At 36.1% G+C, this 67703-nt stretch overlaps 2 protein-coding genes across 2 annotated transcripts; both read left to right on the forward strand.

Annotated features, from left to right (window-relative positions):
• Window positions 1-22792: 22792 nt before the first annotated feature.
• On the forward strand, window positions 22793-28129 carry LOC121420829 (potassium channel subfamily K member 2-like). The gene is made up of 3 exons (XM_041615458.1): window positions 22793-23919; window positions 25375-25760; window positions 27683-28129. Exons 1-3 carry the CDS (start codon window positions 23445-23447, stop codon window positions 27917-27919), a joined length of 1098 nt encoding a protein of 365 aa, XP_041471392.1. The 5' UTR covers window positions 22793-23444; the 3' UTR covers window positions 27920-28129.
• A 9103-nt stretch (window positions 28130-37232) lies between these two features.
• On the forward strand, window positions 37233-60296 carry LOC121420397 (cystathionine beta-synthase-like). The gene is made up of 14 exons (XM_041615010.1): window positions 37233-37409; window positions 41774-41965; window positions 47079-47194; window positions 50448-50582; window positions 51116-51400; window positions 52069-52160; window positions 54666-54876; window positions 55641-55746; window positions 56256-56333; window positions 56949-57083; window positions 57743-57851; window positions 58617-58701; window positions 59382-59529; window positions 59745-60296. Exons 2-13 carry the CDS (start codon window positions 41844-41846, stop codon window positions 59495-59497), a joined length of 1590 nt encoding a protein of 529 aa, XP_041470944.1. The 5' UTR covers window positions 37233-37409; window positions 41774-41843; the 3' UTR covers window positions 59498-59529; window positions 59745-60296.
• Window positions 60297-67703: the final 7407 nt, after the last annotated feature.

Consider the following 67703-nt stretch of genomic DNA (forward strand, 5'->3'; position numbering starts at 1 on the left):
AGCTAATCACATTCCACATGTTCATTCAAGCGTGAATGTTTAATTAACGCTTTTGAATCATTGAATCATGTTAATTGGTCATGAACATAACGAAAAAGTTGATAGACCAATTTCAGTTACCAAATGAAACAATACTTGCCTATGATATTTGAAAATCGTATTTTTGTTTTCAATAAATGTTCATTGAACCGTGAAACGATGAAAATTGTTGAAGATACTCTTCCCAAAAATAACTGTCATCATATTCTATCATTTTTATCGATGAAAATGTGTAAAAAATCGAATTATAGCAAATTTGGACTTGTGTTTATTCAACCGTGAAATTTAATCCAAAATATTGTATCGTCTTTTAGAAAGTACCTTTTACAAGCCTTCTGACTATTTTCATGATGAGAATGTGGAATCAGTTCCAATAAAATGGAATCAAAGTCATGATTTTTGGCTTGTAACTTTTGAAAAGTGACATTTTTGCCTTCTGACGGTGCTCACTGAAGCATGACATAAAATACGTCAATAACTTAAGGGTAGGTAGCTTATAAAATTACCTACACGCTCATGTAAAAATATATCAAAACTAGCATCGGTTCGGAAATTATTGATTTTGTTCAAGGGGGACTTACCTTTTTTCTTGTGTATATATACACAACAAAAAAAGTTAGTCCCCCTTAAACAAACATCAAAAATTTCCGAACCAATCGGAGTTTTTAGTATATTTTTACATGAGCGTGTAGGTAATTTTATAAGCTACCCTCTGAGTAAATGTTGTGGACTTATTTTGCGTCATGCTTCAGTGAGCACCGTCAGAAGGCAAAAATGTCACTTTTCAAAAGTCACAAGCCAAATATCATGACTTTGATTCCATTTTACTGGAACTAATTCCACATTCTTATCATGAAAAATAGTCAGAAGGCTTGTAAAAGGTACTTTCTAAAGTACGATACAACTTTTTTGGCCAAATTTCACGGTTGAATAAACACAAGTCCAAATTTGCAATAATTGGATTTTTACACATTTATATCAGTAAGAACGAAAGAATATGATGACAGTTATTTTTGGGAAAGGTATCTTCAATAGTATTCATCGTTTCACGGTTCAATGAACATTTATTAAAAACAAAAAATACGATTTTCAAATATCATAGGCAAGTATTGTTTCATTTTGGTAACTGAAAATGATCTTTTCTCAACTTTTTCGTTATGTTCACGACCATTTAACATGCTTCAATGATTCAAAGGCGTTTAATTAAACATTCACGCTTGAATGAACATGTGGAATGTGATGCTCTCTTTTTTACGTTATTGGAAAAAAATGCAATTCGTAACTATGGATATCTGTTAAGAACATTCTTGCATAGTTCATTTGGCCCCACTCTGTGCCGTGTTAAATGGTTATCTTGGTGTGCGCGCCGTTTGGATAGTGTTACTCTGAAGCCATGTGCGAAGTTTCATGAAAAAACTGTTGGCAGAAGTAGCAAAAACCGTCCATGAAACAAACCCTCATTTCATATTTGTGAAAATTTTGACTTCTTCTCTCATAGACTTGTGTACATTATGGGTGCATATGTTTAAGAATAAGTAACCCCTCATTCAATATGGTGGAACTTTTTTCAGGGCTGTCTTTAGCAATGTCATTTGGCAGTAATGTTTATCAACCTATGGGCAGAATTCTGTGCAAAAAATGAAATCGATATGTTTATTCATGGATGAGTGAGCACGCATCGAAGTTGAAAAATTGTACTTTTCAATGTCACAGACTCATTTTAAAGGCTAATAAAGTGAATATTGAGGGCAAATTCGGTTTCAAATGTTTTTGTTTTATCATCCATCATTTCTATCACCACACACTTTCCGAACTTAAAATATTTTCATGGATGAGCGAGCACATTCGAAAACTTAGGAATGAATACTCTTCATACGGCATAAATGTATTCTTTTCGTAACAATTTCTCATGATCAGTTTAATTTATGGGCAAATTAGTGGTGGACCCAGAATTGTATTGGGGAGGGGCCTATAATCGGGGAGCCACCAACATTTTCATATTTTAACATGATGTAGCAAGTTGTAAAGGATACTACCATAACCCCCTATGATGATACGTCATAATACAGGGGCCGCGGAACGGTTTTCAAAGTTGGGGGGGGGGGGGAGCTGAGCCAAAAGTGGGAGGGTGGGGGCTGACCATGCAAAAAATCACAATCGTATGGTCATATTTACATTTTTGTACATGTTTTTTGAAAAAAAGGGGGGGGGCTGAACCCCCTCCCCCGCTTCCGCAGCCCCTGCAATACAATGTGCTCACTCAACCATGAACATACGATATTAAAATTGTGTGTGGAGTGGCTAAATGATGGATAGTAAACCAGTATAACACCATAAAATTCACTTAAAAAACAACTTCTGTCCAACATTGCATTGCACAATCTGAAACACGACTCTTTTGACTTTCAAAAATGGTCATTTTTATTCAATCTTTGATTACTCATGCATGACTCAACCGATCAATCTCATATTTCTCCAGGAGTTGCCTGATAAGTGTAGAAAACGACCTACGAAATATCATATCTCAAAATAATTCCGTTCAAAAGTTACAGCAATTTGATTTAGGGGGACTTTTTTTTTTGTGTATATATATTTATACATCACTGTACCTTGGTCAGTTCGGTCTACTACGGTCGGTTTTACGCTCTCGGTGATCTTCAGGCAGACTGATGGTTTGACGACCTGGTTGTGTCTGCGTGCTGCGATGGGTCGTCACACCTGATTGGTTTTCTGGGGGTCTTTGCCGATGTCTGTGGCGGCACTTTGAGATTATTTCTGACCTTTCGTTGAGGCACTTTTTGCTATTGGTGATAATTATATACTTTTCTTTTAGGCAGAGATTGCAGAGCCCACTCTTTCTTAGAATAGTGCTAGACATCTCCATCCCCCAGGTTAATTCACATTTGGTGTTTGCTTTCTTTAGTTTCCAAATTTGAATTACGTGGGGGATTAACGAACAGAAATAGGCATGAAGGGTCAATACAGAACATGATTCTGTTTCTGTGACAATAGAGATGAAAATCCATTCAAATCAAGCCCCTGCACCTTCATGTGAACGATAATAAAATCATGTAGGGTATCATTTTAAAGGGAATCAAATGATCTATTCATTGGTATCAATCACAAATCAATATTCACTAAAACTGAGGAGGAATCATCGATCAAAGTCAGATTTCCAAACCTTTTTTGAGGAGTTTATATATATATAGAGAGAGAGAGAGAGAGGAAAAAAATGACTACGAAGTGGTCGTTGCTCCTTGCTTCTCCATTTAATCAAGCTTTCGATCAGTGCATGATCTTCCTCAGGACTATAAATATATAAACAAAGTACAAATTGTATTTGTACTTTGTTTATATATTTATATACCGTGTGATAGCTTCTGTGGAAAACTGGTGAAAACACGTTTATTTAATGAAATTGTGGAAAAGAAGCATTGATTCGAGAGATCATAACTTTTTTTACTTCTTGACCATTTTTTGTGATTAAGGTATCAAATAAAAAAGCAGATAACTTTTTAGCCATGTACCTTTTTTTTTTAAATTTAGATACACCCCGCCAAATGAGTTTTTGGCATCCTTTCTTTGAATTGTTTTTGCTCATCCATGCGTGAATGAGAAATAATCTAAGTAATACCAGATGAAAGAAGAGATTCTAAGCTTTACGTTGGTAGGTCATTTGTCTATTCTATTTATGATTAAGTTATGATAAATCATCACTAAATCTCGGTTTCGTTTATTCTGGGACGCACTGTATATATATATATATATATATATAATATATATATATATATATATATATATATATGTATACATATGTTATATCGTCTTTTAGAAAGTACCTTTTCCAAACCTTACGGTTTTCCATAATTAGAATGTCAAATTCGTTCCAATAAAATGGAATCAAATTTCTGATATTTGACTTGTGGCTTAGAAAAATCAAGCCTGTTATGAATGAAAGGCATCGATGTGCGAAGCCTAAAATAGCAATTTTTATTATGTTCAAATTAATTTATTTCAACTACAGTAGTATGAAACATACATCATTAGATGAAGCAATCAAGGTTTAATCCGAGGATGAAATTGGAGATTTATGTTGGCATAATCCCCAATATTAGGTAGAAGAAAAACATGGTTGAACATGTTACAATATGATACAAATATGCATACACACACACACCCTCACCTGCTCATAAATGAGTCAACTCTCAGAACAAAAACAAATTTACTTTCTTAGGCACCCAAAGATTCAAATTTAAAATATTTCACTATTGTAAAGGGAAATTATTACTCATCAGATAAGTAACCTCCCTCATCAAAATAGTGAAATGATCTTCCAAAAAACGAAATAATTTCAGTCGATATTTCTGCCTTCAAAAAATCTAGATTTGATGGTTACTTTGTTGAGTGTGACCTGCATAATGATGAATTTTTCATGCCATCATTAATAAAACCACTTCAAATATACATGTAGTTTTGCACAGTAAGCTCCCACTTTGGAACCTCAAATCATTTAAACAAATCATCTAAGATCAACGATAGTGCAAATCATTGGATTTTGGAGGCCATCTTGGATCCATGCAGTTAAGCTGCCTTTCCGCTTTTATCGGATAATTTGGGACTTTACATGTAAGTATGGTGTACTAGTGACCTGAGGAAAAATGCATTGTGGTGAAAAACAATGCTGCATTGTGTTCCAAGTTGGGCTAAATTTTGGCTAAAAATGACTGGCTAACTTTTGCGCTTTGAGAATGTGGCTTAGTTCGAAGACATTTCAAAAATATTCCTCATGTTAAAATATCATTTACAAAATAAATACATTTTAAATAGAACCAATTCAAATAATAGCTACCAAATAGAAGGCAAGATCGTCATAACATACGAAATAATGACGACAAGTAGGCCAAGGGGATTCGCCGGTATCGTTATCTTAAAATTATTTTCCGATGGACGAGTGCACGTGCTGGAAACTCGTTCTGAAAAAAATGTATGAATTAACTTCGCGGACAAGAGTCCTGTAGAGATTTAAACCAAAAGCCAAGCTCATATAGTGAGATATTTTTATCAGATAGACTACAAAGTTTTATAATATATAGGTCAGTAAAGCGTTTTACTGACATTTTTAATGTTTTTTGCTTGCAAAATGATGATTTTCTGATGGTTGTTCAGATTTTTTTCGCAACTGGCGCTAAAGGTAACAAATTTGCTGATATTTTTCCATTATTTTCAGTTATACATATCTAATCGAATTTAGATAAAATAATTCGTTTAAACATGCTGAATATATATATATATATATACTACACAGACGCCCAAGCATGACACTACATCCATGACAACCTTGCCCTCGCTCACAGTCCTGAGGAATATCATGCATTGTTCGAAAGCTTGATTAAATGGAGAAGCAAGGAGCAACGACCACTTCGTAGTCATTTTTTCCTCTATATTGACCCTCACCACTATGAATGACCGCCAGTGTTACGAGGCTTTTGGAAAATTTCTTCCGCTATATATATATATATATATATATATATATATATATATAGGCGTAAAATAATCCAGGCATTGTCGATAGACGTAGCTTTCAAGGTATCTCATTTAATGCTAGCTCTCGGCCAGTAGGGCCTTCATCAGGCCAATATTTATTGAAACAAACAAAATAAAATCATACTAATGAAATCGTAGTAACAAGCTAAATAAAGGGTAACAAAAGGTACAGAACAAAGGGATAACAGTAAGATAACAAAAAAAGTAATGAATTAAACGAGATGATAAGATAGACCCTTTTAATTGCATGTGGCTACAAAAGCAGTCTGTTAAGGGACCATTTTCCAAAGAGTGGTCAAAATGGTCATTTTTGGTCAAAATTTTGCCAAAATGACCAAAATGGCGTGAGTACGGTCAACAAGAGTGACATTTTTGGAATCAGCGCACAATTTTACCCCGGGTAAGCTTGTCAAACCTTCCCCACCAAAAATTCTGAATAAAGCCCCCTGTCTCCTAGACTATATGTAATGACCAATTTTAATGTTACTCCTGTGTGTCTAGTGCCATATGGATTTACACACATCCTAGTTCAACAATGGGAGCAATGTGGGGCCCTAAGTCCTATAATGCAAAATTGTAAATATGCATAGTGTGCAGACCTGGATGCATGAACTGCCCACAATATAAATACCAGATTTACATGAGTTAAATGAGATAACAGTAAAAAGAAATGAGAATTAATACAAGCATACTATACATTCACATCTTTCTATTACAAGGGTGTAAGAGAGAGGGGTTCGATGTCTTTTATTCTAAAGGGATGTGGGCTAGAAATAAGTAAAAGTTAGAAAAGATAGCAGTAACACTCATTCTCAGTCACACCCCCCCCCCCCCCCCCGCCAGACATACTTACTATGCTTCTCTCTACCCCCCCTCCCCCCTCCCTTTTGAATCCACCACTATTCAGTCAAATTCTAAAGGTCTCTATTCTCCATCCCTTTCCCATGAACCATTTTCACAATGGCAATTGATCAAGGCCTATCTAATGTTTAATGTATCCTGTAATGGGTGCTATACACGAATGCAGAGTGGATCTTTTTAAAGGGATGGCCCGAGCTGAAAATAATTTTATCTTAATACATAGAGTAGAATTTCATCAAAATCGGATAACAAATGATAAAGTTATTGAAGCTTAAAGTTTAGCAATATTTTGTGAAAACAGTTATCATGAATATTCATTAGGTTGGCTGATGATTTCACATCCCCACTTCCCCTTTTTTATGTTATTATATAAAACCATATTTTTCATTATTTCATTCTCATATGAATTAAAATATCTCCTTATACATGTAATGAAATAAGTTGCAACAATAAGTAACTAATGCATTAAATCAGTTGTCAATTCAATTTGTCTAGTTCTTGGAGGAATTTTTTTAATAAATCTAATTTCATACAATAAAATACAAATTCTAGCATCATTGCATTACAGTTCAGCATTCAAATGACGCATTATGTGCTATAACACTGCATGTCCACATGAGTCTTTCGTTTTCGGTGGGTGTGGTCCTTACAATAATTATTTGGGTTACCTAATCTACAAGGCTATAAACAAAGTATAAGTCCATGTCTTTGTTAATTCAACTACGGAGTTTAGATAATTGCATGGTTAAGGCCCCTCGGGTAAACAACAACCTTATTTGATTTTACACCAAAAAAGGTAGGGAAAATAAAAAAATATAACTTTTACCCTTACTTGTTTCTTGTTACAGAGCAAACCGCGACAAAACTCAGTCAGAAAATTGAAGCATTGGAAAACCAAAGAAAGGAAGATCGAGCTTCGTTTGAAGAGGAAAAACGTGAGATCCATCAGGTTCATGAAATAGGATTCAGATTCAGATATTTTTATTGTCCAATTGCAATCAAGTACAAATGGAAATTCAATTTGTTCGCACAAAATAATTTAGAATATTACATGATACACACAGAAGATTACACGATACATATAATAAACATTATACAAATTAACAAGCAAAGATAAGAGAAAGTAAGATAAAGGCAGTGGGGTAACATAATTTCAAGTATGGCTATTAAATGCACGAATTGACACTGGAACAAAAGAATTTACGAAGCGTGAGGTTCTGCCGGGAAGGGATCTCAGACGTTTGCCTGACCTCATCAAATTATAATATTTATGAAGGGCATGTTTCTCATTGGTAAGGATCTCTTTGGCTTTTTCAATGACTCTACCTTCATTCTCGTCCACAAAGCACCCCTTTTCTTTTGTTATTTTAGAGGCTTGCTTTTCAACTCTTTCTAGTTTGAGTATGTCCTCTTTCCTACTTGCATGTATCCAAACAATTGAATTAAAAAGAAGTGCACTTTCCACCATTGCTTTATAAAAGACCTGCAATATCCTCTCTTGAACATGCGCGGTCCTAAGCTTTCGAAGGAAAAACATTCTACTTCGAGCTTTTGAAAGTGTGATCTTGGCTTGGGGTATCCAATTAAGTTTATTGGCAGATTGGCTGAAGATTTTACATGATCAGGTCGAGAAGCTGAAAACTGAAGGCGAGACATTTTCTTCAAATTAGAATATTAAACAACCCCTAAATCATGTAATGTAAAAAGTTATCCCATGATATTTATCCCACGTCTCCTGTCAGCAGTTGATTTGGGAATAACGTTGCCGGGGGAGCGTTTCATCAACATTTTTGTCCGACAAGTTGTCAGAACTGACAACTTTCCCTGATTCTGATTGGCTGACAGGTACTGTTACTATGGCAATTGTCGGATAAAACAAGACTTGTCGGATAAAATCCTTTCATGAAACGCTCCCCAGATCATTACGTAGGGAAAATTCGAGAGTCATGTTCATACACTCTTTACAACGTCAAACATGTTTTGATATTGACTTCGTGACTGAAGAACATGTAATTTGTCTTCTGGTGATCAAGCAAAAGTTGGTAGTCCTTGATCGAGTCTGTGTCATTTGTTACTTCAAAATTTACAATCCTAACGAGTTGGTTAACCCCATCACGGGAAAAGAAAATAAATTATTTAAGTAATCATCGAAAATCATAAAACAGAGGAAATTTGATGCATTTTTAATATCATTGAATAAGCAATATAAGTAATAAAAAGAAGTTGGCCAAGAAAGCTACCCATCCCTGTGAGACACCACAACTTATTGGGAGAATAGACATGGTAGACGAATTGCTGTTATTTTCTAATACAAATTGGTCCTATCAGTGAGGTAACTCATGAACCACTCCAAGTCATTTCCTCTTACTCCATAATGACATGATAATGATAATTTCGTGATTAATAGTATCGGAGGCCCTGGAGAAGTCCAGGAAAATACCGACAGTATGAGAACCGTTATCAATGGAAGTGGTGACTTTATCAATGGATTCAATAAAATTCCATTCATGGAACGAAATTGCGATAAAGCTAACTGGTAAAAAGTGAGTAATATCACAATCCGTCACCCCAGATTTTTTAATCCATGGCTGATCTAAAAGGTCTAAAAGGATGTTCTTCTGAACATGTGCATCCTATACTGCTCTTGATTTACAATATGCGCATTGACATCACAATGTATTAAGAAATTATCCCCCCCCCAAACAACATTTGTTAAAGGTCAAGTCCACCTCAGAAAAATGTTGATTTGAATCAATAGAGAATAATCAGACAAGCACAATGCTGAAAATTTCATGAAAATCGGATTTGAATTATGCAATATTTCAATTTTTACGAATTTTACGATTGGAACCTCCTTGCCTGAAGCACAAAATGTTAAAATAATGGAATTATACGTGTTCAGGGAGGAATGAAACTTCATTTCACATGACAATGACGAGAAAATCAAAATATTTCATATTTCAAACAATAAAAAACAAAAGAAATAGTGAGTGAATGACATCATCGACTCTCTCTCTTGGATGTAGCTGGCTCGTTCATATAACTGTTTTTGTGAAATGAATCGAAACTTTGAAATGTCATAACTTTCTTATTTTACATCCGATTTTGATGAAATTTTCAGTGTTATGCTTGTTGAATTTTTCTCGTTTTATTCCAATCATGCTTTTGTTGGGGTGGACTTGTCCTTTAAACCGCTAACATATCACTTTCACCCTTTGTCGTTTCGTGATACAGAGCTTACAGTGACAAAACTCAGTCAGAAAATTGAATCATTGGAAAACGAAAGAAAGGAAGATCGGACTCCGTTTGAAGAGGAAAAACGTGAGATCGAATCAATCTGGAAGAAGATTTTACATCATCTGGTCGAGAAGCCGAAAACTCAAGGTGAGACACTTTCTTTGAATAAGAATATGATATCAAAGACCTCAAGGTAAGACACTTTCTTCAAATCAGAATATGAAAGACCCCTCAATCATTTAATGTAAATAGTTATCCCATGATAATAATCACACGTCTCCTGTCAGCAGTTGATTTGGGAATAACATTACCAAATCAAACGTATGGAAAATTCTAGAGTCGTGTTTTTACACTCTTTACAATATTACTTACGTTATTAACTGGAAGCTTTTATTTAAGGGGTAGGCTTATATGCTATTTTTCCATCCAAATGTTAAAAGATTTAGTTGTCTTTGTGATACAAATCCATACTATCATAGATACTAACGTCTGTTTATGAGGCCCTTGGTATGAATTATGACGACCCAGGGCGAGGGATTTTTTCGAGGGGCGGCAACTGCCCTTTTCGGACAACATACCCGTGCATACCTCGATTATTATCATAAGTCAATGGGCTCATTGCGTTCAATTGTAGACGATTTAGGGGCATTTTCGAGGGTTCCTGGAGGCCTTACCCGACCGAAGTGCCACAGCTGATATTTCTTGACTCACGATCGGGTCTGAACAAATTTTAGGGGCCATATTTAATGGCTCAGATGGGCCATTCACGATATCAAGTCATATAATCACAATGGTAGGAAAATCGATTGCTACTTTTAACTATTCGGACCATAATTATGATGGCTAAAGTTTCCTATGCAAATTTCCACGAGACATGCAAATGGGTTATCATAATTAAAGGCAATCTATTCAGCTGATGTCTCATACATTGCATTTAATTGTTCTGAGGCAAAATTAGCTAAACGATTGAGTAGAAATTTTAACCTTTTTAAAATGTTAGAAATAACAATAGAACCCGCAAGAGAATAATGTCATAACAAGCACCCCCCCCCCCCTCCCTGTTTCCATTCTTTTTCTCCATGTTTTCATTTTTACTTGGCTGTGGAACTATGACTATTTATATTTAGCTATTAAGTATTTGTATTAGCGATATATAAACAATTGCATATTATTGTTATTATTATTACTATTATTATTATTATTATTATTATTATTATTATTATTATTATTATTATTATTATTATTATTATTATTATTATTATTAGGACGACATGAAGCTGGCCCATGCAAGCACCCCCCCCCCCCCTCCTCCTTTAAGCTATGTGTGAATGAACACTAATACAGGGCGTCATTCGGGGGAAACAAATTACCTTCATTTGTTTTTGTCAAAAGCATATTTTCGAGGTAATCCACTTAAAAGTTATGCTTGGGGAGGAGTCTCCAAACAAGTTGAAATATATGAAATATTCTAATTTTCTCCTCATTGTGCAGAGAAACAAAGTTTTATTTCTCCCTGAACATGTGGAATTACCATCGTTTTGAGATGTGATGGTTTAGTCAAGTGTGTCTCTATTATCAAATCTTTAACAGTGTGTATTAAAGCAATAAAGAAAGAAATAGTGAGTGGGGAACGTCATCGATTCTCTAATTTGCACGTATAGTAACGTATAGGGTCAATGAACTTAGACCATGTTGGGTTAATCCACATCGAAAGCTTAACCGAAGGTTTAGTTATTGAAAGATCATCATTACTTTGAAAGTATATGAACGTAGCTCATGAAACTTTGACAAAGGTGTTATCTAATATTACTGAACATCCTGTCCAAGGTCAAAGGTGATTTGTGGCCAACGAACTTTGGACTTGTTAGGGGTATTTCCTGAGTTGCTTTCATTACTTCGAAAGTTTATGGATTTAGTTAATGAAACTGGGGCATAAGACATGTAAGAATAATCAAGTATCGTGGGATCAACAGAGGTCTTATAACAAGCATTGTTATTAATGTGGCTCTACTAAAAATAAGCATCTGATTTTTAGTCTCTACTAATAATAAGCATCTGATTTTTAGTACTTAATGAGAAAGGAAGTTAGGCTACCGTGACGATGTATTTCTTCATAATAATAATACTAAGTATTTATTTCGCGCTTTTTGCACTTGGCCCAAAGCGCTCACAATTTCAGATTACCTAATTCATGCAAACAAAATACATCATATGTACATTTGAAATGAAGGCAGTTACTAGAGGGAAAAAGTATTGAAGGACTTCTTAAAGGGGAATCCAACCCAAATATAAACTTGTTTTTATAAGAAAAAGAAAAATCAGACAAATTGATAGGTGAAAGTTTGAACAATATTGGGCAAACAATAAGAAAGTTGTGAATTTCTTAAAGTTGTATATATTGGCAATCACTATACTGATGGAGACTTCATGGGATGGCATAGTGATGTAAGGCAATGACTACTCTTCCGTGTACTCCAATACATATTTTGGCTAAAATGTAATTTTCCCAAATGTTTTATTTCAAATTATATTTTTCTTTCATGAGGACATAAAACAATATACTACCTGGGTTATATTTAGATTACTGCCCCAGGGAAATTGGTACTTAGGAGTAAGCCACAAATCCCTGATAGTAAAGTACATGGTCTATGGGAAAGTTGTTCTTGCCCCTTGTCATAATTTTCTTGCCCAGTTGTCAATTTGAAATCTACATACTATTAGTGATCTCAATTTTAAAGCAGTTATAACTTTTTTATAGCTTGTCCGATTTCTGTCAAACTTTCACCATTCTGTTTAATTTATTTTTCTCCTTCCCAACACAACATTTTATGGCCAAGGCTGGATTCCTCTTTAAATTGACTCAGTTGTAGGGGATTTTCTTAGTGTGAGGGAAAGTGCGTTCCATTCCACTGAGGATACAGTGAAGGTTTTATCTCCGGTCTTTTTTTCGTTTACACTATTCACTATAATCGTTGCACCTAGTGGTCATAATCCTATCAAAATCAGTTATTAGTATATTTTTAATATTCAATATCTCATTTGATACGAAATGGTAGTAACCAAAATATTGATTTTGAACAAGGAATGTTGATCTCAGCCTACTAAGGTTTGCCAGTAGAATCGAGGAAAATTCACGTTGTTCATGATATCGTAATGGAATACTTGTTCATGTTATTTTATTCATTTTTAAACATAATTGTAAAACATCGTGCTTTTGGAGTCATTTACCCCTTTTCTTAAGGTTTCATATTAAGGCTTAGTTACCGTTTGCTTCGAACTGTGTCTGTAATCACTAATCGCAACCACTGTGTTGTACAAATTGATTCGATGACAAGGTATGCTAATGTATGTTTCTCTTCTTTCCTTCTAGAATTTACAGCTCGGAAACTTCCAAAGCCAGAACAACTTCACATTATCGAATCAAAACGATCGATGAAACAGGAAGGTGAAATCTTTAACTCATTTTTTGTTTGCATCCTCAACATATTAGACAAAAACAGTCACATTGAATGATAAAAGGACCAATCTAATAACCTATATCAAGTTGACATCTGCAAGAAGAAATCTTCTGATGCACAAAGCGCAACCATAATGTCCAATGACCAATTTATCTAACAACCAAATCGTCTTATAACCATTTCGTCCTATTCCAAAATCGCTAAATAGCCATTTAGTTTAATAGCCAATCGATCCAATAGCAATTTTTTTTCTAATACATAATACTTTTCGTTATCCTGGAAAGGGAGCGAAATGACTTATTAATTATCCCTTGAATAATAGCGATGAAAAATAAAAAATACTCACACAAAATTGTCACTTTCGTTCTTATTTATTTTGTGATACAGACCTTACCAAGACAGAACTCAAACAGAAAATTGAAGCATAAGAAAACGAAAAAAGGAAAAAATCGAGCTGCGTTTGAAATGGAAGGGCTCAATACTCAAGGTGAGACACTTTCTTCAAATCAGAATATCAAAGACCCCCTCAATCATTTAATGTAAATAGTTATCCCATTTAATTATACCACGTCTCCTGTCAGCAGTTGATTTGGGAATAAGGTTACAAAATCAATACGTATGGAAAATTATAGAGTCATGTTTTTACATTCTTTATATTTCAGATATGTCTTTAATTGGTAGCTTTATTTCTTAAAAATGAATTGCCAGTAAAAAAAAAATGGACGTAGGCATGTACATATTACTTCCGAGTGTTAATTGAACTCGTATTCTTTTTTTGCCAGAGAACAGAAATGAACCATCTATACAATACTTCTCAGCCTTATTTCATATTTTGGTTTTTGAAAATGGAAAAAGGAATGGAGATTTTGTCAATCAATCAATCGAAACATGCATGATCAATACATTATCTGTTCACGTCAATGTCCATCAAATATTGTGTTTTATATGAATCACACAGTTTGATCACAAAGTGTTCACATAATGGATTGTACATTATATTAACATAATTAACACTGTTCAGATGCTCAAATTTAAAAAGTGAAAAAGGAATTTCACACTGTGGCTATATACCTCTATGCTGTGGATCTTCACATTGTGTTGGCATAGTGCTCATGTAATTTAATTTGTTGAAATGCTTACGTTTAACAGTGTGAAGGTGATTTCACATTGTGTTCCATACCATGAACCCTGTGGAACACTGTTCTTTCCAATAGGGTAGAGAACCATTATGAATTTGTAAAGGGAACCTCTTTTGGGATTGGGATATAAAAAATATTCAAGAATGTTAAGAGCGGAGGTTCTTCCTTAATTTAAGACCAAAATAACGTAGCGATTATTCTATAAGTTTTGCAGATTGACAATGACAGCTATTCAGTTTCATTTAACGGCAATAATTACAACAGTATGGCGATTCCACATTTCTCATAGTCTTATGTAATTTTATCTCAGAGTAACACCTAAAATTATTTTTTTTTTCCAATTTCTCCTATTACTCTCAGGAAATGAATTGGGGATGATTACTCTTTGGATTCAGTACCATGATTCTGGGCCCATGAAACAAAGTTGTTTAAAGGTGAACCAGCATATGCAACTCGAGGAGTTAAAAGGTAAACTCTGTGAAAAGTTTAGAATTCATCAATCGCTGATACATTTTACACACGGTGGCCAAAATCTCAGTCATGGTGGTCCGGAAGATCTTAAGACAGTAGGACTAGACCACCTTTCCGTTCTGGATGTTTCAAAGATATCTGAAAGGTCACTATCGGCTGCACTACACCATCCGATATGGCAGCAATACTGACTTAAAATACAACTACAGTTATGTAAAGAGGATATTTCAAGAAGGAACCCCCATTTATTTGATAACAAAGTTTATTAACTTCAAAATTTTACCTTTGATCTCTACTCAAAACATGATTTTCAATTCATATCATTTCAGAGGTCCAATAACCATCGCATACATGTTCCACTGATCGTGATTTTTTTTTAGGTTGTTAACGAAATATAAAGTACAATTCAGGTACAATGATCTGAAATGACCTACTCATCTAATTTCCGATATATCTTAACCATTGTGTGCACGTTTATCTTGACTAATGATTTAAATATTATGTCGTAAATGTAAAATCTTAGCCATTAAACTTCTGATATTGAGTTAAACCCTGATTAACCTTTGAGTTTCATTCATTGATTTGCCAATAGGCTTACTTTATGACCATTGTATAAATAAAAATTAAATCTTGAACTTGGTAAAGTTTTGATTAGTAAAACCACAACCATTGATAATTGGCTCCTCGAAATATTTATACTTTCAGTTCGATTTCACACGAAATTGATTGTCACTTGTTTGTTGCGTACTTTAAAATTCAAACCAATTTACTTGTAATTAATTTGAATAACACGGTTACCAATAACATGAGAAACAATAAATACTTTTTGACGTTTGAAGTTTAACTATTGAATTCAATATTCTGATGTAAATAAGCATACAATGACCAGATGAATAAATACATCCAATTCAGAAAAGGCCTATGGAGTTTCTTTTGCGTAATTTATGGCAGGAACATAAATATACTGAATTATACACTGTAAAACATGAAGTGCTAATTTAGCACTTACAGAGCTTGGATACTGACTGCACTACGAGTGCTGATATTCTAGTTCAAATTTAAACTAGAAAATCAGCACTCGTAGTGCAGTCACTAAACAAGCACTGTAAGTGCTACATTAGCACTTCATTTTTTACAGTGTAAGAAATGTAATTCGACTGTCACTGCAGAAATGTGCAGCGAGTTCTTTGCAATTTTAATGCTGTATATATTGTTTGATATCTGTGTTTAAATTCATATTCCAATAGGTTTCTCATTTCGCACTCTAGCATTTTCTTAATCTCTTTCTACATGTAATCCCATAAGGCAGGTTATGTTTTAAAAGTATAGATACAGAAAGCTAATTCTATAGAGCAAAACTTAGGTCCACCCTTTATTATTTTGATCTGTATAGGAATGGTCAAGTATCCACTCGTCAATGCAAGTGGCCCCCGGGTTCCTAGACAACTTGGAAGGATCCAAGTTGTCAGTTTTTTTTCAAGCAATCTGTTTACAATGACAATCCTCCTCCTGCAAACTGTAAATATTATAATTTTTGTTGGCAGTAGATCATATTTGTTTAGAATGATTTTTTTTTCCTTATGATTAAACCAACATAAATTACCAATATATATGAATATGTATAAGAATGTTATGAATGCGGAAGAAACAATAAATCAAATCAACCAACAATCTTTCCACTACAAATACATTCTACTGACCTATGTTATAAATTAAATAATGCATACGTTTTAGTTCATGAAATTAGTGAAGATGCAGGCATCTCGTGCTTGTCGCATATTGTAAATACCATCAAACTCATACTGTGCATCTTTGCCTATTTGTATATTAATTAGTCTTTCATAACACGGTCAACTTGTCGATCTGTAAAATATGAATCCACGTTTTCACTTCGATGTCTGAACATTGTTTTCATTTGATAATATTTTTTACTTATGCATTGTGTTACATGTGAATATCAAAAGAACAAGTTTGTATATCGTTTGAAAATTTTGCTCTTGCACAAGTGATCTTATATGGCAATAAAGTTCTTCAGTAAATTTCATGCGTTATCATTAAAAGTACGTTTGTTTGTTTGTTTGTTTTTTACCTGCTTATCTTTGATTTTATGAGTATTCATCACTGGATGATGATGATAATCAATAAGAAGTTGACAGCGATAATGATACTAACCAAAATGATGATGATCATCATCCTACCATTATTATCATTATTATCATGTTTATTATGAACAGTTATCATCATAACCACAAAGATCATTATCATTTCCACCATCATATTTTTTATTAGCATCACTACATTATTAGCATCATCGAAATGATCACCATCATCATAATAATGATAATCATAACAATGATAATGGTATTTGGAGATGATAATGATGATACTGGTGAACTCTCGTTGATCATGATGACAGTAGGGATTTTTTCGCTCAACGATTTACAGAGGATCTAAGAATATAGAAAATGTATTCTCAAATGCCCGTCATGTCAAAGGAAAATCAAGAAGTCTTTGTGAATCAAAACAGCAGTTTAGATTCTGGACAAACGACGTTCATATATTTTCAATTTTTCGTCAGCTATGAATAGGACGAAAATGCTGATCCGGTTCACACCTAATGTCGACAAAGACCTCAGCATTGTTATTGGACATGATAGTAATCACAATAATTATAACATTTGTAAGGCGCGCGCTTAGTACAGATTTTTCTGCCTATCAACTAAATTTCCAGGGAAATGAAAAGTAGTCTTAATGAATTCAAAACAAAATATAAAGAAACAAACATAGAGGTGAACCTACGTACACTGTAAAAAAAATATTTGAAATATCTCAATTAACTTGAGGCAAACATTTGCCTTAATTTTTCATGTATTTATAGGTTTGGTAGTTTTATTTAAAACATACTTATTTTCTTTTTATCCATTTTACTCAAGTAAATCAATTTACAAATACTTAATTTAATTAAGTATAACGATCACTAAATTTTGGAGGAAAAACAAATGGGGAAGTGGAATTTCGTGATTCGAAAGTCCATTTTCATCTTTTATCCAAATAAAAGACTTTTTGCATTGTCACAATACCTTTACATGATACGTACTGATATGTTTTGTTACGCTAACGGTTCATCCTATCAAATAAAAGAGTGAGAATAATTTTAACATTTAATGACTATAATAACTATTTAATGTTGCTCTTTCTTTGATCAAACAAAAGAATAAAATATTTTGTACTACCTAATCCAAAACTATTTCAAACACAAATAGTTGTGACAGTTATTAAAACATTTTAACATTTACTTGCTCATAATGAATATTCGGGTATCATTTTAAATAAGGCGTTAATTGAAAACATAAGTACATTCAATATGACTTTAAGTAATAATTATCTTTGCCTAATTGCAGTTATATTTACTTAATCGAAGGAAGGAAGCAAGCAATACGTAAATTTTCGTAAATTTATGAATTTGAACCCAAATATATTAAGTATATCAAGTAAATTTAACACAAATTAAATCTAACGAAAAAAAATCTAGAAATAATTGTAAATAATACATTCTACTTAAAAACATTGAATGTAATTCAGAGAATGTTTTACAGTGTAGAAAGACCAACCCACAGCTGATATCTAGACATTAAAAAGGTGGGCCCTTAGCAAGGTCTTAAATTGATCAAGGGAGTGGGCAATATTGATGTAAGTTGGTAATTTATCCCACTGGATTAGAACATAAGCAGAGAAGGCTCGATCACCATAACTGGTATATTGTACCTGGTCCTTAAAGGACAAGTCCACCCCAACAAAATGTTGATTTGAATAAAAAGAGAAAAATCCAACAAGCATAACAATGAAAATTTCATCAAAATCGGATGTAAAATAAGAAAGCTATGATATTTCAAAGTTTCGCTTAATTTCACAAAATAGTTATATACACATCCTGGTCTGTATGCAAATGAGGAGACTGATTACGTCACACACTCACTATTTCTTTTGCATTATATTGTTATGAAATATGAAATATCCCAATTTTCTTCCCGTTGTCCTTTGAAACAAAAATTGACCTTTACCTTAGCTGCAAGATTGTTGAAGAACGAAGTAGTCTAAATGAGCTAGAAGAGCGTAGAGAGATGAGGCCATGGATTGTTTTATACGACAGAAGGATAACTTTGAAAATGATGCACTGGCGTATTTGAGGCCAATGAAGTGATTTCTGTGCAACATGTTCAGATTTTATTGAAAGATTAACAAGCCTCGAAGCAGTATTTTCAATTCTTTGGAGTGGGCGTAAATGTGAGAGTGGATACCAGAAAGAGCAGAAGTGTAGTAATGAAGGTAAGGAAAAGCATGGGTAAGGTTATCAGCCATGTCAGCTGTGGGTTAGTCGAGTAGCTTCCTCATTTTTCCAATGTTAAAAAATGACAGACTTACAAATATTCGTAACATGCTTATAAATGTAAGGTTCTTGTCCAGTTGTGGACCGTGACCCGGAGGAGACAAAGCATTGTAGGGGCACTGTATTGTTTGTGAACAATGTTTTGTCTCCTCGGAGTCACGGTCCGCCATTGTTCTCGTCAATTGTAACGCCAAGATCCCATACCAATTCACTCCGGATCAAAGGAAATTTGACGGGTATTGCCAATACATTTACTCTGTTCTTGAATCCTCCGTACATCATTGAGGGAAACTCCCTATTGACTTTGTGCATGTGTGTGTGTGTGTTTGAGATTTTTCAGACGTATATCAATCAGATATGATTATTTACCTCTGGGACCGACCTTTAACGTCACCATCCGAAAGACGTGACCAGGGCTCGAACCTCTGCATCAATTTGTAACTTCCCCACATAGCTTGGATTGCAGGCGCACGCCACAACGCCCAATTTGCTGACGATAATGCTGTCAAAACTTCCTGATAAAGATTATCGCATTTGCTACGGAGGCACACTCTACAACGCATCGAATCCTTTGAAAATGCAAGTCAAATCACAATAGAGAGCTGACAGGCTTGTGTCGAAAAGTTGGTAGACCGGGACAGCAGATCATCCGAAGATTTGCACCGGATGAACAATTGCAAATATTTCGTATAGAGTCAAGAGATTCCGATGCTGTGCTAGTACACCAACTTTCAAGCCTCTCAGCTCTCAATTGTGATTTGACTTGCATTTTCAAGGATATTTGTGCTTTGTAGAGAGTTTCTTCGTAGTGAAATGCGACAAGTCTGGACTAAAGCATCACATTGGAATTTCTGACAGTCACCTAAAGCAGATTCTACGATCCCCTGAACCATATATACAAGACTTGCAATTTTCAATTTGGCCGACAGTGCCACGGTGTAACCCAGGGCTTGGTTCTGTCACCACTCCTCTTCAATGTCCCATGAAAAACCTTTTTTATAACATTTTCATATAGCATTTTTATGTTTAGTAGAAAATATCTTTGAAAATCCCATACCCTTAGTATTTTTAATGGTTCTAAAGAAGTTGCCAGGAAAGCAACAACTAAGCATTTAGATGTCATTTTTAAATCATCTCAAATGATCTTGACCATACAAATTATCATACCATGGGATAATCTCATAACATTTTTTCCTAGCAAGGAAATTTTCTATTTTCACCAGTAAAGCTTAAGTTAAACCTACTAAATAGCATACAAGAAGACATTGCAATGCATAAACATTATGAACGAGAATTTCACTCGACATATATGAGAGGATGTTGCATTGAAAGGATCTTTGTTTGAGAGGCACCACCAACAAAAAATATATATCACTAGTAAAATCAAAGCTCTTCAAATCTTATTTTAATTCAACTCCACTAAGAAAGGGTAGCTTCAGTGGATAATAATACTAATAATAATATAGAGTAAAGCGCCAAATCCACATTGATTATGTGCTCAAGGTGCTAAAATATACTTTGTATATTATTATTACCCCGGCTGTAGCAGAGCGACCATAAAAGCATTCAAAGAATAAATGCTACCGGATACACATTCACCTCACCTGGGTCGAGTGCAGCACAATGTGGATAGATTTCTTGCCGATGGAAATTACGCCATAGTTGGGATTCGAACCATGACCCTCTGTTTCAAAGTCAGAAGACTAATCCACTGGGCCACATCGCTCCACATAATATGGATGGTTTTTCTTTTGATTGTTTTTGGGGGCGATCGCTGATCAACTAGAAGCCCACCACTCCTCTCGTCTCCTCTGCATCCCTTGGCTACCTACACCGCTGTATCCGACTTTACGAAACTTTCATCAGCCCCTATTGGCAATTAACCCCATAACAAGCAAGAATTTGCATGGGTCCTCTCTCTGTGAAGGGAAATGCTGTACAAAGGACCAATCCGAAGAGAATGGAAAGTAGTACTCCGATTATACACGTACGACAGCCTTGACAGACATTTAACCCAGACGAGAGGTATCAGTGACTAAGACATTGATATAATAATATTACAAAATGTAAACTTTATTATAGATATAAAAGATAAAAGCGAGCGTGTGAAATCTAATTAAGATTAAATGTCAATTTGGACCCCTGGATTGCTTGGTGAAAAGGGGTTATTAAGTCGCGATTGCCAGTGAATGATCAAACGACCGGCACATTTTTTATTCCTAATGAGGTCAAAGCCTAAAACAAAAGGGACCCCATCTTTCCAACTCTTTTTCAGGACGCAGGTGTGTGCCAGTATCTGTTGATGTTGAGAGTGACCCATGTAATTTATTGGTTCTGTCAAAATGACGTAAGGATTGGGGGTCTTTGGGTTCATGCCCCCCCCAAAAAAAAAATCATAAAAAAGAGAAATAGAAAGAAAAGGATATAGATATGATATAATTTCCTGAATGGTATGTCAAAATCTATCGCAAAATAAGTTTTTCATACGAAATTATCAACAGATTTGGCTCATTACGCTACACAATGGCTGACAATGTATCCCCTACACAAATACATAAATCACCAGTACTACTTCTACATAGCCTGTATGCGTAAAGACCTTTCACAATTGGTGGTGCGACTGCTTACAACCGCTGCGATTATTTGCAACACATTGTGACCAAATGATCGCAAACGATCGAAAGAGCAATTATTGTGAAAGCTTCTTTTAGCATACCCTCACCCACTCATACACTCAATCTCTGTAGTTCAGACTGGCTCATTGCATTGATAGGTCAACATATTAAGTTCACTATCTTATGAATTGCGAGGGCGGAATTAGCCAAAGATTATGAGGGGCGCCACACTGCATTCCTTAACTGGAAAAGAAAGTGACCTTATCATACTGACAGTCAAATTTTGGGATATATTTTTGCATAATATTCATGAAAATAATTGAGTTGCATATTGTCTTTTTTTCTCCTTGTCTGTTTCTTTGTTAAAATATATTTTCCTCTCTTTCTCGTTAAGTTTTTATGGAGTAACGTTAACCCCCCCCCCCCCCCACCCATACGCCAGTTGTACCTGCCCAATCACCAATTAAAAAGCACTATACTCCTGTAGAAAAGTTGTCAACGAATGAACATTTTGAATCAAATCAGAAGTCAAGAAAATTCTAGGATGCAATGAATTTTACTGAAGTATTTTTTGTATGTATATTTTGATGCGAATGTTGAATAAAGGAGGTGAACATAGTATTAAAAAGACTAAAAAAAATAAGTTTTGTGAAGAGAAACAACAACCTCCGCCCCACCCCTCATCCCCAACCCCATCAAACCCTTGCTTTTGCTGCTGGGTGGGTTGGGCTATCCATGGATCTATTACAAATACATTGGCTATCCGAGCTCTGCAAATACTGTCACGACGTATGATATGGGGCCCGTAACACAAAGCTTAGCATTGATCGTAGAACATTTGTCTACGATTGATTGCATTGACTACAATGTACAATCAATCGTAAAAATCAAGCGTACGATTAATCTCTAAGCTTTGTGTTACGTGGCGATGGTCACTAAAGCGTATATTAAATTTTCTTGCAGCGAAGTCATACCAGCACATTTCGATCTTGGTGTCGATGAGGTCGAGCGTTAGTCAGTCTTACGTCATAATAGTGCTTTCTCAATTATGGATGATTAATAGAGGATAATTAATTACAATATGAATGATGATAAAGTCAAAACTGTGTGCTGAATAGGTTGAGCTGTCGGAAAACTCTTCGGATCGACTTACTCAATTGAGGTTCAACCGGAATATTCTGAGAGTTTTCCAAGTGTTCGTGGAAGTTCCTGGGACCGAGTACAAATTTTCGATCATGCCAGAACTTTTCGAAGTTTTATTGACAGGGGGGAAATTCCGAACGGTTTTCGTGGTGTGTCCTTGGTGATTTCCCACTGCATTCTTAACATTTATGCTGCATTGTAATCTTGGACAGCATTGGAGGAGTATTTGAAACAATCTGCATACTGAGCATGCAAACCATACTGACAACCAACTTTATATAAAACCCAGACAGATGCTTTCATCATATGTTAAGAATATAGGCCGGCACAACGAGGGGTGAATCTGCAGGGGTAGCATCAGATAAATTCTTGTGACGGTGAATTTCATTTTCAATACATTGTCCAAATGTTTAGAAACTGCTACTGTGAGCATGGATATAGAATTCAAATAAGCGCGTAACGCTGATCTGAAGGCCATAGACAGTAGAGACAACTAAACAGTCAGTAGGCCCATAGTTATCATCAAGTTGTCAGATTGATCGTAAGTAAAATGGCAGAAAACTTTGAAAATGAAATTAAAAGCGACGCCATTCTTGAAGAAGATGACAACACAGAACGCTTAGGGGAAGCTAAAGGCGGAGAAGACGACACTGAAGAAGCGCATGTATCAGTATCGATGGTGACGAAATGGATGATAATATGTTTCTTCCTTCTCGTCATGTTGGCATACCTGTTCGCCGGAGCGCTTGTCTTCCGCGCCCTCGAGCGTCCCGCAGCATTGAAGGCTTCGAAGAACTTCCATGGCGCTCTCCGACGGCTTTCATCCGAAAACGAATGCATGGAGGATGGTGACGTTGCCGATTTGATGATGATCGTAACACGAGCCATAGGTGAAGGAGGCTACTCGACTGGTCAGCCTTACGCCTTTCGTCTGAGCGAGGGAACGATCAATGACACCTACTACACACACCCTTGGAGCACGTCACAAACCTACTTCTTTGTAATCACAGTTGTGACTACGATAGGTAAGTTCTTGGTGGAAGTATGGATGAATAGATCGGTGTCATCCGGGCTACTTTCGATTCAAAGTGAAAAAAACTATTTTCTTTTATAAGAGTGGAACATGTTGGGAAAGATATGCTACACTGGAAAGAGGGTATAGGCCAAGATAGAAGAGAGGATTGGGTATTAATCGATATCCTATAGATGGTTCCTCGGTTATACCTGGGAAGCGGTTCATGAACATTTTTGTCTGACAATGTTGAGATCTGACAACTTTTCTTGATTATGATTGGCTGAGAAGCGCTGTTACTATCGTAAATGTCGGATAAAACAGAACCTGTCAGGTTAAACGTCCAGCAAGCTCTTTCATAAAACGCCCCCCCCCCCCACTAGTTAGAGCAAGTTTATCAATCGTTGGTCATAGGGCTCCCTTTCAAAGCAGACCAACTTGGCTTGAACGGGACAACACTATTTTGTAAGAATACGGGACAACACTTTTTGTTAGAAAACATGAATTGGTAAATGATAAACTGTTCATGAAATTATGGTAAATTTTTGAGCAGGGGAATCATACACAAAGCAGTGAAATAGTGTTGTGGAGCGTTGTGGCCCAGTGGATTAGTCTTCGGACTTGGAAACAGAGGGTTGTGGGTTCGAATCCCAGCCATGGCGTAATTTCTTTCAGCAAGAAACTGATCCATAGTGTGCTGCACTCAACCAAGGTGAGGTTTATGGGTACCGGTAGGAAGTAATTCCTTAAAAAGCTGTGTGCGCTATATGAACGCCTAGCATAGCCGGGTAATATAGGAGCGCCTTGAGCAACAAGGTGGATATGTGCGCAATATAAATACCCTATATTATTATTATATTAAATACTCCTTCATAGATCATTATGAAGACTTGTGGAGAACTAGGCGTTTTTTATGAGGTTCGTCAACACAGTGTTTCACGTCAAGAATGTATTTTTTCTTCAAAATGATGGCCTCCTTGACTTTGACCTTGAAGTTCGCGTCCCCTTTTGGCACCTGTGTGGCGTTGACTTATTTTTTGTAAAAGAATGTCGTTTTATAGCAAAAGCGTATAATGTAAATCGAATTGATTACAAATAAATGAAATTTCCACCTTTCAGATTTTCTGTCATTATTTCATTCAGCAACATTTGAATGGATGTCATATCGCCCAGATATACTCCATAATTGACATTCCTCTGCAGAAAAAATGGGATGTGGACACTCAGTATCATGTATGAAGTGAAATGCCACAGCTGTGTCGGTTAAGCTGTACTTAGATATCAAGTGGGTGCAATATGAGTGTTGGTCAGACATGGCCAGGAGCATGAGTAATTCGAAGCCACCATATATGAGATTCAATTTTAAACTTCTTTAAGCATAGTTACCCTTGACAATCTTACATCGTGTGAACCTAGCCCAAAAGGTTTATTCATGCACATTATTATGGTCTACTATTAATTTGTCCAGGATTCGGCTATGCGTCCCCGCGCACAGGACTCGGTGAGATCTTCTGCGTTTTCTACGCTTTGGCGGGTATCCTACTCACTGGAAGTATCGTGTTCCTGGTCGGTCAAATGCTCCAGGATCTATGCCTCACCAGGTTCACCGCCAGCCGGCAGAAATGCCTCAGGTGTTGTACGAAGGTCGGAGCTGGCTTTGCTAACTTAACTTTGGCCTATCTTTTAGTGCTCCTCATGGTCGTGCCACCAGGCATCATCTACTTCTACACACAAGAAGACTGGGACTTTGTCGATAGTCTTTATTACGTAGTGCAGGCTACGACCACTGTTGGATTCGGAGACCTAGAGGCAGTCTTTGAAGGAGTTTCTATCGTCAAGCTTTATATCATAAGAGTAAGTAATAGGGATCAAAGCTCATTTGTGAAGGTTAAGGTAAGTTTTCTCTCATCGACCTACGACCGGATTCAAAAACGGTTCCATGACATTTGCTCGGACGACAATATAGTTCCGCTGTTATTTCCACACAATAATGGAATGACCAACTTCAACCACATACCATATCCCAAACCTTACCCTAAACCCAACATAAAAGTTAAAACCAGGCGCGTAGCCAGGAGGCGGTGCAAGAAATCCACCCCCCCCCCCCAAAAAAAAAAAAGGGGGGGGAGAGAAGGGAGGCATTTTTCCTTTTTCTTTCTCAAAAGAATTAGTTCCTAAACGAAACTATTTCACTCTCGCTCTTATTTTTTTTGTTTCCGCACGAAAATGACTTATTGGAGTTTGTTTTGTTTCCCTCACCGTTCTCTTCTCCTGTTTTTCACCTCGGCTATAGATTGTTTCTAGCCAATTTAAGTGCAAATGAATATATATATTAGGGCATGGAATTAGAGTAAGTTGGCCTATATGAAGTGGGGTTTTTTTTTTCAAATTGATCACGCAACATTTCCGCATTTCTGGTCGGAACGGCCCTGGGAAGGTAAAATCTTTATATCAATTTCCCATATAGACCACTTCGCCCGCTTTTCATCTCATTACCAAACTAACATAATTTGAGTGAAACGGGTTCCTCATTTAAAAAGAGGAAGGTATGAAATTCGTGTCGTTTTAAATAAAAAACTACAATATTTCTATCAAATTGTATGGAACTATACATGTCATTTCCCTCCACGTTTATCTCCTGTCTTGTTTAGCGCCCTCATTTTGAAATTTGAATGACACGTTTCTTAACCAATTAAAATGTTTTTCATTTCTTTTCGCGCCGAGAAATTATTATTTCAATTTCCTCCATTTTATCGCTTTTTTGTGCGCTCTCAATCACTTTTGATAACAAGGTTGAAATCACATTAACAAACTTTGATAGCACGACCTCATTTCCTCAACTGCCGAACTCTCCAGATTGCTAGCCCATAATGCAACATTCTGAGCAAAGTGCACTGCAAAAACTCCGGTGTTGATTTAACACCAGCCCGGAATCTATATATATATCCACACCAGAGCAGTATTGAAACAACACCAGTTTGGAATCAAACCGATGCTATATTTTATATTAAATGGTGTTATATCAGGTGTTAGAATAATACCAACATCGGTGTTGTTTAACACTTCACTGGTGTAGACATATACAGATTCCGGCCTGGTGTTAAATCAACACCGGAGTTTTTGCAGTGTGATCTTGTTAAAAAGGCCCATTTCAATGATAATATGCTATTCACCAATCGATAAGTTCATATCATTGTGTTATCATGTAGAACAATAAGTACTTCTCTCTCCAAAGAATTAATTTTCTCAAACAGATATATACTTGATTATCATAATTATTATAATTTATCATATTTATTATAATGGTTATTCACAAGGTGCAATTATTAGTGAATCATAGGCCAACATCATCATTTCATCCCCTGTTGCACCTACAAATGTAATAACGCCCATTTGTGGCCGTTATTTTGTGGGTAAAGGCATGGTCACACCGCCCGAGCGTTGTTGGAGCGGTCGTGGAGCGGTATATAGGGAAAGAGAGCCGAATTTCGCTCACAAAATTAGGGGGAAAATCGAAAACATAAATCGAAAACAAAAAATAAACAATGGAAATCGAAAATGGTGAACGGTAGCGAGCGGTGGTGATTTTTTCTCTCCGCTCCAACAACGCTCGGGCGGTGTGACCATGCCTTTAAGTGTTATTACATTTGTGGGCGTTGTTACATTTGTGGGCGATTATTACATTTGTGGGTGTAACACCCCCCCCCCCCTTTCCCTTAAATGAAAATAATTATTTCCCTTTGACTGACTAGGCGTTGTGTTTTATTTTGTTATAGACCATTGTCTTCGCCAACCTCTTTGTGTGTCTTGCTGTTGTGTCAACATTCATCGACAGCTTCCGAGACATTCAGAAGCTTGGCTTCGTGACGATTTCATCTCGCATTTCGCGATACACCGAAAAAATCTCTGCGAGACATCTGGACGAGAAAACTGGAAGCAACGTCGAACTTGACACACTAGAGGTGAAGGGATGTTCTTTTACTAACGGTAATGACCAACTAGGAGAAAGTTAATCATGCTCAAAATTGCATCTTTAGTTCCCTTCATCAACATATTGTCCGATTATTTATGTGATCTTACAACTTCCTTTGATTTTAATTGTCTAGAAAGTGCTGTCACCATTGTAACTGTGGGATAAAACAGACTTTTTCTGATACAACGTCCTACAGGTTCTTTCTACATGTTCATGATAATAATTCTCTTCAGGTCATCAGGTCATTATGTTTCATCGGATTGCATCAGGAGAGGTTCCGGGATTGGAGGTGGTAGATAGGACTTGTAATCATCTTTTTTTTCAATGTTAACAGTGATTAAAAGGGTTCTCTTCCGAACTTTTCTAGGCAAGCATGCAAGGGGGTCACACCCAACAAAGACATGGAATGGATTCAAAAGATTATCTATCGACAAAGTAAAAAATGTCTCTGTGCTCTTCCGTAAAGAGGCGATTTGACTATAAAAAAGGGAGCTCCCAAATCCAATTGATTTTGATTGAGGGGAAGAAAGGAAATGTGATTCAGAAATACAAATAGAACTGAACATGCTTAAACCAATGAAGTCAATGCAAGGCTACTTTTGGGTTCTCATAAACATAATCTTATAATACCACAAAACTTAATCGATTTTTAAAATTGATAGTAATAATAATAACTAGTGTGTAATAATTCCCCAAGTAAAGATGAAATTGAATTTAGGAAATATTACATTTCTTTGGGGTTTTTGTCTCGCCCGTATAGCGAAACGTACAGGCGCTGCTTTTACCGGCGGCGGCGTCGTCAACATCAAATTTTAATAGACTGAGAAAGTTATGAAATATATATGGACCTAGTTCATGAAACCTGTACATAGGGTTAATCAAGTGTTACCAAATAGCCTGCCTGAGTTTCAGATCACATAACCAAGGTCAAGGGTCATTAGGGTCAATGAACGTTGGTCGTGTAGGTGGTATTTTGTTGAATTATCCTCATAACTCTGAAAGTGTATGAATCTAGTTCATGAAAGGTCATTTAAGGTCAATGAACTTTAGCCATGTTTGAGGTTATTGATGAATTGCCATCATAACTTTGGAAGTTCACGGATATAGTTTATGAAATGTGGACATAGGGGTTATCAAGTATCACTGACAACTCTTAGGTCACATGATCAAGGTCAAATAGAATTTATGGTAAATGAACGTAGTATCGTGAATGATGTTTCTGACGATAATTATTTTACAGTTTTCAAAGTTAGCACTACTGCTATATACTGAAACGCGTAATGCAGGCGAGACTGACAGAGACATTCCTCTGGTTTACAAAGAGGAATAATGTGGTACACGGGAATGTTGACTTTGATATAGGCCACGAGTAACAATTCTATGTAGAAAATGTGTATAGATGATATTTAATTGATTTTTTTCCTTTGGTTGTAATGATAAATAAATCAATTTTATTACATTATCAACAATATTTATGTGTCCTGACTGCATTATTGTAGCTTTACTCGTTTTCTCATTACGTTCATTGGTGTGTTCCAATATACATGGACAGATTATAGAAATCGAAGGCACAGCCATTTTCTGAACCTGATTAAGAAATATTATTTAGTAATTATGAGGAAGACTCACTCAAACACAGGAAACAGAAGGAATATTTTCTAAAATACATACAGTTTGGTTATGCATTTCTCAATTTTTGAAGGCAGCTTTATTTTTGGTAACCCCCCCCCCCCTGTGCATCTATACTGTATAGGTCTTTGTGCGCCTTGAAACGTATATGATGGCGGATACACAATGTTTTTCCTATTTTTGTTAACAATTCCGTTGCCCGTCAAAATAACCCTGCTGGAAAGAACACAGTGTACGACAGTGTGTTCATAGTCGACTCTGTGAAGACGTGATTCACAATGTTAAAACGCTCCAATTTAACAGTGTGAAGATGATTTCACATTGTGGACACCTCCACAGTGTGGTTTAGTGTTCACATAGTGATGTTTGATTTCACAGTGCGAATTTACTCGTTCACAATGTGAAGATGTGATTCACAATGTTTAAACGCTCCAATTTAACAGTGTGAAGATGATTTCATATTGTGGACACCTCCACAGTGTGGTTTACCACAGAGTGTTCACATAGTGATGTTTGATTTCACAGTGCGAATTTACTCGTTCACAATGTGAAGATGTGATTCACAATGTTTAAACGCTCCAATTTAACAGTGTGAAGATGATTTCATATTGTGGACACCTCCACAGTGTGGTTTACCACAGAGTGTTCACATAGTGATGTTTGATTTCACAGTGCGAATTTACTCGTTCACAATGTGAAGATGTGATTCACAATGTTAAAACGCTCCAATTTAACAGTGTGAAGATGATTTCATATTGTGGACACCTCCACAGTGTGGTTTAGTGTTCACATAGTGATGTTTGATTTCACAGTGCGAATTTACTCGTTCACAATGTGAAGATGTGATTCACAATGTTAAAACGCTCCAATTTAACAGTGTGAAGATGATTTCATATTGTGGACACCTCCACAGTGTGGTTTACCACAGAGTGTTCACATAGTGATGTTTGATTTCACAGTGCGAATTTACTCGTTCACAATGTGAAGATGTGATTCACAATGTTAAAACGCTCCAATTTAACAGTGTGAAGATGATTTCATATTGTGGACACCTCCACAGTGTGGTTTAGTGTTCACATAGTGATGTTTGATTTCACAGTGCGAATTTATTCGTTCACAATGTGAAGATGTGATTCACAATGTTAAAACGCTCCAATTTAACAGTGTGAAGATGATTTCATATTGTGGACACCTCCACAGTGTGGTTTAGTGTTCACATAGTGATGTTTGATTTCACAGTGCGAATTTACTCGTTCACAATGTGAAGATGTGATTCACAATGTTAAAACGCTCCAATTTAACAGTGTGAAGATGATTTCATATTGTGGACACCTCCACAGTGTGGTTTAGTGTTCACATAGTGATGTTTGATTTCACAGTGCGAATTTATTCGTTCACAATGTGAAGATGTGATTCACAATGTTAAAACGCTCCAATTTAACAGTGTGAAGATGATTTCATATTGTGGACACCTCCACAGTGTGGTTTACCACAGAGTGTTCACATAGTGATGTTTGATTTCACAGTGCGAATTTACTCGTTCACAATGTGAAGATGTGATTCACAATGTTAAAACGCTCCAATTTAACAGTGTGAAGATGATTTCATATTGTGGACACCTCCACAGTGTGGTTTAGTGTTCACATAGTGATGTTTGATTTCACAGTGCGAATTTATTCGTTCACAATGTGAAGATGTGATTCACAATGTTAAAACGCTCCAATTTAACAGTGTGAAGATGATTTCATATTGTGGACACCTCCACAGTGTGGTTTAGTGTTCACATAGTGATGTTTGATTTCACAGTTCGAATTTACTCGTTCACAATGTGAAGATGTGATTCACAATGTTTAAACGCTCCAATTTAACAGTGTGAAGATGATTTCATATTGTGGACACCTCCACAGTGTGGTTTACCACAGAGTGTTCACATAGTGATGTTTGATTTCACAGTGTGAATTTACTCGTTCACAATGTTAAGATGTGATTCACAATGTTAAAACGCTCTAATTTAACAGTGTGAAGATGATTTCACACTGTGGGACACTGTGTTCTTTCCGGCAGATGTTTAAACATCTGCGTATTTTTGTCTTGTTTATATAAATTCCCTTTTCAAGTTACGAATGGGTTGAAATTTAATGATAGCTTGGTAAAATTCACTTCATTGATTTCTAAATGATGAAGGGCTACAAGGACTATTCATTTTTTCAATTAAACATCATTAATCATAAAATGAGACCGCTGTGTGTGCCAAACTTCAATTTTAAAGACTGAAAATGCCACATTTCAAATCTAACCTCTAAAAAATCAAACGACCATTAAAGGACAAGTCCACCCCAACAAAAACTTGATTTGAATAAAAAGAGAAAAAAATCCAACAAGAATAACACTGAAAATTTCCTCAAAATCGGATGTAAAATAAGAAAGTTATGGCATTTTACAGTTTCGCTTCATTTCACAAAACAGTTATATGCACATCTCGGTCGGTATGTAAATGAGGAACTAATGACATCACTCACTCACTATTTATCTTGTATTTTATTATATGAAATATTTTGATTTTCTCGTCATTGTCATGTGAAATAAACCTGAACACGTGGAATTCCATTATTTTAACATTTGTGTTTCAGGCAAGGAGGTCCTAATCGTCAAATTCATAAAAATTGAAATATTGTATAATTCAAACAATAAAAACAAAAGAAATAGTGAGTGACATCATGTACTCTCTCATTTGGATGTAACTGGCTCGTTCATATAACTATTTTGTTAAAAATAAGCGAAATTTTGAAATGTCATAACTTTCTCATTTTACATCCGATTTTGATGAAATCTTCAGCATTGTATATTTTTAAGACTGAAATACTTAATTAATCAAAAAACATGTAAATATAAAATTATAAAACTTCACTGCATACTGCTGCAGTGACATGGCTCCTTTATCTGCTTAATTATAGGCAGTTACCAATCCAAAGCTAAACGAAAACGACTTTACATAAATTTTGAAACAAATTATTCACAAGTATCAAAATAAATAAAAGAGCTGGCGCTTTTAACACAACTGACTTGAGCGAAAATATGAAAACAAGTTATAAAAAAATCATTGTGGATAAACACTAAATTAATATCATTTTAAGAATGAAAAACTAAATTAATCAAAAACATGTAAATATAAAATTATAAACCTTCACTGCACACTGCTGCAGTGACATATACTTGTCTGATTTTTCTCTATTGATTCAAATCAACATTTTGCTGAGGTGGACTTGACCTTTAAAGTTTGTAGTGTTGGAATGTTAGATGATATTTTTCAGTATAAAATACATTAATGACCCATTTAGTGGAGCTTTGGATGTGCTTTAATCTCGATTTACATTAAAAAAGTGGACTGAAAGTAGGCCTAATTGCCCTTCGGTTACTAAGAGGTGACAAACCTAAGACGAAAACGAAGGTGGTGGTAGAAGGGATTGGAAAGAGGTAATTATTGTCCATGAGGTGGAGGTGGCGTGGATGGTCGAGTGGTCTTAACCTCCTGACTACACAAATAGAGTCTTAGATTCGATTCACGGCCAGGAACTTTGCCCTTACGCAAGGCATTTTTTTTCTCCAAGACTCTTATCCATCAAATTAGGCCTAAATAAGAGAGCAAATAAATGAGGGATTCAACATGGAGTTTGTAGAAAGTTTTTTTTATTATTTAAGTTCGACTAAGGATCTTGACTGCACGATAATTGCCGGATTCGATTCCCGGCCGGGTATATATACGTATGTCCTTGAGCAAAGCATTTTTTATATATCGGGTTTAAAAAAAGAGAGATTCAACGTGGAGTTCAGGGAAAGGGCTAAAAAATATCGCAAGATATGATGATGGAATAGTTCTTTATACTAAAATCAGAACTTTGTGATATTTTTAGAAATAAAAAAGAAATATAATATTCCATTTTACTTTCTTTATTTTCTCCTTCATTTTTCTTTCTTTCCTTTTTTCAATCTTGGAATTTTTGGGAGGTCTCTTGCCCCCTTTCGAGCTCCCAACCCAATCTGTACGCCAGTGTTTTTTATCATACTGTAATTCAAATTGATTACAATGACAGAGATTAATGCCAATGTGTGCCCAAATCATGTTTGTAATAACTTAATGGCGACAACAGAGGGAGACATTTAGACTAGCTATCAAGCAGCTACTTTTCCCATTCACACACGGTGCATAATTTGTATGACGTTGTATTTTGCTGGTGAATGTGATATCTAAGCAAAAAAAAAGATACATTTCTTTCAAATCAAAGGGTGCTCCAGATGAAAGTAATATGATATGAACCGATGGGTTAAATTAGAAAAAACACAGAAAATAATGTAATCAAACAAACAAAAGTTTTAATGGAGAAGTAATACATGCTTCTGCAAAATATGATTAAAATGCGAAGGCATAAAATTCAGGGGCCGCGGAAGCGAGGGGGCTGGGTGGCTTCAGCCCCCCCCCCCCACCTTTTTTTCCAAAACCGTGTACAAAAACAAAAAAAAGAATGACAACTTTTATGATTGTGATTTTTTCCATAGTCAGCCCCGCCCCCCCCCCCCCCCCCCACACACACACTTTGAAAACCGTTCCGCGGCCCCTGAAATTAATGTGAATAGGGTACAGTAAAATAAATTTCTTTTTAAATCCCGGATTAGGTATACAAAACTAACAAATAGGCGCTATGTACTCCAATACAAAAGAGAATACAGTCACATAGTTGTAACACTTGAAAATTATATATAGTGAGGAAATTTGGGGGACATGACATCATTAGCCCAACTCTTGCATATTCAAGAGGGTGTGTATAATTATTTTCAAAACATATTGCTTGATTGAAATTATATCACTTTGTTACTATCACATTTTAATTTTAACAATTCAGCATTTTGCTTCATGAATTTTCATGAATTTTTGACTAGATAATATTCATTTTCAGCCTGGGGTATACCATGTAATGTCTTTATTTAAATATGCTGCAATCCCTAATATGAGATTTTTTTATAGAAGGATTAATATTCATAATACATCGATAGCTCGTTCATTAAAATAGCGCTAGGTGACGTAATTATTTGGCATCGTTTTTCCAAGACAGTGATTATTGTTTTGATAGGAAAGGGGCGGCGATATTCATTATTTGCAATCGTGCTAAACGAGCGACTGGAAAATGTATATATAAATATTTTTCTAATTTTATCGAAAAATTGGCGTGCAAAATGGTCACACCCCCTAGATATCAACAGACTGAATAAAATTATGAAAAAATAAATAAATACAATTAAGTAGCCAAATGAATGAAAAGAAAAAAGAAAATAATTGGGTGAGCATCGATCCTTTGAGGGAATCCAGTCTTGTAGCCGTTTGAGCTTAACAGAGTTTTAAATATAGATAAATCAATCAATAAATCGATAAAATGAAGTCTACCGAATCCTATCCGTAACCAGGGTTTCACTTAAGCAGTTCGATCTCTTCCCTTTCTAATTCTTTTACTCCGTTTTGTTTTCCTTTAAAAATATAGGCCGGTTCGATTGAACTGCTGAACACCCCTGGCTGCGTTCAATTGCTAATATTGATCTATTTCAAATAGACTTTGAACTTCCGCTGACTGACAGCGAATCCCACGCTTGCCCAGTCTCGGCCCAGTACACACCCCCAAATAACAACCAATCAGAGATCGCGAAACAGAGAGGCAGAACCGAAGGCCACAGCATTTCCCAAGTTTGTTTCCCTTCGCGTACGTAAATAATGTCGCTTCGTGGCATCACACAGTCGGAGAGTGAACCAGCTCGGACACCCTATAGCGTCCAAAAAGTTTCACGACGAAAAAAAAAAGGATATATGCAAGAAAAGTGAGAGAAATAGGGTGGAATATGGCATAAAAGGCCTATTCTCAAAATCGATCACAAAATTGGATTTTCATGTACATGTATTTTCCACGCTCGTTTCGCCATTTCGCAGATTTATATAGTCCCCCATATCTGACCCCTTCATTTTGGGGGCTCATTACGCTACTGAACCACCCCCAACACACACACACCCTCGCACACGTAAACACATAAGCACAATGTATATTCTACAGAGGGGGAATTCCCTCGTGACTTGGGATTAGACCTTTCTTTCTTATTCTGTTCTTTTCTCTTTTGCATCATATCGAAGCAGGGGCGGTGGAACGTATTTTCGTTTGGGGGCAAAGCCAACAAAGGACACTTCTGTACCAGAAATTGGCATCGGATTTTGGTGCAAATGGATGTTTTTACCATCAGATTATCATCTGCGTGAAGTAGGCCTAGTTGTGTATTTTGTAGTAATCTAAAGTTGTGAAACTCGCTTTTTGGTTAATATGACGCTCATTATACTATTGAAAGGGCTCCCTCGCAAGACGTTGCGAGCGCGATTCGCAAGCTCAAACTTTTGGACATTTCATTTAAAAAGACAAGAAAATTAAATATTCCATGGAGTTTTTGTTATCATGAAGAAGTTAAGTAAAGAATTGACGCGAGCGCGAACCGCGAGCTGAAATTTTCAATATACTGACCAGAAAAGGGACCTGATAAGGACTGCTTCTAACGACCAAATAATAGGATACACATGAAGTTAACCAATCGAATAATGCCAGCGCGAAGCGCGAGCTGAAAATTTGTAATATTCCAACCTGAAAACTGGACATCCTAAAAACTTTTTTTGTAACCAAGAACAAAATTAGTACCTTATTAAACAATAACTGATGCGAGCGGAAACGTGTACCCAAAATTTATGATATTCTAACGTAAAAAATGACATTCTAAGCATTTTCTTAACCAAGGAAAGAATGTGTACCTTACTAAGCAATGATGAGAGCGCGAAGCGAGTTCAAAAAATACATCATTTCTAAAAAATTAATTACATTTCGAAAAGGGGCACACTTCATTTTGAAAAAAGGCATTTTTTCTTACAACGAATTATTGGGGCAAGTGCCCCCCCCCTCGGTTCCGCCGCCCCTGTATTGACGGGTTTAATTATTTGCCCCTCCCATTCATAAATCCTGCTCTAAATACCACTCTGCACGCAGCTAAAATTTTACAACATTCACTTTTATTTTCTTAATTTTCTTTTATGGTGGCGTCTCCTGCATTCTTTTTAACTATGATATTTTCTATCAAGTGAATAATGCATCTTGTCAATATTTATTTTTTATTGCTTGTAATTATAATGACGATTGTAATATTGCTTTGTAAAACTTGAATGTATTACCTTTGTATGTCATATTGCATATTTATCATGAACGCAGAAATAAAATAGAATAAAATCAAATCATATTTTCTTCGTCTTTCTTCTATTCCCCTTCTCTCCACATTGAACGTGTTTATTTTGGAATATAAAAAAAAATTAATAACCGTTAGATTATCCAATTGAGAAACATTAATAAGCCAATGAAGCCATGGGGTCGCGTATGGGTGTGTCTATCATCCGAGTGCCCCCCCCCCCCCTCTTCCCCGGGTTAATAAGAAAAGAAAATCTTAATTGGAATTTAAATTTACTTTTAAAAAGTATATGAACATAGGTCAATTAATCTGCCAACTATGAAATAGGATCTCTTTAGATAATTATATTGGCAAAATAACAACAAATCCGCAGCGGGAAACAAAGATTTTGTTTGTTGTTGCCAAGTCTTTACGATACGAGATCATGCATCGTACGTGCGCGTGGCAGTGGCGAATCGAATTAACGTACGTTTACATTTTATAGACTGCATTTACGCCTACGACATACGTTTGTTTTGTCAGTCAGGAATCGACGAACAATTGCGTCATCGTAAATAAATGATTTTGATACCTCATGTTCATCAGATTTGAGGGATTTTTCTGATCATAGGACCTAGCAGAGTACCGTATGGTATAACGGCGAAAAGGTTCGTAAATTTGTTTTATTGTAGGCCTAGTCGTGTGTTTTCCATGACCATGTGTTTGTGTGACTGTTGGCATGATGAAGAATCTTGACTTGTCTTGGGATTGGGAAGGGCCGGGGCCGGCCGGCCGGGGGCACGGCCGGGGTCTATGCCTGGCTCATGAATGTGAATGCTGCTGAGACTCAGTGTTTAAAAGCCTCAAGACCTACACAGGAATAACCGTCGTTTCTGGCGATTTATTCAACAATGTCTGACATTTTACTGTAATCCCCATTCACCGACGATAAAGTGTTCATGTGGGCTCGCATGTGTTGTCACACCCACTCATTCAATGACAATGTCAATGAACAAGGCAAGGTGGTCACACCCTCACTTTTGTCAATCCACTGTCCACCATGTCCACAGTTGGGTGTAATTTTACACATCGAATTTACAAGAGTTTATAAACTACAAACTTTCAATGCTTGATATTCCATTTTTAAAATACTTTAAACGATATAGGCTAGATCATAGATGAAAAGGCATGAAAATTATACTTTACGTTTACCGATGTTTATCTTAGTTGGGTTAGACACAGTCACAGGAAAAACTATCAAAATGGCAGCCAAACTATGAAATATTTACAAACGAATGGAGAGGGCGTCAACAATTTACGAATGTGATATCGATACACTCATGGTTTCAAATCGTCTCGTGTGTGAAGGATTCATACACTCATGGTTTCAAATCGTCTCGTGTGTGAAGGATTCATATGCACCTGGTGCACGCGAATCTTTCACACCCTTTTTACTAAAATAACTATGACTTTACATCGTAGCTAAGAATTATAATTACGCTATGACACTTACCGAACCATATGGATCGTTTGTTGAATTCTCTTTGCTGTTTTTTTTAATAAAATAAGAGCATTTTTCGTGATCTTCACGTAGATGCCTCTGGATCAGCGTTGATATCAACTTTTGCCTAAAGAGGGCGCGCGATATTATTCACAAAGCCGGTAGGCACTTAAGAACCAAGTTTGAAAGGATACTCGTAAAATTATGTCACTCTCGCCGATGAATATTCATTAGATCGTGCGTGTTCAATACACACTGAGTGCATGCATGCAGAGAGTTTGTATTGAACACGCACGACCACGATCTAATGAATATTCATCGCGAGAGTGACGTAATTTTACGAGTGTCCTTTCAAACTTGGTTCTTAAGTGCCTACCGTACCTTTGTTTACGGTGTTGCAAGCTAGCTGCATTCTAGGCGATCAGCATTATTTTCTTGCTCGTTCAATCCACTTTCATCATCATCTTGTCAAAAGATGGCGTACTTTACCAATAAGTATATACATGAGATGCAACCTGTTGATTTTTGGTACAATTTCCTATTATGCGCTGACGACTTGAATTGAGAATGTTCGATACGAAAAATTGCTTTTCGATTGTTGTTTGCGTACTTTCCACCGCAGTATTAAGGACGGATCGAACGGAGTATCCTGGTTGAGACTTGGAGGTAAGCGATAAAAACACTTTTATAAATAATTTCCAATTCATTTTTAAAACAAACTTAAATCATTAAAAAAAGAATACCATAGTGGAGAAATACTGAAACGTTTGGCTTTTTTCATTCCCTCACATTCGTGTGATGAATGAAAACGTCAAAGTCCACTATGAAACCACATGCGTTGTGCGAGGTTAGTATTACTACCCTCTCATGTTGTGTGAGTGATATCGATATTGCATTACCACCAGCACACTTACAAGGCAATGTACGAGTACAATAATACGATACACTACTCAAAGACAAACGATGATAGTTATAATCGCTATATATCGAGACATTTATAAAGTTAATAATGATAATGACGTCATTCAAGATGGCAACTTGCAAGAAAAACCGTCAGGTCAGGTGAAAATGTCTTAGATGACAGATTTCTCAATAATCCAGTGGATTTTTTTCAATAACTCCGGTCCAAGGTATGCAATTACTTAAGTTATTTATATTTCCCTGATAATGGAAACCATGAAACAGTAAATTTCACTCAAAAAACAGTTTTAAATCGCGATCTATAAAACGCTAGTTCACTATGACTATACTGTACGTTGTCTGTAGCCACGGGCCCACAAGCTCTTCAGTCTATGTATGGTGAGTGAAGCCAATGTACATGTAGTTCAGCGGAACAACCAAAATACAGAGACTGAAGCTTTTGGTCACTCAAGACCTAGCCTTGTTGAGGACTCTGTGATGATTATACTTTTACATCACGGAGCCTTGAAACCCTCCCCATATATAAACACGGACAGTAGAGGTGTTAGGTGCACGGCCAATATGGGAGACTCTCTTGCTTTGCAAAAGAGTAAAGAAACAACACCAACAAAAACATAATTTTTTCCACCCAAAATTTTATCTCACTCATCACTGAGGTCAGAAGCCCATTTTTGGTTTCTACATTTGCCACTCTCCACCCAGGTGTAGTAAATGGGTACCCGGTACGATTCCTTGAATGCTAAAGCTGGAGTAATAGTATGCAGCACTTAGAAACATGAAGCGCTATGTTGCATCAACTTCAATCATATCACCTAGAGCTGATAATACATTGAGACCATCTTCTGATTCCTCATCCTGAAAAGGCAGGTGCTTAAAGGACAAGTCCACCCCAACAAAAAGTTGATTTGAATAAAAAGAGAAAAATCCAACAAGCATAACACTGAAAATTTCATCAAAATCGGATGTAAAATATGAAGACATTTTAAAGTTTCGCTTAATTTCACAAAGAAGTTATATGCACATCCTACCTGTATGCAAATGAGGAGACTATGACGTCATCCACTCACTATTTCTTTTGTATTTTATTATATGAAATATTCTAATTTTTTACTTATTGTCAAGTGATATAACGATTAATTCCTCCCTGAACATGTGGAATTAGCATTGTGTGATACCATATAGTTCTGTCAGTCTACATGTAGTTGGCCCTTATTGTCAAATCTATAAAAAATGGAATATTGTATAATTCAAACAATAAAAAACAAAAGAAATATTGAGTGATGGACATCATCGACCTACTCACCTAGTTGTGCATATCACTGATTTGGTGAAAAATAAGCGAAACTTTTAAATGTCATAACTTTCTTATTTTACATCTGATTTCGATGAAATTTTCAGCACTATGCTAGATTGATTTTTCTCTATTTATTCAAGTCAGCATTTTCCTGGAGTGGACTTGACCATTAAATTCTGGCATCACATGTAGCTCATACATGTACATGTACCTCTTTCACAAACCCATCCTCCAATTATCTGCCTAAGAGTAATGCGGATAATTCAATAAAAATTGCATTCACAAACTCTGAAAATAATCCGCACTATTTTTTTACGAGCGCCCGACCTGAAAAAGGCGGAGAATTGTCATGGCAACTGCACACACCCCCTCCGATGGGGTTGTGTTGGAACATAGTGACCTTTTGTGACCACACCATGGCAATTATCAGCATTACTTTGGAAATGCGTTCACAAAGCCAAAATCTGGTCCCAATGCTGCATTGCTGCTACATGTATTATGCGGATAATTGCAGCATCGAAATAATGCGGATAACTCTGGTCCCGCTCCGATTTTACAACCAAATTATGGGGATATTATCCGCATAATCCAAATTATGGGGATATTATTCCCCATAATTGGGTTTGTGAAAGGGGTATTATTTGTTTTTCTTGGGATATTCTCAAATTTTGATGGCATCCATTTTGAACCTTGGATACCATACATTACAATTTAATACATTTATGATTTTCTAATACAATACATTTAAAACAAAATTGCACATTTTTTCTGCTATTTTTCAGAGTGAACTTCCCCTTACAGTAATACAAACTTAAAGAGAAATACATGTACCAGTAGTTGCAGTAAGCACTGATTTCATGAGAAAGTCTGTAAAACCAGGCTTAATTGTCAGTATATCATCGAGGATCTAGATCTGGTACAGTTACATAAACTGACCTTTGTGAAATCTTGAAATCTACACTGAAAAATGTTCACGCTGAAGATCACCAACACAGATAAGCGCACTTGGGACAGTGTATTATTATTGCTCTGAATGTCGGCCCGACGCTTGACCCGAATCCTGCGCTTATTTGCTAATTTCTCAGCAATTACACAATTTTTCCCGAATCCTTTGGGACATATTTTTTTTATACAAACAGACACTTTGGTGGTCATTTCATTGGATTCCGTACGAACTAATTTTGATATCGTTACCACAACTGGCATTTACCTTTAATAGGCAACTTGCAGAAGATACAAGTCCTGCTAGTGTCAGTAATTATTCATTTTTTTCTCTCTTTTTTTTTTTAATGTTCATGTACACTGTTTTTCTCCAGGTTCTGTGCCTACATTATAAAGCAGTGAATCACTTGAGAAGTCAATTTGAGGACAGAAAGGCTTGTTACCATGACAACCACACCGCAGAATGGAGGGGTTGATAATCATTGGGTTGCCCCGGACCTACCCTCCCGCTGCACTTGGCATCTTGGTATGGAGAAAGGGAAGAGCCCCCACAGACATGATATGAGGTACTGAATAACCCCCACCCCCCTCTAAACAAGCGTTGGGGCATTTTTTCAGCACTCGGCACTGACTAAACATTCAACCCTGACGACTGAAAATTTTAAGTGAGATTATTTGTTTTTATTCATACATTAATGTAGCTATTAAAGAAATGCTGGTCTGTGCCTGTGTAGTTGTTTTCATAAGAACTACTTGTCAGTGCTGAATGCTGGTAACTTTTGTTAAACTTTTCCCAAAATTATATGCCTTCAAAAATAGTAAATAAGAAGGACCAACCAAACAAGATTCAACATTCTAATAGTCTGATAGAACGAAATTTATTTTGATATGTTGGATGAAAAACAAAAGATTTTCATACATGTACATGTAAGTTCATTACCGTACTGACATTTTTTTTAATCTAACATGATTATGTTGACAAGTCTGTTTTTTTTTTTTTTCACTTTTTTCAGAGTAATCTGAGATGGGAATCCTTACAAATGCAGCAACAAATGCAAAAAAAATATATTATTATTTATCAAGAAAAGCAATGAGAGATAGTATATGACTTCACCAGAAATTATTGTAATTATTGGACTCTCCCAATTTGCACATTTTGAAGTACAGTTAAAGAGAAATTCCAGTAGTTGCAGTAAACACTGATTTCATGAGAAAGTATGTAAAACCAGGCTTAATTGTCAGAATATCATCGAGGATCTAGATCTGGTACAGTTACATAAACTGAACTTTGTGAAATCTTGAAATCTACGCTGAAAAACATTCACACTGAAGATCACTAACACAGATACATGTAGGTACACGTGGGACAGTGTATTATTGCTAGAATAAAGACCCGACGGAAGTGACCGAATCTGCGCTTATTTTGCTTATTTCTCAGCAATTACACAATTTCTCCCAGAATCCTTTGGCACATATATTTATATTCATACAAACAGACACTTGCGTGGTCGTTATATTAGATTCTGTCAAAAGTCAATTTGAGATAGTTACCAAAACTGGAATTTATCTTTAAACTTATACATGTAACTGCCTGAGTACTGTCTTTCTGTTTAATCTTTGATGTTATAAACTATTACGTGTATTTACTGTGTCAATATCTTGTGTTTGGGTTTGGCCACCGAAATCCACGTAATCTTTAATGCAAGTCATCTTTGTATGGCTTGCAAGAAAATCCGTCTGAGCAACAGTGGTGATTACACATGAATGTTTGTCAATTGCATGTATCATGAAATTAGTCATCAACGGATATCCTGTTCATATCTTTGACAAACTTCATGAACTGACGAGAGAATGTTTAAGAATCATGTGTTGAAACTTTAATTCTTATTTTTAGTTAAATGTTATCCAGACAAAAACGGAGGTCGATTTGCCCTGGAAAAGAAAAATATGATGTTTTTGTCTCACCTGCATAGCAGAGTGAGACTATAGGCGCAGCTTTTCCGACGGTGGTGGCGCGTCAACATCAAATCATAACCTGATGTTAAGTTTTTGAAATGACATCATAACTTAGAAAGTACCTGTATGTGGACCTAGTTCATAAAACTTGGCCATAAGGTTAATCAAGTATTACTGAACACCCTATTAGAGTTTCATGTCACATGACCAAGGTCAAAGGTCATTTAGGGTCAATGAACTTAGACCATGTTGGGGGAATCAACATCAAAATCTTAACCCGAGGTTAAGTTTTTGAAATGTCATCATAACTTAGAAAATATATGGACCTAGTTCATTAAAGTTGGACATAAAGTCAATCAAGTATCACGGAACATCCTGTGCAAGTTCCAGGTCACATGATCAAGGTCAAAGGTCATTTAGGGTCAATGAACTTTGGCCGAATTGGGGGTATTTGTTGAATTACCATCATAACTTTGAAAGTATGTTGGTCTAGTTCATAAATCTTGGACATAAGAGTAATCAAGTATCACTGAACATCCTGTGCGCATGTAAGGTCACATGACCAAGTTCAAAGGTCAATGAACTTTGGCCATAATGGGGGTATCTCTTGAATTACCATCATAACTTTGCAAGTTTATTGATCTGACTTTTGAAACTTGGACATAAGAGTAATCAAGTATCACTGAATATCCTGTGCAAGTTTCAGGTCACATGATCAAGGTGAAAGGTCATGTGAGGTCAATGAATTTTGGCCACATTGTGGGTATTTGTTGAATTACCATCTTACATGTATTGGTCTAGACTTCATAAAACGTGGAAATAAGAGTAACCAAGTATCACTGAACATCTTGTGCGAGTTATACATGTAGTAGTTTTCAAATTCAGCAATGCTGCTATGTTGAATGGCGTGATGCAGGTGAGACGGCCAGAGGCATTCCACTTGTTAAAGATATAGAGGTCTGTTATATCAACTGCTTTAATCCCGCTCACTACAATCAATTCCCCCCCCCCCCCACCCCGCTCTCTTTCTCTTTTTCGTTCTGCAGACTCTGTTATATGTCTAGCATAATATCTGCATGTACATGTACACATGCTGGTGTAGACTCTCTTAGTGTTTTTTTACAAGCCAGGAAATTTAATTGATTTATCATAATTGGTTATTGTAAATTTGATTAAGAGGCAAAAGAAAATTATAGACCAACCAGGCAGATTCTTGCAGGCCACTAGAAATATTAGGTCAAGCTCTTTAATTACATGTACATGTACACGCTGAGCTAATAACTACATACCTTAAAAGTACATACTGTATATGGCATTCGTTCAATTCATAGTCATGAAATTAATACCTGTACATGCATGTATGTTGCTCATTGGGACACAATTCTATTTTCATCAGTTGATAACGTGCAACACCATACAATATTTCTCTTTCGTATCCAAAATTATTCTGTTATTGACAATCGTCGGTTATCATTATTGGACATTATCAACGAAACAGCTGTCCGAAGTCAGCGAATAGATAACGCAGTCATATTTTACTTGATGATGATATCCAAATTTTATTTGAATATGGATGATGAGACCTACATGTATTGAAGAATTTTCCATTGTTCAAGTAGGGTGATTATGGAAAATGAAAAATATCATGAGAGAGTGATTCAAAGGAGTGTAAATGATAATCATCCAATAATCAAGAATAATAATGAATTGATATTAACAGTACATGTATAATGAAAGAGGAGGAGGAGATGGTGGCAGAGGAGGAATAGGAAAAAAAAGAAGAGGAGGGAAAGAGAAGGTAGGAGAAGAAAGAGGAGGGAAGGGAAGGAGGAAAGAATAGTTGATTGAAATGAAAAAGGATTCAGATGACATACTGGATTTCACAGGACTTTAAAAAAAAAAGTTAGAGTACTATGTCTACACTGTATGCTATAACGCATGTGGAAAAGGTAACTTTATAGCTTTTATAATTATCACTCAATTCTAAAATAAAGAGTCGTAAATTGTTTAGGATTTGTTTTCCAATAAAAAAATAAATGCCATTTCATCCCCAAAAGTTAAACTTGATTCTATACTGTAAGTAATTTATCACCATCCAAATGCCTATTCAGTGACACCAATCGTTGTTCATATTATCTTTACTTTAGACTGAATAATGTTTGCACTGGCTATCGTAAGACAAATTTATGAAGAACGATGGCAGTGAATGAAATTGCAAAATAAAATGTGTGTTTTAGGAGCCCGGCCCACTCTGAGTAAACTGACGTCTGTTTACAGTGTCAAAGATTGTCATAAGACTGACTTTATCTGTGTGTTTGACAGTAAATCTACATTCCATATTTTAGGTTCATGTCAAGTCATTCCATAGCAAGATACTACGGTATATGTAGATCTACAGTAATAAGGGATTGACAATAATCTAGGGGGGGGGGTCATTAGTATTTTCTGCATGGGAGATCCTGTTTCTGTTCAACATGTTTTAATGGTGCCTAATTACTAATACATGTACATTATCAGAAGTCTCCAATAGCACTTTATAGTAAATGTAGCATGATTAACCTGGCTTTAGCAGAGCAGCTGTTATGAGCACTGCATTTCAAGGATAGAATTGAAAATTATCTTTTGTGTTCATTGCAAAAATAATTGGGGGGTGGAAATTTCTTGGGCTTCATATTAAAAATGCCCTTCGGTCCTTTTTTCGTTGCATTTTGGGGGGGGTTCTTTTGTTTTATAGTCAAGGTGATAATAGACCAGGGCTGAGGGCTACCGCCCCCCACACACACACACATAAGAAAATTAGTTTTCTCATTGATTCTGTTTGATAGATGAAACTTCCAAGCTGACAAGTCCCTTCTCTCCCCCCCCCCCAATATTTCTTTCCCATCCTTGTTCATAGGCCTTATTTGCACTTTGATTTTCAAGATAATGTATGTAGGCCTATAGATCATGATAAAGAACCTCACACAGAGCGTGAATGGAAGTTCCTTGGGAGGGGGAATGTGCACTCATTTGTGTGGGAAATATTGATTGAATCCATTGATTAGATATTGGCTGGGGGAAAAATACATGTGGGGTAGGGGGGAGGTTTGGATGATTAAACATTACAGTAGTTCGCAATTGAAATTCATAGAGAGCACACTCCTCTAATAAACCATGGAGCTACCAGCTCCATACATGAATACTACCAGTGTCATGCCATATAAATCTCATTTGTTATGACAAGTTTTTAATGCACTTCATGTACATGTGTAGCTTTTGTATTGAGGAGCCACCTAGGTCACAGGAGAGTACATAATGTATAGCAACTACATGTATAAGCAAAAAAAAAAGTATTCATACATACAGATTTTTATGTGACATTGATAAACTGGCCAAGTATTTGTATTATTATTTTATGTGATAGAATTTATTTTGCTTTTATGGTTAGATTTTGGTTTTCTCTCTTTTTTCCACCTTTTTTCCTTTTCTTTCTTCATATTTCTTTCTACTCTATCTTCATCTCCTCATCATCCTCCCCTTTTTTTCATCATCTCCATTCTCTTTTCCTTTCTCTCTTTACCTCTCTTCCCCAGCATATCTCCTTTCTCTTGCTCCTCTTCTTATTATTGATTTACAAATTCAGAATATTAAATAAAATTCCATAGACATGTGAGGAATTGTAGATCATTTGCAAATAGGTTATAATTATTAACTGGATCGATAAATTTTCTAAATTTTTTTCAGTGAGAGCAATAAGATTCGTGAGAGAACTCAACCCAATGTCTTGAAGATGATCGGAAACACCCCCCTTGTCCGCATCAACAGCATTACAAAGGGGACGGGTCTCAAGTGCCAAATATGTAAGTCTTAATACACCCTTGAAGTAAAGAATCTTGAATTAAACCCCAATCTCCTCAAGCTGTAAAATTGCTGAAATTGCTGAAGTCTGTGCAAGAAAGCCGTTAACCAGAGTATTGTTCCCTCAGGGATGAAGTGGGCTAGTTGTTTTCTATTTTGCACTCTATCATTTGCTCGTGAATTTAATAAGCTCATCACCCCACCCCAAAAGAAGAAAGCAAAAGGTGGACCTGCTGTGTAGAAAAGCCTTCTCATTTTCTGAATAGAAGGGTAAGTGTCAAATACACAAATACAGTGTATTGTAATATTGAGTCACACATGAAAGAGGCTTCATGTGGAGAGCTCTCACGCTTACATGGACATACATGTATAACATTAATCGCAACCAGCAAATCCCATAATAGATCACAGATAGACGGATAGATATAAAAATAATTATCAATAATTATGGTAATAATGATTGTGTAATTATGATTAAAAGAGTTCAAAAATAATTCTGCTTGCCAGACATGAATACAGAGTTACACTCTGCTTTTCTTTGATGCATTCTGAGAAGAATGTACATGTATGAGCAAGTAGACTTGAACTCTAGAATGAAGCACCATCGGCTGGCATATGACATATCCAACAGGGTCATTTAAAACTCATTTGAGGTGGGGGCTGGAGAGGGGGGGGGTCAAATTTGCCATCCACACAAAGCAAGGAATGGACCAACTGGGAACATGCAATGCACATGCTGTGTGACCAAGCCTCAACAAAAGGGAAGAGAGGGGTGGGGCTTGACACAGCTTGCCATCCAGGATTCAGTGAGGATCTTACAAGGGATTTTTACAAGTGTACACAGGTGTATAAAAACACTATCTCTCCTATGTGCAAAGACACAGGAGGGGAGTGCTTGGATTGTTAACCCCACGTGACAAGGTTCAACTACATGTAGATGGATGGATAGATAGATAGATAGATACATATAGATAGATAGATAGATAGATATGATTAAAACAAAATTAAATAGAACATCCAAGCAAAAAAAAATGAACATGTGGAAAACCAATCAATGACGAGCATATATTAAAAAGATGAAAAAAACAAAACCGGAACACTATTGGACCATGTAGCATTATCGCTATTCTGTTGGATGTCTGAAGACCAAGTTTTGCAAAGGGTTTGATTAGTCTGCAGGTACAGACCTTTGGTTTTGCGTCGTTCGCACAGTGCATGATGGAGAGTCTGAAGTAGTAAGACTAGATTCACTATGTACTGTGGCTGCCTATACCAAATAGGTGACATGAGGGTTTGGTGGCTAGTCTTCACTCTAGACATGGTATGATTGGTTAAAGTGTCAAACATGAGTCTGTGCCTGCAGACTAGGTGTCTATTGTAATGCACTACATGAACACCTAGAAAACTTGACTGCTTCGCCAAGTAAGCAGGGTAGGAAATTATCTTCTTTTTTTATGGCGGGGCTGTATTTTTCTTCTACATTGGGGTGATAGCAGAAGTTCAGGGGCTATTTCTTTCATTTTATGAAGGGATAAGGGGCATCAAGCAATTATATGCACTGAAAACAAATTTATTCTGCCAGTTAGAATATTGATTTTCTAAATAATCTTTCATGACAAATCTAGGGGCAACTCTAAAAAGAATGGTTGCTTCAAAGCATGCATTTGGTGGAATTTAAGGGGCAATCAGGGCTGTCAGGGTGGAAAATATGCCTGTTGTCCTCATATACTGTATTTCCTTCATCATGAATGTATGTCTTTTGCTGCAAGTAATACCCCTTTCATAAACCCAATTATGCGGCTAATAGCAGCATAATTTGGTCGTAAAATTGGAGGAGGACAAGAGTTAACCGCAATTTTTATTGAATTATCCACATTACTCTTAGGCGGCTAATTGGAGGATAGGTTTTTGAAAGGGGTATAAGATAGGTCTGTACTGTGTCACAATGTGCTAAGTCATGCAGGTAAACAGACAATAGTGGATGACTTTGTGAATGAATGCAATGTTTACTCCTACTTTTCCACATGCTTTGTGTGTACACCAGATTGATGAAGACTTGCCCTCTTGAATACAAACACGGCTGACATTATTGCTCTACATTCCCTCTTGTTTGTGTTGTAGTTGAAGGTTCCTGTGGCTAAGGTCATGAAGAGTACTATAGACAAGTAATGAATGGGGAGGCAGTTCGCCTCATTTATTTTCAATTGTGATATTAAAAGAGAAATGTGCGGAGAAGTAATATAGTGGATGTATGGTACATGAAGATCATAAAAACATTGTCAATACAAAAAAATCATAACTATCTGCAATGGAACTGATGTATTAAAGGGGAAAGGGAGCTCAAAACAAGGATGGAATTGAGGCATACTACCCCAAAAAGTGATTATCCTCTGAAAGATACATTGGAGGCTTAGTAAGAGAATAACAAGCATTTTTTTAATGAATACTTTGTACATGTACTTGCAAAGCTAAAAGACGTGCATTTACGTTTTCAATTTATTTGTGATGGTAGTCATTTCAAACATGCATGCACTCAAGAGTGGGCATCTGCATATCAGTTGACATGTTACTCACAACCTGCGTAGTTCACATGATAATGTGCTTCTTCATATCCCCACTCGTAATACAAAGATAACTTTGGGAGATCGTGCTTTTGACTGTGCAGCCCCAAAGTTATGGAATGGTTTGCCATATGTAGTTAGATCCTGTCCATCAGTAGAAACGTTCAAACTTAAATTGAAAACCTATCTGTTCAAATAATTCCCATACATTTCTTTACCCCCTTTTCTTATTTTCTTTTCAAGCATCTCACCAGCTCTAAATTGCAGCGCAGTAGAACATGCACATAGTTTCTGCGCTACATGTATATATACATGTATCAGTATATATTATATTATTATTATTATTATACATTGAACCAGCTACCCTGTAAAAATGGAAAAATCACACAGGGGCTAGGGGAATGTACCCCTAAAATGTTTTTTTAAAAAAGAAGCCTTCATAGCAATAAGCATATCCAGTGTTGAAAATTTGGGACATAAGTTGTGAATAGTAGCCTCCAGACATAAAGAAATAATTTCGCCTGATTTGTGATCCAACTTTTCATGTTATTGAATTCATGATTTTCTGGGGGGGGGGGGGTCAAACCAACCTTTCTAAACAGTTTTTCATGCCCCACTCATTCTTTTGTTTTATGATCCCCCTGCTCTGCATCATGTGCATGAATGTGCCTTTATTTCTTCTTTTCTTCTCCAGTGGCCAAGGCTGAGTTTTTCAATGCCGGTGGTAGTGTCAAGGATAGGATCGCATTGAAGATGGTGGAAGATGCTGAGAAGGACGGAACGTTGAAACCTGGGTATACACTGATTGAACCAACATCAGGAAATACAGGTGAGGGGGATAGAGACGCCAGACTTCATGCCCTCACAACTTCCCATTTCAGGCCAATGCGGGCTTTGTTTTCAGCCTAAATTTCCATTCCATAGCATCACCAATTTTTAGAAAGCCATAGGAATCCCTTTTTATCCCCATTCCAGAGACTCTCGAATATGTGGTTTCTCATTCCAGTGTGGACCCATCATTGATTCAAGGGCCATTGAGAAACCCCCATTTACAAGACCATTATATAGCTCCAGACCTCCTTTTATTCGACTTTAGTGTGGCACATAGGGATCATAGGTATCATGTTGTAAATTGACTACCCCCCCCTGGGGTTTGTATTGTACAAAACTTTGAGACTTTGTGAGAGCCTGAGAGAACTGGCTTTGAGATGTTGTGACTTGTATTCAGGCCAGGAAAAAAACATTTTGGGGGCTACTTTTAGTCAAATTTAGATAGGGAGAGAGAGAAAAGAACAAAAAAACAAAACCCTGCATTTTCTTTCCTTTCATCAGTATTTTATCCGTTCTTTTTTTATGGTATAGGAATTGGTCTTGCTTTGGTAGCAGCCGTCAAGGGCTACCGCTGCATCATCGTCATGCCGGAAAAGATGTCCAACGAGAAAGTTGACGTCCTCCGTGCGCTTGGAGCCGAGATTGTAAGGACACCGACATCCGCGAGGTTCGATGCTCCCGAATCTCACATCAGTGTCGCACAGCGTCTGAACCGGGAGATACCGAATTCTGTGATTCTTGATCAGTACAGGAATGCTGGGAATCCGTTAGCGCACTACGATAATACGGCAACAGAGATTTGGCAACAGTGCAATGGTATGGATAGTTTTATTGTACCAGCTAGCATTCGAGTATACAGATTTTGGATTTTTGCACAATATTTGACCATTTTCCACATATTCTTGCATTGTTAATTTTACAATATTGGCTTGTTCAATTTTTTTTCTTTGGACCTTGTATGTGAAAAGCAAACCTCTGCCAAAACACAAGGAGTAAATATACAAGATCACCTTATTTAAAAGCTTTGGGGGCCTTTATTCAGATTCAAAAAAAATTCAAACAAAGTAAAAATACAAGGAAATTGATAATATTTACAATATTATCTTTAAGAATTTTTCCCCATGTACATTTTACACAGAAAATCATATTTTCAAAAATGTAAAATAGTAATTCATGAACGTAAGTTTTTTACATTGATTTATGAACATAAATTGTTTATATTTTATAAACGATTTATGTTTAATTAATGAACATGTTTTTTTTTAATTCAGATTAGCTAACATACGTGTAGGTTAGCTAATCTGAATTTAGAAAAAACAAGAATACTTATAATTTTTTTTTTTTGCTTTTGTACCATTTTCTAAAAACAATGTCAAATATACAAATTAAAAAGGTAAAATAATGAACATACTATGCATAAAGTATTAAAAATCATGTACCTTGTCATAATCTTGTTTGCTACCCTCTATTGTTTTTAACTACAGGTAAAGTAGACATGGTTGTTTGTGGAGCAGGAACGGGAGGTACAGTGACCGGTATTGGCAGGAAACTCAAGGAACTCAACCCTCACATTAAGGTACAAAAAAGGACATTAGATACTAGTAATGATAATATATACAACTTCATATAAAGTGCCAAATCCACTCAGGGCACATAAAGAAATTAAGAAGTGAATAAATAGGGTTTTAAGAACATTTTTGAAGATTTCACGGAGGAACAATTTTCTATTACTTCAGGAAGCTTATTCCACAGTATCGAATATGCATGAACAAAGGATCTTTCCATCCAAGTTTTTGTTTAACTTGAAGTTGAATCTGATGTTGAAGATTGTGTTTGGGGCCCTGATCGATGAATGCAATGAAAAGGAGAAATAAAATTACATGCCTGAAGCATGAACTCATACATATATCCTCATATAAAGGTACAAAAATAGTGATTTCATTATGGTTTTCCAAGTGTGCCCTCTTACATATACTCTCATAAAGGTAAAAACAAAATTGTGATTTCAAGAAAGTGACCAAAGTGTGCTCTCACATGTATCTGTGCTGTTTAACCCTAAAAAGACTGGGGGGGGGGGCCTTTTAGGCCCCCCCCCTGTACATAAATCGCGATAACTTTTTTGCGCATGAAGCGTTCGCACCGCCATTTCATGACTTTTTTCTCTTGAGTTTTGCGCAACTTTTGATACCAAATTTGTATACCCCCATGCCGCGGTTGCGGAGTTACGTAACATTTTCGTATCACATGTCACGTAAGAAATTTAAATTTGTATTCGTTTGTGTGTAATGTGTATGGTATTTGAATGAATGTTATACACATTGTTTTCTAACTACATTTTTATTTGTTTCTTTCTATATTATGTCACTTGTGAATTCAAGTAGCAGTTCTAGGATATGAAAATAATGAAAAACATTGCATAAAAAAATAAAGAAATACATAAGAAATGCAAAATAAAGAAATACATAAGAAATTAAAATAAAAGAAAAACATAAGAAAAGTAGTGCAAAATACCAGAATCGCTTGCACAACTATATTCTTGGATGCAGGAAACACTGAATAGACAAGTAATGTCACACTTTAGTTGATTATGCTATAATTGATATTGAATAAGTTATATATTACACAAACCCAAAATATATCTAGAATACTCAAGAATTTGCAAACAGGAATTTATGGACCGCAATAGGTACCAAAATATGAAAAATTCAATTTTTTTATAAAAATTTGCATATTCGCATAATTAATTATGAATATAAATTGCATAAATTATGTGATATCTCCTATGCTTTGTTTTCACCAGCTAGTGTACATGTAACACATCACTTGTGCATCTTCCAAGATTGCTTTGTCTCATTGCAAGAGAGTGTAATGCAATAAAACATGCCAATTATTGTATTTCTCTACATAACGCATGCGGAGTACTTATTTGCATATTTAGTAATTACTAATTTGCATAAGCATATCTAATAATTCAAGCATGAAACAACACAATTCCATGATAAACAACCTCTTCTTACAGCTGAAAACCTTGAAACGGGAATTTATGGACCGCAATAGGTACCAAAGTATGAAAAATTCAATTTTTTGATAAAAATTTGCATATTCGCATAATTAATTATGCATATATTAAAAAATACAATGAATATCAGTATTTTGACTATGTTTTCTTTTAGAGGACATGACAAAAGATGTGTGTGCCAAATTTGGTTGCGATCGGACGACCAACGGCCGAGATCTTAGGGGGGGGCCCAAAAGGCCCCCCCCCCAGTTTTTCTAGCCTCCAAAATAGCCCAGTCTTTTTAGGGTTAAATCAAATGCACAACAGGTGGGGGCAGATCAGGCAACATCCCCTCTTTGATTTTTTAAGGAGTAGATTACAAAAATGAAAAAGAGGAGAAAAGGAAAGAAAGGGGGGAAAAAATGCAATATGAAAATGAGAGGTGAGATCACTGTATAGTCCCCCTGTTATCCAATGGGTGGATTTGGGCAGCTCCAACTTTCCTTGATTTTGATTGGCTGAGAAGCGCTGTTACTATCGTATGATAAAACAGACTTTGTAGGATGTACAATCTGACGTATTCTTTCATGAAACGCTCTCCAAAGTGGCTTCAGTTCATGACCTTTGAACTCGTCGATGAACAGATAGGCCCGAATTTACAAAGGTGGTTTTGAAAACCCACGGTTGAGTCCATGGTTTATTCAGATTTCCTGTTATGCTTATTTTACCGCGTATATTAAAAAATGCCAAATGCTGATGTGCACTTTTGTCACAGTACACCAAATTGACTCTTGTTGCTGTTATCCACGCTTTTTCATTCATGAGTCCACTCTTCAAACAGTGCACTCGTGAATAAAATAGCGTATCTAACCATGGTAACAGGCGTCAATTTGGCACACTGTGACAAAAGCGAGCATTAGCATTGGACATGTTTGACCCACGCGCCCAATACGCGGTAAATTAAGCGTAACTTATACAGGAAATCTGCATAAACTATGGATTCAACCATGGGTTTTCAAAACCATCTTTGTGAATTCTGGCCTTAATGACACCTAGGTTTGTAAACTATTGATTACCCTGCAGGTTGTTGGAGTTGATCCCTTAGGTTCAATCCTTGCCCAACCAGAGAAACTAAACGAGACGGACGTCACCAGCTACGAGGTGGAGGGAACCGGTTATGATTTCATTCCTACTGTCCTTGACCGGACAGTCGTTGATATGTGGCTCAAGATAGGGGACAAAGAATCCTTCTTGATGTCGAGGAGATTGATCAAGGAAGAAGGACTCCTCTGTGGTAAGTCATTACCCCTTTTTGTGGAGAATGGAATAATCAGGGCATTGTTTCAGACACTTCCATTCAACGGATGTTACTCTAGAAAGGGGAAGGACTCCTATGTGGTAAGCTATCACCCTTGTTTTTATACAATGGAATAGTCAGGGCATTGTGTTCAAGACATGTCCACTAAATAGTCAGGGATGTTTTTCTAGATAGGAGATAAAGAATCCTTTCTGATATCCAGGAGATTGATAAAGGAGGAAGGACTTCTATGTGGTAAGATATCACCCTGTTTTTAGAAAATAGAATAGTTGGTACTTTGTTTACAATACACTTCCACTATGCAGTAAGGGACATCTCAAAATGGAATATCATGTACACTGCTCACAGAATTAGACCTCTGGAACTCTTATGTAGAGTACTGAAATGGTGACGTCACAATTTTTTTTTTGTGTGTGTGTATTTTAGAATTTTTAAATACCATATTTTGAAAGAGCATGATGAAACACCACCACTCCCAAAATTTGGTGCGAATCGGTCCATGGGGGCCGTAGATATGACCTCCTGAATACATAATTAGCCTCATTGAAGTCAATGTAGTATTGGCATGGTTCTAAAAGTTAGGAACCAGGTCAATAATACATTGACTTCAAAAGGGGTTATTATGTATTCAGGAGGTCATATAAGTTGTTTGATTTGTTTCCAAATTCTGTAGTTTTTATTCACTGATTCATTACCCATATCAATCATCCCTTTTCTTCTTTTTCTGTTTTTCCTTTTAGGTGGTAGTAGTGGTGGATCAATGTGTGGTGCATTAGAAGCAGCCAAATCTCTGAGGGAAGGTCAAACCTGTGTTGTGGTTTTACCAGATTCTGTCAGGAATTACATGTGAGTTTTTGGTATTACTTGTTGGCAATCCCATGAAACAATCTACCCTTTTGTATTTATTTCCATTTTATTTCAGCAGGGTAGCCCTTTCAGTTACAATACTGCATACCAAGGGGCCCTGCACAATAAAAAAACAAATATATATAAATATCAATTTTCCCAAAAAAAACTTAAAATTATATACACAACTACAAATATATACTCAAGTAAAATCATATAAATTTAAAATGTACTTTCAAATCTTGTGGAATTGCCCTTTTATTTACAAAGTTACCCAAAATTGTTTGAATGACACTGAAAGACTTGAATCCTTATGGATCATTCACTAAAACTTTATTTGGGATGATAAATTATTGGCTGACATCCAAGAAATAATTATGAAACTATATCACATCAAAATAGTTGCGCAATTCAAAACATGTTCAAATTGAGCCTTGCCATCATGACGCCTGCATGCATATGGTTAATGTTGTCTTATTATTTTGTTTAATCTGCTTTGTTTATGTCAGGACCAAGTTTCTGTCCGATGATTGGATGGTTGAGAAGGAATTCATTGACAAGCATGTTGATAACACACCACAGCATTGGTGAGAATACATCACTCCCACATTGTACTTGTGATTACTTCTACTACTCGTATTAACATGACAACAGATAATTCTTCTGGATTTTACTATGCAACAATTTTTCTATTGACAACTACTGTAGCTTCTACTAATGTCTTGATTTGATAATACAGTTTCTACAACTTCTTTGGCAACAAAAATTTTATACATTCAATTTTATGATTTCTTTACACTATAATTTTACTAACTAAATTTACTTTTACTTTAATAATACTTCTACTCTGACTTATACTTTTAATACTTTCCCAGAAAGTTATACTATAACCACTGTTTCATCTTTATGAAACTCCAACCATTCATATTACTTGCTACTTGTTCTAGAACAGGAAGCAAGTAATGTGAAATAATGGAAATCCTGTTGATGGCAATGTTAGAAATTGTCCAATGTCGCCAATTTAGGCTGTAACTTGTCAAAAGTAGCCCACGAAAATAAAAATAAGATAATTTTTGGCCCGCTCTTCAGCATATTGATAATACATTTTGCTGTTTATCTTTCATTTTGAGTATTACTATAATGTTTGCTTATTATTAGAAACTTAATTTTGACTTCTATTACTTTGAATGTGTCATGTCTAGGTGGTGGAATCAGCCCATATCAATGTTAAAGCTAGGAGCTCCATTGACCGTCCTCCAAACGGTCAGTTGCCAGGACGCTATTGATATCATGAACAAAGAAGGCTATGACCAGTTACCAGTGGTAGAAGATTCAGGGTAAGTCAGTCTGAAAGTTGTTAATGAAGACTGGTCAAGGGAGGCATGGGGAGTGTTTCATGCAACGAATTGTTCTGTGACATCTGTTATAAGCTACAGAAATCCCTGCATCTGATTGGCTCAGAGCAAAATAGTCAGTGAAAATATGTGATGGCTATGACCAGTTACCTGTGGTAGAAGATTTTGGGTATAAAGTCTGTGTGTAAGTTGTTCATGAAGACTGGAGGTACAACATAATTTTCACTGACATATGTTATAAGTTATGAGCATATGAATATTGTGATCACTAATGCTTTGTTGATCTTCCCTTTGGCAGTGTGACCAAGGTTTCTGATGTTTCACACATTCAACTTTCCAATTACTTTTGCCCATATTTCATTTTTTTTAATATTTTCTTTTAACAAGTCTGTCACAAGATCTGGGGAGGATCTCTGTAGCATCAGTGATATAGATATTCCAATGCTCATGATATTTGTATTTCTTATCCAATCTCACTCAAACTTTCATTGATCTTATTCTTTCATTTTTCTTCTTTCATACAAGCCAACTTGCTTCAAGTGGTTCATTCTCCTTTAACTATCATTTGAAATATATATCCTAATTTGAATTAAAGTATTAATTTTATACTCTACTTTGTGTAATCTACTTCTCATTTACAGTGATGTGAAGGGAGTGGTCACCCTTGGTAGTCTCATGTCCCAGCTGTTAGCTAATAAATGCAAGCCATCTACACCAGTAGCTGACTGCCTGTATAAACAATTTAAAACAGTGAGTATGAACAAAGACCAGTAGCACTTGTTTTTCCCCTGAAGTTATATATAAAAAAAATATTTAGCGAAAAAATTTGAAATTAAATCCTGGGACTATGTTTTTTTATTATTATTTTGTTTTTATTTCTTTATTACATTTTTTTGCAATTATTATTTTTTATGTTTTTTCAATGCCTTATTGTGTAATTGTTTTCATCTTTGTTTTATATTTATTTACTCATATTTTTCGGGGGGGGTCTACAAGATTCTAATTCTATAGATCCCTTCTTTTGCAGATCACTCTGGCTAGCATATCGAGTGTTGTAATTTTATGCAATCTTTGCCCACCACAGATAGAATCAATTCTGTGCCACATTAATTTCATGATGCAACCTGTAGAGTGCATTTGCATGAACTTTGCTAATTCAGCTCACAATAGCTTTTGATTGGTTTATTGTAAAGAAAAGCTTTGTGTGTACAGAGAATAATGCGATCCACACGTCAATATTGTGCATGTGTGTATGAGCAATAGACCTAATGCACTCTGTGTGTATTGTGAGTAGAATGTGTCTCGAGTCGAACTTGGCAGTCTTGTATGTGACTCTAGTCAGGCAATGAGTTGAATAGAATATAGAATGGTATTTAATATCCCAACATAAAATCAGCTCCCACAGGTCTTTGATTTTTTTTAACATGGTATTGCCTTTCTATGAAATTCCCTTCATCATCATCATCCATCGTAACATGATCATTGGTTTGTGTTTTGTTATTGTTCTTTTTACAGGTAACTTTGGAAACAACCTTGGGCAATTTGTCTCGATATTTGGATCACGATCACTTCGTTCTCATCCTACAGGATCAAAGACTCTGTAAGTTTGGATTTCTTTACCCATGTTTATAATTGTAGAGTACTTCTAATTAGTGATATTAATAATGACCACTTTTCTCTGGCACTCATAGCAATCACACTGCAAGACTCGCAGCACTTAAGGCCATCGCACACCTTACGACCCGACTGGTAGCCGACTGGCTTGCGACTGGTAGAGGGGAGATGAATCGCAAGGCAGTCATAAGCCTTGACACCGCACACCTTGCGATCCGACTCAAGCATGCGCTTTTTGCTTTATGGCATATCATCTGAGAAATTGCGCTTACTACTGCGTATGCGCGTTGTTTATTATAATACGCGTTCTGCTGTCTGATTGGCTGAAGGTTGGATTGAGCTTGTCATAAGTATTCAACATGTCAAATCCTTCCGATTTTCCTTGCTACTTGTCTCTGACCGGTCTGTGACTGTGAAGCTGACAAGCGCTATGAAATCACCTCTCCCCTCACCCAGTCGCAAGCCAGTCCGCGACCGGTCGAGTCGTAAGGTGTGCGGTGGCCTTAAGAATTTATGATAATAATTTTTTGATAGTAAACAGTTTCTTCTGTGCTGAGAGAACCATGATGTAGTAGAGCCTGACTGTGTTTCAATTGATATACAGAATTAGCACATTCCAAATGTTATTATGATTATTGTCATTAATATTGTATTCTCTCCGCACAGACTCTGCGAGCCAGACTGTGGCACAGAAGAAAATGATCTTCGGGATTGCGACGCGAATCGATCTCCTCCACCACATCACCCACAACCAACCAAAAGGCACTGTAAATGGTTCTTAAATGGTCAAGCTAATACATTTTTAAACAGTCAAGGGGGGTGTTTCACAAAGATTTAAGTATGACTTAGAATCGCACTTAAATGTCTAGTTGCTCGTAGTATAAAAGGCATGACAGCATTGGTCAGATCATGCCAAGAGGACGCGCACTACTGCGTATTGATCAATAAGATTGCGCGTTGCATATCATGTACGCGTCGACATTTAAGTGCGACCTAAGTCATACTTAAATCTTTGTGAAACACCCCCAGGAAATACAAGTAATGTGACACAAGTCACTCCACTTTCACGACATCACACATAACCAGCCACAAGGCACCGTAAATGGTTCTTAAACGGTCAAGCAAATACAATTTAAACAGTCAAGAAGTACGAGTAATGAGACACAAGTCACTCAACTTTCACAGCATCACACAGAACCAGCCACAAGGCACCGTAAATGGTCCTTAAACGGTCAAGCAAATACAATTTAAATGGTCAAGAAATACGAGTAATGAGACACAAGTCACTCCACTCCACGACATCACACAGAACCAGCCACAAGGCACCGTCGACAGTTTTTCGGTGGTCAATCATATTTCATTTGGACAGTCACTTGTCAATGGAAAACTTGGTGATTTTCAATTTATTCTAGCTTTCCATGTCCATAACTGTACACAGTGAGGGAGGCATTATTTTCATTGCTGAGTCGTGGGGATGCACATTTTCTGAAATTTTGCACAGTTCATTCTGAATAAAAACCCTTTCAAATTAGCTTAGTCAGTCCACTTCCTCACATGTATATTTAAGGTATTTTTTGTGCTGTAAAAACTTTCCTTGCATGCGGCCTTGTTCTTGTGGTAAATCTGATTAATACCAAGACAATTATTTGGCACATGTAAGAGATCATTTTGACACATCAAGTTAGGGATATGATTGTAGCAAATATATTTTCACTGGTTTACAAGGCAGTAAATTCAAGACATTGAATGGTGATGTTTCTTTTAGTTTATTAAAAGAACTTCTTCATTTTTTAAATACATGTAAAATAGGCAGAATATGAAATTATGTGTTGGGGAATTTTTCTTCATTTTCCTTTATGGTAAAATAAATACACCTAGTTTACATGTTCATTGTGTGTGCACTGTACATTCAAATAGTGTATATTTACATTTTATTTTCTCATCTATTTATTCTTGAAATAACTTATCCAAGATTCTTCAATAGTTTTCACCTTTTCAACCTACATTTCTTTTTTATTTTTGTGATCTATTTATTCTTGAAATTGGATTGTAACATGTTTTCAAGTAGAGTTTGAGTGTTTCTGTTATTAGGAGCTGAGAAGTAGCTTTTAACTTTGTGTTAATGTCTTATAAAAAGGATTTAGGGGAATTTTTGAAGGTCGGTTTACGCTTTGTTGTTTATTCTTGTGTCAAATGATTCCTGAAAAAATGGGGTCATGTTATATTCTGTTCATGGTTATTTGGGATAGTTTATGATGCTATGATAGTTTAGGGGCATTTGATGAATCTATGATGTGCAGTAGGTTGGTGAGTCATTGTGTGTTTGTGATGAATCTATGATGTGCAGTAGGTTGGTGAGTCATTGTGTGTTTGGGAACGACGACACGAGAGAGGTTAGCAGCCAATCAGAATCAAGGTTACCATGGTAGTTGCCATAATGGCAAAGTTACAACAGTTGCAAGTCCTTTATGACACAGACCCCTGATGTTATTTTAACATACATGCCTTACAGCAAATTTAAGTGTAGTGATGGGACACTGGGAATCATTATATGGTGAGATGATGATGGTGTTATCCGTGGTCATATAACTGGTGTTTTCAAGTCCGGTGTTGGTGTTGGAATTTGGATTGCTTTCCCTAGCTCCAAAACCTACTCTGAGTTTATAAAACTGATCCAGATACTGAGGTCTCAACAACTAGTGAGTGACTTTTCAGGACCATCTTCATTTTATGATTGGTGTTATACTTGTGTAAAAATTGACCTAACACCAAAAGGTCAACACCGAACTTGAAATTGCCCATTCTAGAATAAACATGATGTTCAGTGGTTGACTATAGATAAGTGTATTGAATTGCATAAATAAGTTATTAACCTCTATATTTGTATAAATTTGGCTTGTTATGCGTAATCTCTATTATCCTTTTCTCCCAGAGATATTTGAGGCAATAAGTGACGAAGAAGTATATTTATATCTGGTGTGTTAATTGAAATAATATGCATGGAGTACTGTGAATACATCATTGATGATTAGTTATACATAGTTGCAAGACAATGGGGAACTAGGCGAAAGGGGGTTATAGCACAGAGGCGTCTCTTTGAAAAACTGCCCCACCCTCTCCCTTGGTAGGGAATTATATTATACCCCCTTTTAAAGTTTGGTGTAGGTAGAATCATTTAATGTTCAGGTTTGTTTCCATTATTTCTGTCTTTATTTCTTTCCCCTTGTTTAGTGCCATGGCCCTAGGGAAAAGCCTTGAGCAGGCACCTCCCCCCAAAAAAATACACACACACACATATATATATATATATATATATATATATATATATATATATATATAAAGAAATGGATGAAGAGAACAATGGTAGGCGTAGCTTAAATCAAGGTTCCCCAGAGCTATCCGACCCTTTGGAAAAATTGGTGATGCCGAAAAAATGTCTCTGCCGGGAATCGAACCCGGCCCCCAGCTTTGAACGCCGATGCCTTAACCACTAGACCACAGAGACGGGTTAATGGTTAGGGCGAGCCAGATCCGATTGACCGTCAGATAGACAGATTTTCGACACTATACCAATTATATTTTCCTTTGTCGGGTGAAGGTGAGTTTTGAACAATGACAAGCCGCCATGAGTTGCCGAAAGTTGTTGTACATGTAAAGCTTTACACACATATATATATATATATATATGTATATCATACTAGATCCGCCGGAAAGGCAAATTCTTTTGTCTTTTTTCATTGTTCACAATTCGCCTAAACGCCCTGTACATTCGCCTATACGACGAAATGTTCTTACGTAGGACGTAGGCATATATATAATGTACATGTTACTGTAAAGAATTGAGCATTGAAGCATTGAAAATGCATGTAGAATAATGCCAAGGAGAGGAAAGTGTCTTGCAAATGATTAATTAACTATTTAGGAAGTAATGATTGTTCTGCAGTTTGAATACATTTACTGTACATCACAGGGTTAAAACATGGAGATCTGTGTTAATCTCCATGTTTAAAACATATTTTTGTGTGCATATGTATAGCGTAGGTAATCATGTTGCATACCTTTTTTATAATGCTTGGAATATTTATGTGCAAATTATTCATGCTATAGGAGAGATAATATTTCTTTATATGAGACAGATATATATTGCATTATTGGTATTATTGGTGTAGTCTATGTGGTGCAGATCTGATTGTATTTAAGCAGCTACATAAAATATATGTCTCTTTTTTGTCATACTCTAGTGCATTGCAGTTGACTTTGAAGGCAATTTGTCACAGGCACATAACAATTTATGAAGTATAATGGGTATCAAATGCCAAGTTCATACCAGTTTGGGGGAAATACAGTTTAATTGCAGTTGCTAATAGGTGCCGACCACAAATTTAAGCCAATGGTTGCAATTACTAATTATATTGCGGTAATTGGATTCCCATAGCTGCTCAACATAATTTAAATGGAACCCCAGAATTGCGATGTCTCAAAAGTGAATTGTCTAATATTGGTTTAGTATGGACAAAATGTACATGTGGTCAGAAAGGTAAATCTGTTTTTTGTGGGGTTCTAGAAATCTTTTTAAAAATTTCAAAACTTCTCTTCCCAAGAGATATTGTAATAATTACTCTCTTGAACAAAGGGTAATATTGGCTTGACCGCTGCACCCACATTTTACCAAACCTTTCAAACCTGAAATGCAAATACTGGTATTCACTATACATGATGCACCCTATTTTATTCCTTATCAAATAATCATATGCTGTGAAAATTTTCTCTAATACTTTATCATCGCAGTTGAACTATTTCCCTTTCAAATAATGAGGCAGCTTTGAATATATACTTGTAAATGTATGTAGGCGTTTTCTTTGATTTCTCTAAGTAGAGAAGGACAACCTTTCAACATTTCTTTCTTTTGTTTTTTGGTGGTTGGTATACAGTATTTACATTGAATTTGTGTTTCATATTGATTTCTATTGTAGAGTTTTGGGGGTCTACTATGTTACATATTTTCTGATACCTTGTCAGAAGTTGGAAGATTGTTAATTCTCTACTTTATTTTGCAATATGTATTAGTAGTAGTATTACATAGTATACTAATGCACCATTAGGAGTCTAGATTTTAACTTTTCTATGATTCATTTGCAGTCACTTAGTTGCTATTACCATAATATTTGCAATGAAGCCTGTTCAGAAGTTTGAAGATGCTATATTCCCATTGATTCCTTTGCAGATGCAGTATGTATTTCCGGTCACTTATTGACGATTCTCGCTAACGACAATAACAAAACTTTCCAGATGTAGCATGCGGTGTGAATTTGACATACGCTTTGTGCATTGAACTGTGAATTCTGCTTTTTGTTTAGTGGTTTGTAACCCAACAACTTAAAATCTACTCATACCGTAGGTAATGCTAGTCGCATCTGCTTTCACATTTTGTACTCAATTTCTTTTTCCATGTCAAGGAGAAATCATCATAATACTTGTTACTTGTGTTATCCCTCTTGCTGTATACTATTCTTACCTTCTATCTACCAGAAGTTTGGACAGGCAAGTAAATGGTGTGAGCTACATCCAGGAAGTTTTTGGTTAATATTGATGGGAAGAATTGCTTTAATATTTCCAATTAGTTGGGTACTTGGCAGACCTATTTGCATTACGGTCAACCTCTGAAGAAGGAGTCGATCAGCAATGAATTTACAACTGGAAAGTAGCACCTTGGGCCTGTTGCTTACAACTTTTTACCTGAGAAATCTCAGGAATTTTTTACCTGAGTTATTGCCCTGTGCTAAAATCAATGGCAGAAATCAGATTAACCTTAGTTTTCAGTTTTTACTGGAGTTTTCTCAGGTAAAAATTTTTAAGCAACAGGCTTCTTGTGTCCTTTACGAGTTTTGATATTCATATTATCTTTAATAAGTCTGAACTATGTTTGAGTATGTAATCAACTTGGATCTTGAGAAATTTCCTTGGGAGTACAGCTCCGCCCCTTTTTGTGGGAAGTTATCCTCGAGGGTAGTTTTCTTTGGGGCAAGGTGTCCATCCAGGGCAACTGTCCTTCGGGGTTGATTTCATGTAAAATGGTTCCAGGGCAGTCGTCCTGTAACGGCTCAACTATGGTATGAAATACAAAAGGCTCCCAATTTTTTTTTTTCATTCCTACTTCGTGGAGTATTGTGGCCCAGTGGATAAGTCTTCTGACTTTGAAACAGGGTCGTGGGTTCGAATCCCAGCCATGGCGTAATTTCCTTCAGCAAGAAATTTATCCACATTGTGCTGCACTTGACCCAGGTGAGGTGAATGGGTACCCGGCAGGATTTATTCCTGGAATGCATGAGCGCTGAGAGGCAGCTCGAGCTAAAGCCGGGCTAATAATAACAACGCGCCTCGGAATAGAATATTTCTAGATAGACGGCGCTATATAAATGCCTATTATTATTATTACTTTGTGAATATTATCCTATTTGTACAATCATATAGAGAAAAGTGCACATTCCATGACTACGCTGCATATCAATGTGTATGGAAACAATCATCTCTTAATCATTTTCTTTGAAAAAATACCTGTATATATATTCATCACGAGACAGTTTTTCCTGCTTCATTCAACCTCCATCTTAATGAAATATGTAACCACATAAAACAGAGTTTATCTGTTCTTTTTCGTTTACAGCAAAGGTGTTTCTCAGCTGATTCAGAACTGCATTTGCAATGTTTTTTCACCTTAATGTTAAGAAGATATTTGAAATAGGTACTTCTGAAATTTGTTTCATTTCCTTGGATGTTTGTGCCATATGATGGCTTAAGCTATTGTTAAGAAATGTATGTAATCATATATTTAAACATATGATGACCATCGGGGTAGAAAGTGGTATATATTAATGCATTGTCTGCCCTTTCACATCATTCTCTTTGGAATTCATAGAGGTTAGCACCCGACAGTTGAATTTTAAATGTACCAATAATTTAGTGATAATGATTGATACAGATTGTATTGTAAACATATATGTGAATACAAATTATGTAAACATATAGCTATGTATAACCAGTTTGAAGAGTTTGAGTTTAAGAAATCTACATTTTGCATTCTATTGATATCACATAACTTCACATGTTTAGGGGGGGCAACAATACATATGCTTATCCCTCTATTGAGTTTACAAATGTATTCAGACTTTTTTCTTTTACCCAAGGGAATTGCAATTTATGCTGAAAATAGCTGAAAGGCATGACATTTATACAAAAGATTAAAGTCTCACTTTAAAGTGTACTTATTTAATTACTTGTGGATAAAATATTAAGCTGCTGCTGTAAAACTTCTTTTGTCTTCCATATGAAGAAACATCTTGAAATCAGTGTCTAAATTTGTTATTAAATTATTTCTTGACAATCAAGTGGGTTATTAATGAGGCCTCATTCTCATCCACTTTCACCAGTAATGACAACCAGTTACGGTAAGGGGAGACTAGCTTAATGTGTAATGGGGATGCTTGAGCAATCTATACATTGCATAGAAGTACATACCTAAATGTCAAGTTAGTGGCTTATTTTGGTAGTATATTTACTGAAAATAAAAGCTTTTTCTTTGATTCAAAATACATATGGATGCATGCATGTGGCTTATAGCAGATGCATTGTGTAAATGCAAGTTTGTTTTGTTCTATTTCTTTAAACTGAAATAGTACTTGTTGTTCTTATTTAATACACATGGTTTTATGCATGTGATTTAGACTAAGGATATTTAAAATATTTGGTGATGTAAGTGTACATGTAGGTGGGTTTATTTATATTTTATGTACAATCGACCAGCAACCACATAAAGAATAATAAGTCTGATGACAATGCTAAGGAATAATTTTCTTATTAAGTAAACACTTTGAAAGATGTGTTAATAAATTCAAGAAATATTTCATGAAATACGTATGTATCTCCTTTCCACTGAAACAGACTACATGAATTGATATTTGATCACATCTAATTGTTTTTTACAATATGGATACATGTTTCAAGCACACAAGGTCCAGCGCTTAATCTGTATTCAAGCTTTCTAGCCAAAAATATATCAAGAAACGTGTCATTAAATTAGACACAATCATGACATTATCTTGGTTATGGGGGATTTTGATTTTATTCAAAGATTATGACTTTAATTACATATTACCAAGACGAAAATAGTTTAAAGATTTGGGGAAGAAGTGATTAGATTTATATCATATGTTTCACAGGTTTTTAGTTTGGAAATGTGTATCATATTTATATTTTATGAATATCTTGTGTTATTAAGTGCACATTATTGTATGAAATGCATGTGTATGTAATAATTGTGAAGTGCTTTGAACAGTCGTAGATTGATAAAGCGCCAATTATTATTATTATGTGCTTGCAGTGTCTAATAATTTATTGTTCTATGGTACAAGGCTGCTTAGTGTAAGTCATGATTATTGAAGAATTTATTCCACTTTTTTATGTAATGATTCGATTCTAGTTTTCTTTTCTTCTTGGGTTAGTATGTCCATGTATTTAGATTAAAATCTATGTCTACTTTCGGTCACCATTAAATTTATTCAAACTTTCTCTAACTCTTGTTAGACATATTTGTCTCTGGTGTTTAGTATAATGTCCGTTTTATCCAAATAGATTGGTTGGTTGAGTTTAATGTGGAGGTGGCGCTATCCATCGATATCCGATGATTTCCGCCAGGCTAAGCGAGAGGGATTCCACCCTCCCCTGTACAGCTCTCATCATTTGACTTTGCTATTAATTGCACTGTGTGTGAGATATAGATTCACCAAGGAAAGGCGTTGTGTAGTATTCAAATCTTATGAGTATATTGGTGTGCAGTATTTTATCCCTATAGGGACAGTGACTGCATCAGAGGAACACGAGATTGGTAATAGCTAATATGGTGATGATTGTTTACCTGATTGCTAAGGAAGCAAGAATGCTTGTAAGCAAGCAACCAGAGGACCGACGGCTTAAGGTGTGAGGAAAATCCAT

This window comes from Lytechinus variegatus, chromosome 8 (genome assembly GCF_018143015.1).
Source record: "Lytechinus variegatus isolate NC3 chromosome 8, Lvar_3.0, whole genome shotgun sequence".
Taxonomy (NCBI): Eukaryota; Metazoa; Echinodermata; class Echinoidea; order Temnopleuroida; family Toxopneustidae; genus Lytechinus; species Lytechinus variegatus.

Bases quoted from the DNA above. Each gene is read 5' to 3' on its own strand.
- LOC121420829 (XM_041615458.1), top strand. From the start codon at position 23,445: ATGGCAGAAAACTTTGAAAATGAAATTAAAAGCGACGCCATTCTTGAA. The intron at 23,920-25,374 runs GTAAGTTCTTGG...TAATTTGTCCAG, and splicing joins CACAGTTGTGACTACGATAG to GATTCGGCTATGCGTCCCCG. The intron at 25,761-27,682 runs GTAAGTAATAGG...ATTTTGTTATAG, and splicing joins TCAAGCTTTATATCATAAGA to ACCATTGTCTTCGCCAACCT.
- LOC121420397 (XM_041615010.1), top strand. From the start codon at position 41,844: ATGACAACCACACCGCAGAATGGAGGGGTTGATAATCATTGGGTTGCC. The intron at 55,747-56,255 runs GTGAGTTTTTGG...TGTTTATGTCAG, and splicing joins GATTCTGTCAGGAATTACAT to GACCAAGTTTCTGTCCGATG. The intron at 57,084-57,742 runs GTAAGTCAGTCT...TCTCATTTACAG, and splicing joins CCAGTGGTAGAAGATTCAGG to TGATGTGAAGGGAGTGGTCA.